Genomic DNA, 69207 nt, shown 5'->3' on the forward strand with positions numbered 1-69207 from the left:
CATGTCCATCTTCCAGCGCTAAGGTAGCAAGTGCTGTGTGTGCACCTTACGGTCGAGGTGACAGACGCAGAGAGGTGAAGAGACGTGCCTCAGGTCGTGAAGTCAGCAGGGCGGGGACAGCAGCCTAGCCCATCTGTCACAGGGGCCTGTGCTAACCCTGCAGCTTTCACGGGGAGGGTGGTGGAGAGAAGGAGGAAAAAAGAATGTGGCGTTCTGGTCTTCCTCAAAGGTCTGTGTGGTGACGCTGCTTCTCAGAAAGCTCTCAGTATGAACACCAGTTAGTTCAACCAGTATCTGTCGAACCCTGGATTGCAAACCCAGCCTGTCTTCAGGGAGCGAGCAGGTGCAGCTCACAGAAATAAGGGAAACAGGCTGGGTGGACAACAGGGAGTGGTGGGGACTGCGGTCAGCTCGAGGGCGTGCATTATAACCGAAGGGGGCAGCCACGCTCGGGCCCCGCCAGTTGTTGCCCTGTCGGAAGGCGTTCTCAGGGGGTTTGGATGTTCCTTTCAACAGAAGCCAGGCATCTAGATGTTACTTGAAATTTCCCAACTTGGAAATGCTGGTGACAGACTCAAAGCCTTTTCAGCTCATCCCTCTTGACCTCTTCTACCTCAGTCTGATCCAGAGAAGGATCTGGCACTGGTTTCGTGCAGCTCTACCCATCGGCGGGTGTAAAATGGCAGGTCCCCGGGCACCTGGGTGGCTCAGTCCGTCAAGCATCCAGCTCCACATTTCGGCTCAGGTCACGATCTCAGGGTTCGCGGGTTCAAGCCCTACATCGGGTTCCACGCTCACAGTAGAGCCTGCTTAGGATTCTCTCTCTCGTCCCCTCCCCTGCGCGCGCGCGCGCTCTCTCTCTCTCTCAAAATAAATAAATAAGCTTTAAAAAACTAAAAAAAAGAAACAGCTCCCCTTCCTGTTCCCCTTTCTGCAGCACCGCCCTGTTCACCTTAGGGACTTTTAAGTATCTGCAGATACTGACAAAGGGTTGCCCAGAGGACTTGTCTCGTTGGTTTGCTCCCACAACTCCTACGTGTGCGCCTGGAGGCCGTGGTAGATGGACTCCAATGTGATCTACTGGCATTCAAGGAACAAATAACACGACTGCTTTATAATTATTTTCATTTTTGCATTCATTGAAAGTTTTACACAATTTTTGCCTATTTTTAAATTTTGTTTTTGTGCCTAGTTCAAACGATGCAGCCTGGCTAGCAAAATAGTACATATGTCTCGACGATAAATAGACTAACATATGTTGGGGTGCGGACCCATGACTGTTTGGGGTGTCCGGCCCCTGCCACAGGGTTGAGCTGCTGCCTGAAAGGGGGAAATAAACAGGTGTCCAGGGAACTGTGGATGGGGAGACGTCACTGAATCATTTCAAACAAACAAACAAACAAACAAGCTCTATAATATGCGAAGTGCTTCGCAAATGCTAGTCATCAAGTGAGTTAAACATATTCAAGTTCATTCTTTAAATGTCTGGCCCAGGGGCGCCTGGGTGGCTCAGTCGGTTAAGCGTCCGACTTCGGCTCAGGTCATGATCTCCCGGTCCGTGAGTTCGAGCCCCATTGTCGGGCTCTGTGCTGACAGCTCAGAGCCTGGAGCCTGTTTCAGATTCTGTGTCTCCCTCTCTCTCTGACCCTCCCCCGTTCATGCTCTGTCTCTCCCTGTCTCAAAAATAAATAAACATTAAAAAATAATAATAAATAAATAAATAAATAAATGTCTGGCCCATGGTAATAGCTTACTTTTAAAGTGAAGGCTGTTAAAAAAAAAAATGAAGGTTGCTATTACTGCTGTCCCCTTGCTATCGGTGTTGTGACAGCACCACGCATCACCCCACTGGTTTATCTGTCAGCTTCCCCTGGGCCAAAAGTCATCAGGGCTGGGTGGCATTAACCCTCACACCCTGAGGTGTAGTAGGGGTCTAAAGGATTTTGGTCAAATGACTGAGACAGGAAGGAATCCATGGGTCGGTTTCTCAGGCAGGAAGCAGGGGCCCTGCAAGGCCCTGGGGCGTGGGATGTGGGGGGTGGTGGTGCTTGTTAACCCACTGAGGGCTTTTAGGGATAAGACTGCGTGGCTCAGTGTTGGGTGCTCAGAATCTGGATTACCTGGGCCTACCATTTCTGCAACAGAAAACTGGGTTGGCTACAAACTGGTATTTCTCTTTCTTCCATCACTGACTAGTTGTATGAGCTTGGGCAAATTACTTACCTTCTCAGGGCCTCCATTTGCACATCTTGGAAATGGGCATCACAATAGATAGTATGTAGCTCATAGGGGTCATTATGAAGAGGATCAAATGAGTAGTATTGAAATGTACAGCTTCAAAGAAACAGTATAGGTGGTGAGGAGAGAGGTCTTAACTCTATTCTGAGGACTCTCTGAAGAAGGAAAATCCTAAATAATCCAAGGGCACCAGATTCCTTGTCCACCGGACTTCCTATTCTCATTCTTGTGCACAGATTGCACGGAGGGCTGTGCAAGGAACATCATATACCTTTTCCTTTTAAATCGGCTAAGTCAGACACTCAGTTCCCACCAGAGGAAATTTTTCTCCACTTGTTCTGAGGACCCACTGGGTGCAGATTGCATTTTCCAAAGATGGCTGCGACGGTATCTTCCGTTCTGCAATCTCTTCCAGAACTTTGCCACCCCCTCATCGACAGAGGGAGGCTACGTCTCTCATTCCCTTGAACCATGGTGTCTTTGTGCACTGATAGAATACAAAGGGAGTGATGCTACATGACTTCCGAGGCTAGGTCATAAAATGCCACGTGCTTCTACCTTGTTCTCTGTTTGCTCTTGAAACCCAGCTGTCTTGCAGTGAGGAAGCCCCAGCAGCCTGCAGAGGGGCCTCATGGAGAGGAACTGAGGCCTTGGTCCACGGCTCCAGCTGAGTTTCCAGCTAGCACCTAGCACCAACTGGCTAGCCATGTGAGTGCGCCATCTTGTCAAGGGTCCTCCACTTCCAACCGAACCAGCTGATAGTGCACAGAACAGAGACAAGCCTTCCCCCCAGTGAACCCACCCCGAATCACAGATTTGGGGGCTAAATAAATGACCACGAGGACCTTCGGGACTCCTCCTCTGAAGCTCCTGTGCCAACTCTGGGGTGGGGGAATCTTCTGAGAGGCTGGGAACCCCATAGACATACCCTTTGAAGGTCTTGCCAAGCCACCATCTCCCCTGCCTCCACGTTGGCCATTTGATACCTCCTCTAGTCTTTCTAGAGTAGTTCTTCCTGCCCCTGTTCCCACCTCCCAAACTCCTGGCTTCACCTCTGGAATGGACCGAAGAATTTCACAAAAGAAGGAAGTCGTCTCTCCCTAGAGGCTGCCTTTGCAAGATGCCCAGGGTAAATCATGACAAAGTCTGACTCCTGCCAGAAGAAACAGGGGAAGAACCAAGCCAATTTGATATTTTAGTAAATAATTCAGACACACCTCTCCTTAATGACTATTCCTTACGCTTCTAATATGTACCAGGCAGCGTGCTAAGTGCTACGGAGGCAAGGACAAACAGCAGGGCCACTCACAGACCCAAGCAACAGGGTCACCCGTGTCTACTCAAAACCTATACCCCGCAGCCTTTCAAAATCATGCTTCAGGTATCTAAAAACCCTGGAAATCTCTGCCTAAATGGTCCAACACTTCCCAAGGCCCATCCTTCTGAGGGTACAACTTGCCCCCATGTGCACTCCTGGAGGGGCGACTAAGTGGTGGCTGTAGGCAAGACGTGGGGGCAGAATTTGGGCATGTGGGCTGAGGTGTTTACATCCCTGGGTCCTAGGCTACTTGTATGCACAGGACAGACATGGGGCCGGGAAGAGAATCCGAGTGGATGGGCTGAGGGTTGAGGGGTCAGGACTAAACCCGCCCCACACTGCCATGTTCCTGCAGAGAATTCTAAGGAGTCCAAGAATTCTAAACTTGAACGTGGCCTTCTTGGTCAGTATGAAGAATAGTTCTCAAGGTAGGAGAATAAACATATTTTATTTTATAGTCTGTTACATGTTTATATGTAAGCTAGGTGGGTCTCGATTTTTAGCATTAACATGTGGATATTTTTAGCATTTAACAAAACATTTACTTTAGCATTTAATTCAAGCATTTTTTAAGCATTTAGGGTACTTAATAGGACAAATAGGCTCTGAGCTCCTATAGGAAGGCCCTCATCTATGGGGCTGCAGAGGGGGGTAGGGGGTATGGCAGAGATTCGAAAATCTGCCTGCCTCCATGTTGCCACAGCTGCCCCCGTCTCTAATCTGGAGTGACAGACCCAAAGGAGTAGCAGATGGGCCTCCTGTGATTGAACGTCTGTCTGGAGGCGAGGGGGGGGGCTGATGTGATCCCAGCTGTTTTGCCAACTGCCAATCACCATCACAAACACCCCTAGCTTGAGGGGAGGGGACGGGGAACAGGGTGGAAGAGGAGGGTGTTTTACGCCCATTTTCAAGGGTCGGCCAGGAGCCCAGTCCAAGACAGAAAAGCACAGTGGTTCTGAAGATGTGAGCCCTGGACCAGCTGTGTCGACATCATCTGGGAACCTGTTAAGCTGTTGGCCCCTCGCAGGAATGATGGTGTCCCTTTGTGGGAAAGACAACAAAGTGGGACCCTGTTGGCCTTAAAGATTCTTTCGCCCCAATCCCTTGACTTGGTGTGGAGATTCTATAAAGGAGACTTTTTACTGGAAAGAGAACATTTACTGAGCATGCACGGTGTCCAAGAGTGGGCAAACATTTCGTGAACGCCAGCACGTTTAATCCCCAGCGGCCACCCTCAAGACTGGTATTATTATCATTATTCCCCTTGTACACGTTTCTCCCAGAGTTCAGGACCTTACCTTGCCTTGGGTCGCAAGGCTCCCAGGACGCTACCAGGCCTTTGTGACTCTCGGAGCACCCTAATTTCTTCACCAGTGTGCCCAACGGTGATTCTCCAACTTGCTTGTGATTCAAAATCACCTGGAGGCCTTGTTAAAACAAACTGCTAGGCTCCTCTCCCAGAGTTTCTCATTCAGTAGGCCTGGGATGGGGCTCCCAAACACGCATGGCTAACAAATTCCCAGACACCACTGCTGTTGCTGGAGGTCTAAGGACCATGCTTTGGGAACCACCGTGCTGGGCTGGGATCCAGCTCCCCACCCTAACTCCACCCATGCAAAACCCGGCATAATCATACCTTCCCCATAATGGCGTCCTTGTGAGATGCCAATGAGATAATGGGAGTTAAAGAGCTTTGTCAGCTGCAAGGTGAATGGTCCCGGTCATAAGTAGGAAACCTGCCCGAAGCTGGCCCCTGGGGTCTGGGAGTGCAGAGGGCTGGGATGCAGGTCAGGGCACCACAGCCATCTGGAGATCTTTGCAGCCCTTCTTAATTCTGAGTCACTTCTTAAGGGAGAAAACCAGCTTCTGGGGCTCAGGCCAGCAGCCCCTCCTGCTACCCGCCTCATCAACCCACGCCTCCTCCCTCACCTCAGGCAGCCTGCTGAACACAGCCCCAACAGCTGGCTGGCCAAGGCCACTTCTCCAGGGGCCAGTCCAGGCAAGCTGGGGCAGTATCAGGCTTGTGATTCAGGGCTTGCAGCCGGATCCTGCTCACCTCCAGCGTGAGACTCGGAGGCCACGACTTCCTTTCTCTAAACCTCAGGTCGTCCGTCGGTAAAATGGAGCAACAAGCTACCATCGCAGAGGGTTGTGAGAATTTAAGGGCCAGTCCTTTTAACAGGGCTTGGCATAGAGCCCGGCCCCTGGCGAGAGTCCAGTCGGTAGTAGTTGTTAGTATTTTCAAAAAGTGCCCGGGCTCAGGTCGCCTGCTGATAAAGGCTCGGACTTGGAACGCAAACCGCTCCCACGCCGTCCCCGGTCGCACCCGGACGCACCCGCCCTGGAATGCCAGCTTGGGGGCCCGAGGCCGGCCCGCCCCAGGTTGAGGTTGGCAGGGCAGAACAGGATTAGGGAGGCGCTGAGGCGGGGAAAGGCGTGCCTGGGGAGGGGGCGCCTCGCCCAAGGGGGCTGGGGTAGGCCGAGAGGAGATCGTGACCCAGGCGGGGTGGCGGTAGGGTCTGGGGGGGGGCGGGGACAGCTGAGGAAGGCCGAGGAGGGGCGGGACGGTTAGGCAGCGCTGTGTTGGGGCTTCCCACCAGCCGGGCTCCCGCGCTCGCCTTGCAACGTTGGGAGGCAGGCCTCCTCCGGGCGCAGAGGACAGGGTCGAGGAGGCGGGCCCGGGGGCGGAGCTACCGGGCTGAATTAGGGAGGCCATAACGGGGAGGGGCGGGGCAAGAGACGGGCCCACCCCCCGCAGGGCGGGGCTGGGCGGCTGCACCGGAGGCCTGGTGGGCGGAGCCGGATCTGGCCCGGGGCCGACTACATTCCCGCGGGGCCCGGGAGCAGGGCAGGGGGCGTGCCCGGGGCGTGTCCTCCAGGAGGGCGGGGCCTGGCCCCGCCGCAGCCATCCCCGACGGCCGCCGAGAGGGGGACGGCAGAGAGACTGAGTCCAGGGCTGCGCAGTCGGACGGCGAGGGGCTTGCGGCTTGCAGCGCCGAGCAGAAAGCAAAGCCAGCCGGTGAGAAGGGGTAGGGGGGAGGCCGGCCCGACAAACAATAGCAAAGTTAGTTTTCGTTCCCACTTCCAGAGCCCGCTCGGGCAGCTTTCTCGGAACAAGTGACAGATAGGGCTACGGAGGCAGCTGGTGGGTGAAAGGGAGCGTAAAGTCTCCGAGTCCTGACCCCCCAGTACTCCAGCTCCGCCACGTACCCGCAGTGTGGCCCCGGGCCCGACCCCCCACCCGGGTCGGGACTTAGCGGGCTCAGTAAACCGAGGAGGTTGAACCAGGTGCTCCTTGTTGCCCTTTCTCACAAAAACCCTGGAAGGTGCGGGCTGGCAGGTGAGAGCAGCCTGCAGTTCGGCGAAGGGTGTTCACAACCCTGCCCAACTGCAGTTTCTCTCCCTGCCGAGCAGCACGGAGCCAGGTGAACTCTCCTGGAGCGTTAAGCGAATTACTTTAAAGATCACACGAGTTCTTCGCATGGCCCTTGAGCCCACAAGCCCTGGGAAGCAGCCTAAATCAGGGAAATTTCAGTCTCCCCTTCCCCCCAGCGCTGAGATCCCAGTAAGCTTCAGACCAGAACCTCGGTGGGGCTTTTGTCACCCTCCTGGGGCATTTCCAGGTGAGCTGGCCTGGGAGGCCCTGGTTGGAAACCAGGGGACAAGTTCTTACCAGGGTGAGTGGGGAAAAGAAGGGAAAGCCCCACCAAACTGTGGGCCCAGAGTCAAGCCCCCGGCCCAGGGCTCTTGCTGCTGCGTGCTCAAGGTTAGTTCTTGGATTTCTGTTCCTGGCGGTAGTAGATCTGTGCCACGGCTGTGGTAGCTGGGCAGTCTAGTTCAGTGGTCAAGATCTTAGGCTCTGGGACCAAACTGGCTAGGATTCCATTCTCCTCCAAGCTTCAGTTTCCTCATCTGTAAAATGTGAGTAACGACAGTACCCAACAGCAGCAGCAAAGACTAAATAGAATAATATATACACAGTGTTTAGCAAGGCACCAGGCACCCAGCGAGGCCTCACTGTATGACAGCTGCCCTGATGCAGATGGGCAGGTGATGATGGGCTGGCTTCCTGCCGAGGAGCGAGCCTGGTTTTGGAGGGCCGGATCCCGGCTGCAGCCCCTCCTGACCTTGTGAGAGCCAGAAATTGCCACCTGCCATCCGCATCACTTTGTCCATTTCAGGTTTGGGGAGTGTGTCATCTGGACCAAAGAGTGGCTGAGTTTTCTGCAATAGTGCTTGAGGTTGGTGGTTGTCCAGTTCAATAAACCCCAAAATGTTTACTGAGCACCTACTATATGTTAGATGGAGCTAGGAGATACAGAGGTGACCTAGCCAGACCTGGGCTCTGCCCTCATTTTGAGTTGCTGACAATGAGGGCTTCCCCACCCCCACCATGCTCCTGCTGGGGAAGATAACTCACATCCAGGGCTTGGTGCCAGATGAGATTTCATGAGTCTATTGCTCTAGTGTTTGGAATCCAGCTGTTCCGTTGCACACTTGGCTTGGGGTGAGAGTGAGGGTTAGTGTGTTACCTGTTGCTTTTTTTTTTTTTTTTAAGATTTTTTTGAAGTTTATTTTATTCCTTTTGAGAGAGAGCAGGGGAGGGACAGAGAGGGAGAATCCCAAGCAGGCTCCGCACTGTTAGGCGGAGCCCAAAGCGGGGCTCAAACTCACAAACCTCGAGATCATGACCTGAGCTGAAATCAAAGAGTCAGATGCTTAACCGACTGAGCCACCCGGGCGTCCCATAAACTGTTTGATCGAGGCTGGGCACCGAAGGAGACTGGGGGTGCTGCATGTCGACTCCCTGAACGTCCTGGGGAGATGAGCCCTACACTTTGGAACCAGCTAGAAAGTAGTATGGGACGGAGGCTGATTGAAGGCTGCACTACACGGAGGAGACAGTGTCTTTTGTCTATGGGAGGGGAGGGTGCTTAGAAGCAGCGAGACACTGGGCTCCCAAGTCCTGGTTGGGTTTGGATCGACTTGGGGCCACAGACTCCCCTGTCCAAGCATGTGAACGGCATAAGATTAGAGTGTGGTGTGGTGGGAGGAAGAGGGTCAGTAGGTGGAGCCCATGCGGGAGGAGAAGACGTTCGTCTCAAACAGAACTCAGTAAGCAAATACTGGAAAGCCTTCCCCACTACCCCACCAGCTCACATGACGAAAGATGAAGGATGACACATTGCCCCCATCCTTAGTTGTTTACGGTGTGGGAAGGGACACCAGTGACTCTGATAAGAGATAAATGAAGAAAGTATTACTGGGAACTTTCATGGAGGAGGTGGAGTTTTGGGTGGGTCTTCAGGATTGGGAAGGTTTCGGCAGCGCCGGTGAAAGTTTTGGGCAGAGGAAAATACCTTGGCAAAGTCCAGGAGGTCAGTGGGTGGAGGGAATTTTTAAGAAATCGCTGCATTGATCAGTCTGGCTGAAGAATTGGAATCGTGCGGGGATGTGAAGGGGGGGTGGTAGGTTGGGTCAACTCACGGAAGGCCTTCAATGCCAAAGTGAAATGTTTAGATCTGGTTTGTAGAAGGTGAGAGCCACTGAAGGTTTTTGAGCCAGGGAGTGACATAATCAGAGGGGCTCTTTAGGAAAGGCAGCCTTGCTTGATGTGCTGGGGTGAGGGACCCCAGGAGTCAAGGGAGAATGATCTGATGGCTGTGGTGATGGGGAAGGAGCTGGGCGTGAAAGAAGGGGCACCGTCAAAGGGGTGGGAGGGGAGCCAGGGTCACGTGGGAAGAGGAGAAAGGGTCCCTGTGGATGCCCTCTTTGGCTTGGTTTCCCCGTCCAGCCTAGACCCTGGTGCACAGCAGGGGCTCAGAGGTGCTGGGGAGGGTGATAACATGCTACAGAGTGATAGGGAGGGAGCCGCCCAGGGAGGCCCTGTGCTTGCCCACGGGGGAGGCATCTGGGCCAAGTGGTAGGAGCTTGCACCCATCAGCGGTGGGTGTGAGAGCAAGGTCGATGGGAAGAAGTGCCCGTGGCGCTCTCCCTCCTAGCTGCAGTCCAGGAGGGCTGGGGTGAGAGGTTAGCCAGTGGGGACACATTTCCCGCGTGTGTGGGGGGGGGGGGCGCTGAATTTTGGTTGGCTCTTGTGAAGTTTCTGCAATATGGGGCAGTCCCCTGTCTCGAAGCTTCAGACAGACGTGTGAGCCACCGCCTGGAAGCTCCCCCACCTCCTCCTCACTCTTCCCCACCCTGGGGACCCAACCCCAGTCCACCTGAAGACCGGAGCCAAGCCCTGAGCATTCTTTTGGATTTGGAGCATCTGGGGCCAGCTGGCACCCCCAGGTTTTGCCTTGGCCTTGGCCCCTGGCTCCAAACCGTTATACCCACTTCCTCCACCGCATGGGAAGCTCCGAGGGGGCGGTTATGACTTAATCAAGAGCATCAAACAGTCAGGAGTTGGCTCCGTGAAAGGTGGGAGGGAGGGAGGGAAGAGCCTGGGCCCCTCCGTGGGACAGGATGGGGCCAGGGGGGGGGGGGGGGGGTTCTGTTTAATCTCAGCAGGAACCGCCCTGCCCACCAGCTTCCCCTCCTCTAAGCCTGGATGTGAGGAGCCAGGAGGGAAGCCCAGAGGTAAACATGGCCTGCAGTGTGGTGTGCGTTGCTTTCCTCCCGCCCTCGTCCCCCGATGCTGCCTGTTAGGTGGCCAGCCACAGGCTCGGGGCCTATGTCACAGGCCCAGTTGCTGTCTGGGGGCTGGCGGGTTCCTGACTCACACCTGGGGTTCCCCCTACACTATGGTTTTCCTGTCAGCGCTGATTCACTCTGTGCTGACTTGGAGACACAGCTGAGGAGAGGGAAGAGGCCCGTATTCTGGTTCTTAGATTTCGTTCCAGCTCCTTTGGTTACCGGCTGCGTGACCTCTGATAAGTTCTTTCTCTCTCTGGGCTTCCTTCCCTTCTGTGCTGGTGACCCATCCTTTACTTGGCTTTTAGGAAGTTCTGTAGCCTGGGATCTGTGTTTGTAAAGTAGGGCACATGTGAGCACATGCACCCGCGCCCCCCCCCCCCCGCCCCCGTCTCCATATAGCGTGGACCTGGGAGACGGCTCTCACACATGCAAGAGTTGGGCCCACCTCCCTCCCTTGCTTCCCCCATCGGAAGCAACCTTCCTACTTTCTGTCTGGCTGCAGATCAGGGAGATAGTAGAACAGGGTGGCCAAAAGCTGGACTTCGGAGCTAGAGTCTTGGCTCTGCCCCTTGCTGGCTTTGTGACCCTTTCTGAGCCTCAGTTTCTGAATCTGTGAATTGGGTAATGGTAATGACCTCATAGCATGAAATGAGGCCAAAAGCATGCGCCTCCCCAGTGGCACTCTAAGCTTTCTGAGGGTAAACGGGTCCGAAGATGGGGGGGCAGATTTTCTCCGAGCCCTTCCTTCCCCTACACCCCCCGCCCCCCACCACCCCATGCTTGTCTACACTGAGTACTTTCCTCTTCGTGCTGTTTTGTGGCATCTGGAGTGTCTCTGTGAACCCTCCCAGGAAGGGACCGCCCTGTCCATCTCTGTATCCTTGACTCCTGGCACAAGGCCTGGCACACAGCAGGCTGTCAGGAAGTGATGGTTGAATGAATAAGTAAGTGATTCTCCTTGGGGTGGCCCAGCAGGACCCAGCTCGGTGCCAGATCCTTGGTGGCTGCCTGGCAAAGGTGGAGCCGGGAAGCAGGGTTTGGATGCCTGCACAGCCGCCCCCCTGCCCCCGCCCCTCTCGATTCTGGAGCCCGGGTCCAGGGAGGCGAGCTCGGTTTGGCTGGCATGGGATGGCTTCCGTCAGGGCTTCCGCTTCCCTTGTGAGGCCTGGCCTTTCCCCTCCTGAGAGGGGAACAGCCCGACTTCCTCCAGCTCCAGTAGTGAAGGGGCCACTTTGGCCCTTGGTGAACCCTGACTCAGCCAGAAAAGGTGCCTTCAAGTCAGCAGTTATTGGGGTAAAATGCCGTTCCCCTGTGAGGGCACGGACTCGGGGCTGGGGGAGGAGAGGGGCCCTCTGGGAGGCCATCCGTGACAGCATCTTTGCAGGCCATGAGCTGTGCAACTCTGGGAGGCACCTCACTCTCCTCTGGCTTCTTTCCCCACAGGGGGGCTTCTGGCTCTTCTTTGGGTCCTGCGCCTGACTTTCCTTGCTGCGTTGAGGGGTGATCTGTTTCTGGACCTAGGCTTATAGAGCCAACGCAGGAATGTGGACAAAGCGTCAGAGTCTGGGTGTTAGGGAGTCTGGGTTCAGATCCTGGCTTCGCTGTGGAGTTGCAGAACGACTTTGTCCAGGGAGGTGACCTTCTGGGCAGGTTTCCTAATTCTTCAGGGAGTAAGTGCTCCAGAAGCCCGCCTGGGGTCGAGCTGGGCTTGGCGCGAGTTGGGAAGGAACCATAAGCAATGTCACAAACCAAAGTGCCTGAGCATGATTCCTGGCCCTGCCGCTTACCTGCTGGCTGTGACCTTGGGCAAGTGTTTAGCCCCTCTGTGCATCAGTTTAAGCATCTAGAGTGGGGATCGTGATAGTACTCACTTCATAGGGTTGTTGAGAATGATCTGAATTAATGTATGTGAAGCGCTTATGATGTGTGCCCGGCACATAGTAGGTGCTGTATATATATCAGCTCGTTTTGGTAGTGGTGCTAGTATCAATAGGAAGCAGGATTTCAATCTTGGGGCGGGGGCAGGAAAGCTTGGCGAATAGCCTGAGTCTGGGGGATCAGGAGACCCGGGTTCTGATCCCAGCCAGTCCTCTACCTGCCACGTGACCCTGGGCGAGTTACAGCCCGTCATGGGGTTAACTGTTAACTATTACCCTGCATTTGCTGCATTTGGCTTTCGCGAGTGAGGCACATGCAGAGTCACGGTGGGCGCTTGTAGGGTTTTATTCAGAAAGAGGACTCTGGGTGCCCAGCCCATTCTCCTGCACCGGGACAGCCACTGTGGGTGGGCGAGTCCCGGATGCCATCAAGGAGGCACTGCAGACAGAATGCTAGGGCTCCCCCCCCCCACCCCCTACCCCCCCCACTCCCCTCACCCCCCCCCCATCCCACGACTGTACTCAAGGCTGAAAAGTGGATGGAAAAGTACGTTTGAATACTCACATAACAATGGGATTATACAGATCAGGTTACAGACCTTTATTTTATTTATTTATTTTTTACTTTTCCCCATTTTCTGAATCGTCTGCAACGACTTCCATGTTTTTATGCTCCGGAAAGAAGGAACACACTTATACAATACAGCTATCAAAGAACCTGCTATACATAGTTAAACAAAAATGTATCAGTTGAACTTGGGGTCCAATTCAGGTCTTTGTTGTTAATAAATTATATATATGTCATTTTTCCCCCCAAAGCGGGTGGGTTTGGTCTGAAGTTGAGTATCAATTTGTCAGGCCTCAGAAGACAGATGGAGTGTTTGTGGAGGGCCCCAGAGCCTGGGAGAGAAGAGTCTGCTATGCATGGGCGTGTCCTCCGACTTCCATCGCGGGCGATACGCTCTGAGTGATGCTTGTTTAGAAAACTTTTCAACAGCCGACACCAGAGGGCTTAATTTCCTCATGTGTAAACTAGGGATGAGAGTAGCAATAGCTAATCAGGGCAGGAGCTTAACACATGTTGAGGTTTTAGAACGAACCCCGCTTCTCCTGAATTTGGAACCAAATGAAAACAGATGACAAAAATGGGAGCTCCACACGGAAGTGTCATTACTGAGAAGGCTGGCCGGAGAACGTGGCTTTCGATCTGGGGCCCAGAGGGCCTGCTAACCGTCTGCCCTCGAGCTGGCAGAGTTACCTGTGTGGTCACGGGCAACGCTGGACAGGGGCCAACCTGCCTGCAAGGAGCCGGTGGTAGTACAGAGAGCAACCCAGATGGAAGGCTTCATGCAGGCAGCCTGGCTCTGGGGGAGGCGGGACCCCACAGAGAGCACGCCCAGCGTGTCTCCTAGGTGAGCCAATCACATAAGCCGCTGTTGGGGTCCGGAAGTAAAGGAGGGGGCAGAGCCAGACCAGAGGTGTTCTCCCGGTAGAGGTCCCTCCAGGGAGAAACAAGTGGAGAGGGGAATGTTCGTTCCCCTGATAAGCATAAGGCTCTTTGAATGATGCTGGGTATCCAGTAAGCGCTCACGAAGTGTTCATTTGTCGTTGCTCATAATAATGGTTAACAATGAATAATTCTGCTACAGTTGGAAAATCATTTTCCCGCTGTTTTAGGAGAGACGGTTTATCAGAATGTTTTTGCAGTGGGACCTGATGAGATGTCCTGGTGTATAGAGAAAATAGAAACTCCGTGGGGGTGGGGGAGGATTGATTTGTCTGAGGTCCTCGCAGACGTGAGTGGGTGGCTAGTCCTTGGGTCACTGTGGTTTTGCAAAGACAACCCACCTCCCTGACCGCTCTTGAACACGTAACGGAGGAGCAGCTGGGGCAGGGAGGGTGTGTCGTCTACTCGCGCTGGGTATTTAGAGGCTCTCGGAAAGATCCTCTGATCTCCTTTCTCTCTGCCTCACACCCGCTCCTGGCACGGTTGAGCAGCAGGCTCCTCATTTGCCGGGAGACTGTGTAGCTGGTTTTGCAAACTGTGCATCAAATCCCTTGGGGACGAGCTGCAAGCAGGGGGCTTAGGTACGGGGCCAGCTCTTCTTCCCACCATCTGCTCACCTTTGGGCAAGTGTCTCAACCGCTCAGAACCGTGCTTTCCTTATCTGTGAGCTGGGTAACAATAGTGGTGCGTCTACCACGGCTTGCCCTTGGGAGGATTAAATGAGGTAATGGATATGGGTGAAATGCTTAGCGGTGGGCCCAGTGCAGAATGCACCCTCAGTAAAAGCCAGAGACTGATGAAGGTGGTTATGAATGAAGGCTGCTCCTGCCACTCCTATTGAGAAATGACAGAGTCCTCCTCCCTGGAGACTGAGATCTCCGATCTGACGTAAAGGAGCTTTCCAGGGCTGTTTGGAGCTCTGAGGGCCAAGAGGGCCTCCGGCTTCCATGTGCTTAGTCCTCGATCGGACTGTCTGAGCCCAGCTTTGACTTGAGGGTTCCTGGCTTAGAGTGGAGGGCAAAGTTAGGGGCTTGTGCCTGCATTAATTGGATTGTGGTCTTGTGGGCATGTCTGTGGTTCATCGAGTCAATCTACCTGCCCAGTCTAGTGGACAGCATCCAGTCTTTGTTTGCATACCTCAAGGCTGGGAGAACCCACTAACTGCCATCTCTGCACAGATGTGACTTTTAAAACATAGGGTATAGAATTTGAACAAACCCAGCCTCCCTTAAATTCCTCTCATGGTCCTGATCATGCTCATTGGGATGATATCCGCCTGGAATGTGGACACTCCCTAGGGGAGACCAAGTCCCCCTTGCAGCAGAGGTGGCCCCAGGCCAGCGGTTCTGGTGTAGGAAGGAGACATTTCTGTCAACTCTTCAAAAAACATCGTCTCCATCTGAACCAAATGGGCATACACACACGCACACGCACGCACGCACACACACACACACACACACACACACAGGCTTTATAATTATTGAAGACATAATTTTTGTGGAAAAACTAGGAAGTTAGAGAATAGATGCAAAGGAGGCAATAACAACTCGGAAAGCAGCACTGGGGGTAGTTTGGTGTCCACACACACACAATCGGGATTAAACCATAGGGACCACATCGGAGGATTTTTCCATGTTATTCAGTATTCTTCTGCAGCCTGTTTCCCCGCTCCATAGCAACACACCCCGTGGATCTACCATGACCCAGTTGAGCGTTCTCCTGCTATTGCACATTTAGGCCACTTTGAATTTTTCATTAGCTTCCACATTGCTATAGTGGCCACTTTGTCCCTACGTGTATCTTGCGCTCAAATCTAATGCTCTCCGCGGAGCGAATTCCTAGGAGTGGTTTTCGAGTCAGGTGGGTTTTAAACTCATGGTCTGAGGACCATAAGCCCTTTCCCCAACACCCACCAGAATGTAACCCCCCCCCCCAAACACTTAGCTCCAGCACTACCGGAGAGAGAGGGCACTGTGTCTGTGGGTGCTAGGGAGCAAGTGCATGGAAGGAAGGAGGCTGGTTCTGTGTGTGTGTGTGTGTGTGTGTGTGTGTGTATAAGAGACAGAAAGAGAAAGACAGATATGGGGGAGCTTTTCCTCTTCAATCATAGTCTGACTTTTGACCCTCTTCCTGTCTCCTTTCCAGGAGCCTGTGGTGTCATTAACTAATTATGAGATCTCTTTACTATTTAATGACCTTTCTCCATGGTGACTCCTTCCTTCCCAACAGCCTTCGGGGAGCCAGGGAATGGGAAGAGGAACCTGTGGGAGGATGCTCGTCAGGAGTAGGAGTTGGGTCAGGGAGGGGTCCGGTGGTTCTCAAACTCTGACATGCGGCAGAATCTCCCGGAAGGTTTGGTAAAGCACAGATCATACCCACAAGGCTTTCTGATTCCATTGGTCTGAGTTGCAGCCCGGGAATGTTGCATAGCTAATGTGTTGCTAGGAGATGCTGGTCTGGGAATTAGTATTTGAGAATCCATGGAGTAGGGGAGGCTGTGTGGTGAGTCTCAGCTCCTGGTCCTGCCGACAGTAGGAACCTTGTCCTGTTTAGTAAAGGCTTGTGTGAGGCCTGAACTCACATTCTGCCTGCCTCCACCCAGTCACCTTTTCCAGCATGTGCTATTTATATATTTATGTGCAGGAGGATAAGATGTTTATCGCCATCCCCATTTCACAGAAAGGAAAACTGAGGCTCTGACAGGCAACCTAATATGTCCAAGGGTGCCCTGAAAGTCAGCAGGGGCACCAATACAGGAACCCTGTCCTTGTCACCTCTCCCTGCTCCCCTACAACACCCCTCCCCACCCCCTACGGTGTATCACACACTCTGGGCTTCTCTCCTGCCGGTCTGGGGCAGAGCAAGAGGTGTCTCGCCCTGGGAGGGCCCTGGCCTCACCATCGGGAGACCCAGTTCAAATGGCGCTTTGCTACCGTCTGGCTGTGTGACCCTGGGGAAGTCACTCCCCTCCTCAGGGGGTTCTCATTTCTGCTAATGATACCTTACGCTTTATAGCTTTTAGCAGTGGACATTTTCTCACGTACTTACTCCTGCAGACCTCCCAACACCCTGTAAAGTGTGCAGGGAGGGTATTATTTCTGAGCCCATTTTATAGATAATGACAGGCTGCGAGTGAGATGCCCGGGGATCCTACAGCGACGGAGCGCTGGGGCCAGGACTTAAAGCTGTGTTGCCTTGCTCCCCATCCTGAGCCTGGTCTGTCACCCTGAGCTGTCTCCTTAGTAAGGAGAGAGGACTCTGGCCTCCTCTCTATTCTCTGCCTCAGCATTGGGCATCCCAGGGCTCTTCCCTGGGCTGGTGGCTCTTGGGTACAAGGGGCTCTAGGAGAGGACTGGACTGGGATCCTCGCTCTGGGCCAGGACCCTGCAGAGGGAAGATGGAGTGGTTCGGGCCGTCCCTGTTACCGTCTCCTGCCAGGCCATTTGGGGCCCCTGCTGATGGAGGGAGGTGGGGTCCGGCCCGGCTGTCCCTCCTACCTCAGCTCCTGGCTTCCCCTGGGGATTGTGCCTGCCCTCCTGTACTTCTGCACGGTACAGAATTTTCCAGACTCCCAGACAATGGTGTCTGGGCCCTGCAGTTCTGCCCGGATGCCCTCACCTCCTCCCCTGTCCCCCGACTCAAGTCTTCCTCATCCTTCTAGGCCCAGCTCCAGCCACCTACCTCTCTGGGGCCAGCCATGTGCTCTGGCCAAGCCAACTCGGCTGTCTTGGGTTCTGCCCAGCGGGTGAGCTAATTAACTGGGTTAGTTAACTCCTCCCTGAGGCCATGAGACCAGGGGCTGTGGCTGCTGTAGGTCTGAGCCCCTGAAGGGTCTACCAGGCTGGCAGGGCTCAGGGTGCTGGGTCTGGGTGGGCCGGGCATGGCCGACCCCCTCAGGGTCAGCCTCACACTTGTGGCTCTCACACTTGGTGACCTTGAGCAAGTTCCCTATCTTCTCTGACCTCTGGCTCCCTTCTCTTAAAAATAAAGCTACTTTTCTCACTGACACTTGTGAAGCTTGCATGAGATAAAGCGTGCAAAGTACCTACCACCACTGACGTCTGTTGGGGTTGAGGTGCTCAGGAAATGCCTCTGCTTCCCCACCCCTCCCCTCCCCTGCAGTCAGCTCGGGCTTCATTCTGCCTCCACCCACCTAACACGTTTGAGCCCGTATCTGGTTGGGCCTTGATCTAAGGCCTGCGCTGTATCTGCTCTAGCTAGGGGGTGTTCTAGGCTGATAACCGAGGAAGGATTGGGCAGAGGGACAGAATCAGCTGCACACATAAATGTGGGTTTTTTTTAAAAAAAAAAAAGGGTTTTTTTTTTAACATTTATTTTTGAGAGACAGAGCACGAGCAGAGCAGGGGCAGAGAGAGGGAGACACAGAATCCGAAGCAGGCTCCAGGCCCTGAGCTGTGAGCACAGGGCCTGACTCTGGGCTCGAACTCACCAACTGCGAGAACATGAGCTGAGCCCAAGCTGGATGTTTAACCGACTGAGCCACCCAGGTGCCCCCAAACATAAATGTGTTTAACCAGGCTCTGCCGGTTCTAAGTTGTGACCCTGGACATAATCCCTCCTAGAGCCTGTTTCCTGATCTTCAGAAGAGGGTTACTCCTACCTTCTACGTTCTCAGGATCACCCTGGAGCCTTCCCGGTAGGGTAGGGGTGGGAATCCAGGTGACCCGAAGCCCTGAGGGCTGCCTCTCATGAGCCCAGCATGGTTCATTTACCTGTCTGTTTTCCTGGTGCAGCATGAACGGTCCCCTTCCCCTCTGGACACCCGGAGGCTCACCAGGCCGTTGAGTTCTTGGCTCCTGGCCTGGTGTGCTGGGTTGCCTGGGGGCAGTAGCCTGTCTAGGGGAGCGGGCCAGAGGCCCCACCTGACTGTCTGAGACCGAGGTGGTGCCCCCCCCCCCCCGCCAGCAGGTCCCTATGCTCACAATTCTTGGAATGCCAAGCCTGGCCCTGGGGCCCACTGGGGACACAGATCCCCTTCTATACTGCTACACAGCTTTCCTTTCCACGCCTGTCTGTCTGCATATGGGACCTTCTCACGGTGACAGTAATCACACGCTTCCCTTTATTGTGCGAGAGCATTTTTATTCCTCAAACCCCCCACCTCCCTGTAAGGCAGGAATGAACTGTTATTATCCTAGAGAAGGAAGGGGGCTTGCCCAGGCCCGCTGCTGGGACTCACGACCTCTCCACCCAGCCCCGTTCCCCCATCCACGGTGTTCGCAGTCTTGGCTACATTTTGCCTTGCAGAGACATGCCCACCGGGAATGGGGAGCCCGGTTGAGAGGAGGTGGAGGTCTCCAGGGTGAAGGGTCCTAGATGCCTGCCCCAGGAGATCCGGGAGCCGGCATAGGGCCTACCCCACTGCACAGATAGGGAAACTAAAGTTTAGGGAAGAGCTGTGATTAGAAGGTAGAGGGTAGCCCAGGTTGGGCTCTTTTCCTTTCTTCTTCCCCTTCCCCAGGGCCCTGAGGGCTCAAGTTGGGGAACTCCGTGGGGCTGTTTGGGACCTGGGTGCTCATTTTGGCTTAGCCACTGCAGGCTGAGGTCATGTCCTCTGCCTGCTTCAGCAATCTTCGGGGTCTGTGAGTGCCTCTAGTATCCCCTCTGGTGACACAGACCCAGACTTCCCAGAAGGGGAATCTCAGAGGGGGCAGTTTCCGGCCATGGCTCTGCCTGGTGCTCCCAGAATCTGGGGGAGGCCAAGGCTGAGGAGAACGTTCTGGGGAGGGGATGGGCCATTGTTAATGGCCGGTGGGGGAAGGACAGTGCGGGTAAGAACTGGAGGGCGCCAGTCTCAGGGAGGCCACAGGGGAGGCGGGCTGTTGGCTAGAGGAGATGGTGGGGAATGGGTAGGGGGAGGCCGAGCTGGGGTGGGATCCTGCTTGGGTAAGCAGGGCCTTCATTCCTGGCCGGGTTTTGCCTTAGGCTTCCCTGGGGACTTCCTGTGCAGACCAGAGAGGGCTGGAGTCCTGGATGCACAGAAGGCTCCCTTCACCTAGGATCTGTGTCCCTCCTTCTCTCCCTGTCATTCTCTCTCTCTCTTTCCTTACCTCTCCCCTGTCCCTCCCAGCAACACCCCCCCCCCACCAGTCTACCTCTGCCTACCCACCAAGTACCTCTGAAGCCAGAAGGTCTCTGGAGGTACCGAGATCCAAAGCCACCCTGGCTGGCTCTGCCCAGGCCCGGGGCTCTCCGTCCCTGGGAATAGAGCCGTAACAGGCTGTGCCCCGGCTGTCGGGTGTCTGGGCTGGCTAAATGGCCACCACCCTGCCCGGGAACCTGGGGCTTGGGTTCTACCCACCACATGGGAGGTACAGCCCTTCATCCCAGGCTCGGAGGTCCCGGATGCCTACAGCTGACTGTGGAAACGGATTTCCCCAGGCCGCTCCTTGCTGGAGCTGGGACCTGCTATGGGGAAGGCTGGCTAGGCACACTGGTGAGGTTGCCCTGGACATTCTGGACGTCAGAGGCTCTGAGGAGGAAGGATGCGCGAGAAGGAGGCTTGAGAGCTGGTCTTGGACACAGGGAGAGACAGGGGCCAGGGCGAAGCTCAGAGGAAGCCACGGGGGGAATAGGGACAGATACACAGGGGAAGAGGCAGGGGAGGGGAAGGACTGAAGGAAAAGGCAGAGAGCCCCGCTCTTCCCTTCTCTCCTGGCCTGAGCCACTTTAGTTGGGTCCCAGCCAGGAAGACCCCCATCCCCCCCAGAGCTCTTGGGGTTCGAGACCTGCTCCTGCGCTCCACCCTTGGCCCCATCTTTTCTGTGTCTCCCCCCAAGGACCCATGAGAGAGACAGTCCCCGTACCCGTGTGCGCAGCACTTTTCCTGGACTGCGTCTCATTCACCCCGCCCCCGTGTCTGTCCCTGGCTCTTCCCATCAAATATCCCTGGAGCCAGAATGCCTCTCAGGCCTAGAGGCGCTGAGAACTGTAGCCTTGGGAGGTGGGAGGTATTAGGCCATTTTACAGACGAGGGAACTGAGGCTCAGAAAAGTTTAGTGGCAGTTAGGAGTAGACAGAGCTAGGGTTTGACCCCATGGCTGTCTGATGCCCACCCTAACTCCTCATGCCGAGATAATTAGGGCTGCCAGACAGCCCCTGAAAGAGTCTGTGCAGGAGAATGTTCTGGGAAGGCTGCCTGGAGGAGGTAGCATCTCTGCTGCCTTTTTTCTTTCTTCCTGAACCCAGTGCCTAGGGACAGGATGCTGTGACCAAAGAGCCTGCCTGATGCCATGTGGGGTCCCTTCCTTCTCCCTAATTGCCTCCCTAGGGCACACTCAGCACCCAGCCTCAGAGTCTTAGGAACCCCAGCCCTGACGCAGAGGTTAACCCTTTGCTAACCGCCTGCCTCCAGGCTCTGTGATGGGTGTGCGAGCTGGTCCCTGGCTCCCGAGTGTGGTTCCAGAATGTCTTTTTTTTTTTTTTTTTTTTTAATTTTTTTTTTCAACGTTTATTTATTTTTGGGACAGAGAGAGACAGAGCATGAACGGGGGAGAGGCAGAGAGAGAGGGAGACACAGAATCGGAAACAGGCTCCAGGCTCTGAGCCATCAGCCCAGAGCCTGACGCGGGGCTCGAACTCACGGACCGCGAGATCGTGACCTGGCTGAAGTCAGACGCTTAACCGACTGCGCCACCCAGGCGCCCCTCCAGAATGTCTTCAGTTGGTTGGGAGGCCAGACTGTAAAACCCAGTGAACTTGGGTTAGGCCTTGGTGAAACTATTTTAGTTGTTATCGTTTGTAACTTTGTTTCTGCAGGCAGTGTAGATGACAGCAAAGGGTGGGACTGGTGGGGTTCAACTCCCAGCTTTACGGTCTGTGTCACCTTGGGCAAGTCCCTTTCCCACCCCGAGCCTCAGTTTCTCCCCCCATAAAATGGAGATAAAAGCAGAAGCCACCTCGTCGGGTCATCGCCAGGGTGAACTGAGCCACGTGGAGCGCTTGGCATGATAGCTGGTGACAGGTAACTGCAAAAATGTTAGCTTTGGTTAGTATTGGCTGGGTGCCGCTTTAAGATGATGTTGGTGTGTGATTGCTCCCGTTCACATCCGCCAAACGGGGCACTCCCTGAGGGCAGGGGGGTCTCCTCCTTCCTCCCCGTGTCCGGCTCAGGGCCTGCCTGGAGTCGGAGATTCAATGACCTGCAGTGGGCTCGGTGCAGGACGCAAACTCTGAGCGGAGACGGCCACTTGGGAGCCCCCGGGAGGGCCGCCCCTCGGGCCACAAAGTAGGCAGGACCCTGGACTCCAGGGTTGGGGGGTCTGGAACACAAAGCTCATGTGACAAGGGCAAGGGCCACCACCTTCCTGGGCCCCCGCTGATAACCCGGGATGACGAAGCCACGCTTTCCGCCTCACCGAGCGGCATGGGGTTGATTGGCTGAAGTTAGCGAAGCACCGCTCCCTCGGAGATGCTTCCGTAAACGCTCATGCCATCCATCGGTCTTCCCTCTGCCCGATGTCTGTTTCAGGTTCGCGGGGACAGGAACCTTCCTGGGGCAGTTTGCGGGAAGCCGTGTGTGTCCTACGTCTCAAGGGACAGTCTTCGTGCACACCCTCCTCCTGCCGTGTGAGGAGGGGAGTCATTTCGCCTGACTCTTCCCACAGCCCCCCGTCTCTGTGTGCTTGCATCCGAGCGTTTGGCAAGCTGATCCCACCATTTCCCCGGCCAAGGCTTGATAGCCCCATTTTACAGATGAGGACACTGAGGCTCAAGGTGGGTAGGCAACTTGCCAAAAGTCACACAGCTCTGTGAAGTGGGATTGGAATTTAGGTCTCTCTCAATTCAAAGGCCATACTATGACCTGGTTCATTGTTCTGTCCTCTGCCACGGGGAAGGGGAGGGGTCCTCGGAAGGCGGCTAAATTCTGAGGGCCCATCCGGGTCTTCCTGTTAGGGGCCCTCGAATCTGAGGCTCCTGGATAGCCTCTCAGAGAGTTCTAAATATTCCTCCAAGTTAGGGCTTCCCAGCCGATGTGGTGAATGTCCCCAATGTGTTGAGATGGTTGGTTATCTTCTCAGCCCATGGGGACAGAGCCCTGGGCTGGTCAACTCAGACCAGGAGCATTCCTCTCTATCCACCCCAGGGACCAAACAGATACTTCTCTATGTGTATCGTTATGTGAAACAGGTTGGGAAGGAGATGGCTCTAACCAATCCCCTCCCTTCCCCCACCATACATACTGAGCACACACATTCCCCAGAAGGGTGGGGATTCATAGTCCTCTCTGGGCCTCAGTCTCTTCATCTGAGAAATGGGGACAAAGTAGGTGATGTCAAAGGCATCCTTCTGGCACTGCGACTCAAAATATATAAGCCCTAGGACCAGCATTGGGAGGGGGCAGGGTCTGCATGGGGCCCAAGTAGCCTGCTAAGAAGGCCAAAAACAGTCCAGAAAGGGAGCCATGGAGAGGGAGAGGTCAGAGGCTATGGTTCAGCCTCAGTTTGAGCCTTTGGCTGCACGGTGCCAGGTGGGGAGGCTGGAAGGCTCAAGGTGTCTGCGCTTCTTGGTGTCGTACCGTCTGTAAAGTGGCCTCGTCCTCCTCATGCTAATGGCCTGCCGGTGTCATTGCTTGGGTTTCAGAGCAGAGCCTCGTAGGAAGGGCCACATCTGTCAGCCTCATCAGCCACGCTGAAAGAACACTCTGGCCAGGATTGGTGGGGCTGATCTTTTCCTTCCTGACAGGAAGCCAAGAAGCAGCCTTGGAGCCGTGGCGGGATGAGGGGCGGGCAGGCAGGGGTGCGGAAGGGTGGGCTGAGCTGGCTCCACCATCTACTTCATTCACTTCGGCAGCAGGTGAGGAGGAGGGAGCTTAGCCACTTACTTGTGTGGCCTTGGGCGGGTCACTGAACGCCTGAGACTCAGTTTCCTTATCTATTAAATGGGTATGACAGTATCTCTGTGGGGTTCGTTGCAGAGATTAAATAAGAGACAGTGGGAATGGTATGATACAAACTATAAGGTGCTGTTACTCTTGTGCCACAGTCCGGCCGGGCGTGGTGGCTGCCTGCATTCCTGGGGTGCCCCTGGCCTTCTTCCCCCAAATGCCAGGAGTCAGTCCCAGCTCCAGGTGTTAAGGTCCTTAGGAGAGGACCCGTCACCTGGGCTCATGGGATGGTGCGGCAGAAGCGGGTTCCGTATCTGTAAGACAAACAGGAGGGCCTGGGGCTCTAAGATCCTGTGATTCCTGGGAGGGTCTGATCTGAGTGTCTTCTGACCCGGGATGGCGGAGGTGGTGGCTTTCGTACCCCCGTGTTAGAGATGAGATGGGAAGGCTCCGAGAGGTTCTGCAATCCCCTTGCTCAAGGTCACACAGCTAGTTGGAAGCAGAGCTGGGATTCAGACTCAGGTCTTAAAGGAAACATGAGCCTAATCACGTTCTCTATGGCCTTGTGATTTTCCTGTTGCCCAGAGAAACGGCCTATTATACTTTTTCTTTTCTCTTTTAACAACAACAACAACAAAAGGGAAGATTGGGGAATGAAAAATAAGATCGCGCAGAGGTCAAAAAGCCAGCCCCCGGAGCCAGCCGAGGTTTCAGGAAACACATCACCTGCCCCGCATGAAAACAAACACGGCCACCTGTGACCAGCCTCTTTTTGTGGATGACCAGGACAAAGTCCAGAGAACTGGGGAGCTGAGTGGCTGAGGACTAGCTTGCAGGTGGAGAGCCCGCAGGCTAGGCCGGTTTCCAGAAACGAACAGCCAGGCCAGGCTTTCTCTGAGTTCCTGGTGAGATCAGGTGAGATCAGTTGTCAACTCACCAAACTGGCTGGACCTCCAGGCCTCAGGCCTCTGAGACACTGCCGGAGGCTCAGAGACAGAGGCACCGCCCGTGCTCAGGTCAGAGGCCCTGTTCCTTGGCCCGCCCAGCCCTGCCCTGCCCTGTTTAACCCCCACCCTACGGAGGCCCCCAGGCCAGGCATACATTTGGAGGCTGGATCCAGCCCCCTCGCGCCCCCCCCCACCCCCGGCGAGAGCGCTTTGGACTGTTGGTCAGGAAATCAACGACTCTGGGTAGTAATCATCATTGTTGTAATTTGATAGCATTTATTTGACACTTCCTGGGGGCCAGGCACTTTACAGATATTAGCTCCTGGAAGCCTTGCCATAACCCATTACTCAGTCCATTTTACAAGTGGGAAAGCTGAGGCACCGTGGTGAAGTGATTGCTCAAGGGCACATAGCTGGCTGCGATGCGCAGATTTGGTATCTTCAGACAGGGAGGGCAGGAGGGATGGCCAGGGTGCCCAGCACAGACTGAGCCCTACTATGCATGAACCTGACTATGGTTCGTCTTCGTATCTGTGTGGGGCGGGTACGCTTACTATGCCCAACTGCTGACAGAGGCAGCTCTGTAGTGTTTCCCAAGGCGATGTGGCTGAGCTGAGGCACATGAGGCCGCTCGGGGGTGGGAACGAAGGGCTGCCGTGTGACTTTCCTATACCTGTCTATGCAGAAGGCCCGGGGAGCCAGGACAGGCAGCAGGTGGCCTGGGGATGTCCAAGTCCTCCCTGTGCGTCAGCCCTGATCTTGCTGTGTGACTTGTGAGCTCTTGCTGTCTCCATCCCCTCTGGGAAATGTGGGGATCTGGAAAGTCTTCTGCAGAACAGATATTCCTCCTGGGTTAAATCACCCCGGTGTTGTGTGGGGGAGGGGTGGCGTGAGCCTCTAGCAAGAGGAGCAGAGGTACACAGAGCTTCGTGTGAGATTCTCCCCGGCCAGGCCCTGCTGCCCCAGGGCCCGCAGGCCTGCCTGCATCGCACTGGGAGCAGAGGGACCAGGCCACGCTGGGGACCAGGCCGATGGAAGTGGGTCTCAACACATTAACATCCCCTGGAAACTTAAAAGACCTTGTAGTCTGGACTGTAACCCAGACCAATTTAATCAGGATCTCGGACGGGGGGGGGGGGTGGGCAGGCACGAGCAAGCTGTACACCTTCCAGGGTGATTCTACGCACAGCCAAGATTGGGGACCACTGCCCTAAGCCAGTTGGGAGATGGGCGAAGTACGAACCTCTTGGCTTTCCAGGGTGAGTGACCCAGGGAAAGCACGCGCCTGCCCATCTGCGTCTAGGGATAGGGCTCCCAGCTTTTCTGACCTAGATGAGATTAAAATCCATTCTTGGGAGTAAGCAGCCTCCCCTTCCCATAAACCAACAACGTCATTCTTAAGGACCAGAAACCTCCAGGTGCGGGATCAAAGCTGGTTTGTCTCATCTCCTCTGAGAAATCTTTCCTGAGCTCCCCAGACACCCCCTTCCCCTTCCTTCTTCCTGCAAATACATGCCGAGCGCTTAGCACGTACTAGGCACTGCTCCAGGCTCTGGGATCCGGGGTGAGCGAGACAGACACAGCCCTCCCCTGAAGGAGCCGTGTTCTAATGGGGGCTCTATATGCACTAAGTGAACCAATAAGCTAACTGCGGTGAGCAGGCCATGTGATAGGCCCCAGTGTCCAGGGTGCTGTTCCTTACAGTCAGCAGGCGAGACCCCCTCACCCCAACCTGAGATTTGGGCAACTTGGTTGGGGCAGGGACGGGGGCTGGATGTTGGCATGTTTGGATTCTGCTGTGCAGATGAGGTGTTCAGGGAAGGCCTCAGGGAAGAGGGAACTTGACCTATAGGAAGTGGAGGAACCAGCCGGGAGCTTTGGGGGAACGACCAGGACAAAGGCTCTGAAGCAGGTCAAGGACCAAGTCACAGAAAAGAGTGGCTTTAGGAATGAGCACGTGTATGGGGGGGGGGGGGGGCCAAGGGGGGCGGTGCTGAGGACAGGGGAGGGGCAGGGCAAACCAGACGGGGCCCCGTCTGCTGCCTAAGAGGCTGGATTTTATAGGGGACATGTTGGCTACGTCAAGGTTACAGGGCTGCAGGCAGGGGAGTGACAAGGTCTGGTTTACAGTTTTCAAACCCCTTCCTGCAGCGTGGATGAGGGGTGGGGGAGGACAGGAGTGGAGCCTGTGACCAGCAGGGAGCTGCACTGGTCCAGGCAGGAGGTGAGATTTGGGCTGGGTGAGGTGTGGGACTAGAGGAGACACCTTCAGGCTGCGGGATGAGGGGGAGGAGGGAGAGGGAGTGTGGGTGGGTGTGGCTTTTAGGTGTTTGGCCTGGGACAGCTGTTGGGTGGAAAGGCCATCCCCACCCCATCCCTGGCCCCCGAACCCTGCAGCACTTAGAATCCTTAGCGCCGGCCCCTGAGCAGGCGCCTCTGGTCTGGCATTTCCTAGGACGTGCTCCGTGTGGCCTTGAGGGCTATTAAGTGAAAAGTGGTTTCAGTTCGGCAGTGTTTGCTGCGGCGATCTTGAGGATGTTAACAGCCTAATGTGTGGTGGCTCTCGGGGAGAAGAAGTGGCACTTTACAGACTTGGTGACAGCAAACCTTCTGTTCTTAACAGCGTGTCTTCGAGGACTCATTGTGAGGCGCCACTCCAGGAAACTCTGATCTGGTTCCAGCCCGGCATCGCACAGGTGAGGAGGCGGGCCCAGGGAGGGCGGTCACCGCGCTGGGTCCGGTACCCCGTGTCCCACCAGAGTGGGCACCGAACCCGCACCTCCCCACTCTGGGCCTGCAGGTGCCGCTCCGTCACGTAACTGTTTTCCACGAGGCCGTTTGGGGACATGCCTGTTCCAGGGTCAGGCTGGAGGGCCCCTGCTCCCCGCCGTCCTCAGGTGGGGAACAGACCGAGCCTCCTACCCTACGAGTGCAAATTCTCAGGTGCCCCACACGGGCAGCGGTGCTCACGAAGACACCAGCTCTTTCCCAGTCCTGCCTCCTGTACCCAGGGGGCTTCGGGGAAAGTGAAGGAGCCTTGGCGGTGGGTCCTGGCTCAGGGACCCAGAGCTGGCTCAGGGAGCTCGCCCCACAAAACCCCCACCCCACCCCTTGGATGAGGACAGAGGAGGTCTAACAACAGTCCCCGCTGACTCAGGGGCCGTGGGTATCAGACCCCTCTCAGGTGGCTGAGCGCTTGAAAGTCCAGGTGTTTTATGTGGAAGTCCCTCCTCACTTCACCATCCCTCCATTCTCCCCTCCACCCATCCCTCCATCGATCTGTCCATCATCCTTCCATCCATCCAGCCCGCCAGTTATCCCTGCATCCTCCCACCGCCAACCCCCATCCGTGGCTCTGTCCAGCTACCCATTCCATCTTTGATTCTGCAACATTTGCTGGGAGCCTACTTTGTTCTCATAAATAATACATAGTCTTTCCCCTCAAAGTATCACGGTTCACAGGGGAGATGGACAATGAAGTAGACAATTACCATACAGCATCATGAATTCTAGTGGTAACCTCCATTTATTGAAAGCCTACCATATGCCAGGCATTTTATCCACATTATCTAATTTAATCTCCGGACAAAGCTTCCAAATGGGTTTCATTTTCCTCCTTTCAAAAATGAGTAAGGTGACGCTCAGAGAGGTTAAGTCAGCTGTTCAAGATCACACAGCTGGGAGATGAGAGAATTACATTCAAACCCAGGCAGGCCCTCTAACGCCGGAACCTGTTCTTGGAACAACGAATCCAGTATCCGAAGCTATTGGAAGGAAGCGGAGAGGGGGCGTGGCTAACCAGCAATCTGTGTTGACAGGGACTAGGTGACTACGGGGGTAGGGACAAGGCTGGCTGGAGTAGAGGCGTCTTCCTGGAGGTGATTTCTGAAGTCAGTCTTGAAGGATGAGTAGGCGTTGGTAAAATACCAGCGCAGTAATCTCACAGTACAAATTGGTTTGGCGTAAAATGGTGTATTTGGTCAATTTAAATTGTGGTTGCTTAGAAATGGTCAACTTACCTGCTATAAAGTATAACATAAAACAGTCCCTCCTACCTACTGCCCAGACAGCTGTCGGAGACTGCTCTGGAATTTTCCAATAAAACGCGCATTCGTGTCATTCCCTTGTGTCGTCGGCCGTCCGTACACGCTTGCCGGGAGGCGTGGGCAGACCCTCCAGTGTTTACGGAAAGTATACACAAGGAAGCATAACATTCTCTTCAACTTCATCTGCAAATGAAACCCTCACCCCTTACTTCTTCCACAAGTACCGACCGACACAGGCCCAGGGAGCCCTGGCCGTACGAGGTACTGACCTATCCGTTTACAGCAGTGGGTTCAGTCAGGCCCCTCACTCTGTAGGTGAGGAGAACGAGGACCTAGAAGTCCCTTCCCTGTGGCCACGTGTTGGCAGAGCCGGTATCTGAACTCTTATCCGGGGTCCTTTGTCTCCTCCCTGACTGCAGTTCCTTACGTTCAACTTTTGCCACCTCTATGTGCTACAAAATCTTTTTATGTTTTTTCCCCAACTATTTAAAAATGTGCAATCTGTTCTTAGGTCACAAGTTGTACAAAAAATAGGTGGTGGGTTGGATTTGCTCCACAGACCCAGTTGGCCAACTCTCGCCCCACACCAGCCCTTCCTCCTGTCTCGTGGATGAGAAGACTGAGGCTCAGATCCCCAGGCCTTCTGACCCCAACTCTGGGAGCTCCCTGATGATGCCACACCCTGTCGCGGAGCGACCTGGGCACGTTCTCAGCCTGGGCTGTGACCCCCAGACCTTCTTGGGGCTACCCGTCTCCTCCGTGTCGCTTTGAGGGGGAAATGTCTGTACCTTACAGGGAAGAGAGACTTTGCACCCTTGGATGTTGGCCAGTGTGCCACTGGTTCTGGGCACCTTCTCCTCCCTCAGGAGATCCCCAGGGAGCCTCTGGGGCTTCCCGGATTGGCCAAACTGCCTGCCAGTCATGGGGCTGCTGGCTCCTGTTCTAACATCTGAGCCCCCCCACCCCCCGCCCCAGCTGCCTCCCGGAGAAGATGGGGTGGCCTAAGGGGTTAGGTAGCCTGAATTCTGCCCTTGCTGGTCAACATACCAGTGACTGGGGACAAGCTCCTTCACCCTTCTGTGCCTTTCTTTGCTTATAGGACACGGAAGGGCTTTGCCCAATGTCTAGTACAATTCATGTGAGTGCCCGAGACCAGCGAGGTTGCTCAGAGTCTGGAGCATCTGTGAATACCAGTTTAGCAGGTTCTGTCTCCTTCTTGCCCGCTTGGGAATCCCAGCCGTCCCCAGAGATCCCTTTATGTAGTCGAGGCCACTCAGACAGGACGCACTTCACAGGGGAAGGGTCTTGGGCTCTGGAGCCCACCCCTGCTTGGGCACTGTGCAGCTTGGATGAGTTACTTCACCTCTGTGAGCCACGGCCTCCAGGGATAGGAACACCTCCCTCGCTTTCTGGGCGCGTGAGACGCAGGTGGCCTCCTAGAGTCGGTGCCACTCATTGGCGGCCACTCTTTCTCACTCAGCGGGCCCAGAATTTACTCTTGTCCGCCAACTGCCCTTTCTTTCTGAGCACCCACAACCCTGTGAGGCTGCCCTGGCGCCCCAGCCTGAGCAGAGGATGTGGAAGTGGAATGTGTAGAAACTCCCTTCCCGTACTGCCTAGAAACAGACAGACAACGGTTGCCAAAGACCGTTTGCGTGTTTCTCCAATTGCACAAGATCCCAGCGCGCGCTGCTCGGGCCCTTGGCCGCTGCCAGAGCTCCGCGAGGCTCTTCCAGTGAATCGTGACCTGTCTGTAGACTGCTTGGGGCTCAGCCTGGGTCAGCCCCTCGGGGCGTCCCGCGTCACTTACAGTGAGGAGACCTAGCCAGGCAAGCATGAGAAACACGCCCCCTTCCCCTCCATGAGAGACTCTTTCCTCTGCTGTTTCTTGTTCTGCGCAAGTTCATGAAGAACCTGTGGTCTTCTGTGCTGGAGTGGGGAGAAGAGAACAGTCACGCTCCTTCATGGGGACCGTCCCCTGCAGGTCTCCCTCAGGCCAGGCCTCGGTTCAAGATCTCAGATCTCTAGACCTCCTGACACAGGGAGCCCCTGTTCTCCTCGCTCCGGATCTGGGATAGGCCCTGGGTGGAGTTGCTATGGCCGGGGTTTCCCTGGCTCCTAACTCCCTGTTGTCCCTGCGTTTCTCAGACCCCAGCCTTGGACCCTGGTAGACTGGAAGAGCCGTTCAGGCCCCTCTCCTCACGTTGCACTTGAATCCCCGCAGGCCTTTGTTCAGGCTTTGCTTCCATGCCACTTGTAACAGGGCGCTCATTACCACTCAGATAGCCTTTTCCTTCTTTGGACGGCTTTGCTTCATGGTGTGCCCAAATGCGATGCGCAGAAAGGCAGCTAAAGAAAATGTTCTCTAATTGAGACGTGAGAAAACTGAACTGGGTCCCTTGGGAGGTGGTGGGTCCTCCCCCTTAAGCCCTCTCCCCCATTACCGGAGGTGCAGAAAGTCAAAGCGGAGGTCCCACTGGCCAGGATGATAGAAGATTATTACATGCAGAAAAGGCAGAGGGGACCTCCATAGGGACAGGATGTATTCACAAGGCTTAGGGCTGCCTTTTACCCTTGCAAGAGGAGGAAGGGGTAAAGCCCACCCCTTGGCCCTCCTCCCCTCTGCTCTGTGGCCTGCCCCTCCACCTCCCGTCCGCAGGGCAGTGGGAACAGCACTGGGCCCAGTGCCTGCTTCCCCACCCCCAAGCCCAGCTCTGCCCATGCAGCTGCCCCATGCAGCTGTCCCGGCCCCAGCTGCCCGGCCCTGGCTCCTTTCGCCCCACGGAGCCCAAGAGCTGGGCTGTTGTCATTCCTGGATTGTATGGCTTCAGGGAGGGGGCGAGGGCAGCCAGCTTCCAGCTTCCCTCTTCCGGCCTGAGGTCCATCAGCGTGGGGAGATACAGCCAGTGTGCTCAAGCATGGTTTGTGTTTCAGAAGCACGAGTGTATTGCCCAGGAAAACTGAGAAATTGGGAACAACCATGGGTCTAATCATAGAGTATTGATTACATGCTTTGTGATATATCTGTATCCGGGACTTTAACCCTAGGATCCTTGGGGGTTCCTGAGCGAGCTTTGTGGGGCCTATAAACCTCCAGAAATTATTTGCAAAATGCTGCCTGTACATGAGTTTTCTGGCGGAATCTCGCCCTCCAGAGTGTCAAATGATCAGCAGTATGGAATCCTACACAACATGTAAAGTTGTGTCATAGAACATTTTATCAGCATGCAGAGATAGTATATTGTAGAATGAAAAAGGCGGGTTACAAACCACTCTATACAGTATGAGCCCTGTTTTGTTTAAAACCATCTGTTAAACACACATGCTGGAAGTATAGCTCCTAAAATGATGACAGTTTTTATCTCTGGGGTAAGATAAAAGTTTTTGTTCCCTTTGTGTTATTCTGTATTCGTTGGATATTCTACCATGCATATTTGTTCTCTCTTTGAGGAAAGGGTGGAGGGCGCACTCGGTCCATTTTCTGAGAAGCCAGAACTCTCCTTCTCTCCCAGCAGCCCCCTGGCCCCAGACGGGGCTGCAGATCTGTGCCATAAGCTACGGTCTCACCTCTGAGTCTCCAGCAACCACCTGCCACCTTCCTTGCCTCCTCCCTTTGACCAGCATCCATCTGGGCATTTTCAAAGCCCAAGAGGGTCCTACGTGACTTCCCTCCAGGCCCTGCCCAGTTGAGTGGCCAACCCAGACTGTCAAACATCAAGCAACCGAGATGGCCTGTAGGCCCGCACTTCCTGGCCGTGTGGCTTTGGGCCAGTCATCGAACCTCTCTGGGCCTCCGGGTACCATGAAACAAGACCTCGTGTTAGTTCCTCCCTCTGGGATTGCCGTGAGGATGAGCTGGGATGATTCGGGGGCCGCTGGGTCACTGATAGCGGTCAGCATTGTTCCCTTTCCGCCTGGCCCAGCCTGGCCCTGACCTACCTGCCTTCTCTCTCCTCCCCAGGGAGCTCCAGGACCAGCAGGATGGGGTCAGCCTGTATCAAAGTCACCAAATACTTTCTCTTCCTCTTCAACTTGCTCTTCTTTGTAAGTACAACCAGCTCAGCCGATTGCCTCCAACAGAGACTCTCCTCCTGGGGGCAGCCCAGCCTGAGGACCCTCCAGACGCTCCAGGCCAGCGATGGCAGTGGGACGTGGTCAGCGAGGGCCGAGGACAGACCGCTGCAAACGGAACCGGGTGGGGCAGCCGGGAGATTGCCTACGCTCCAGCTGGTTCTGTGGTGCCTCTCCCAGCTGTCCCCTCTCGTGTCCCCAGCACCGAGGTCCTGGGCAGTCAGGGTTGGAAGTAGGCATGGGTGTGGAAGAGCCCCCTGGGTGTCCCCTAACTCATCAGCAGGGAGTTCTCTGAAATCTTTCTCATCCTGTCCTGGCCCTCCCCCTACCTGTGTCCCCTCTGAAGAACTCCTGTTACGGTTCGAGATTTCAGCTGCCCCCCTCCTCCCTCACGCCCGTTGTGGGGGGCTCCCAGAGGGTGTGCAGGAGAGACCAGGCTTGGGGCCAGAGTGGGGACCCAGTGCCCCTTCACCAGACCCACCCTGGCAGGCCTCACCAGGTCCCCAAGCCATGGGGGGCCACCCAGATGTAAGCCCAGTGCACATCTGGAGCTGGTTTTCCTGGGGCCTCCATTTTCCTCTCTGGCCTGGCACTGACTGATTCTTCCTGCTTGGAGTTGCAAGGATGATGTTGGGGTGTGCGTGTGTGTGTGTGTGTGTGTGATGGGGTGGGGGAGTGGCCTGAGAGGCCCTCCCGGGCCCAGGGTGGTGCTAGGGGCTATGTCTCCTCTGTTGCTGGTTTACCCTATACTGTTAAAAATCAGGCTGAAAAAGAAGATGTTTATTATGATCCAACTTAATTTTTAAAAATTACGCACACACACGAAGATTTCTGAGAGGGGAAGAAAATGCCTCTCCGTGTTAGTGTTGGGATTCCTGAGAACTTGGATTTTATTCTGGGTGCTTCTCTGCGTTTTCCAAATCTTCCTACAATAGACATGAATGACTTGTGGGGAAAAGACGTTTTATGTCAAGTTACACAGGATCGTAGACAGTTTGGAAAGTGAAGAGTCATTCTAAATCCCCCCTCATAACCGTAACCCAACAGATACTTACGAGTGTGTTGGCACACGCAAACACACACACACACCCTTATGTGCATGCACGCGCACGCACAGCTGTGGTGCTGCCTGTTGGGCCGTTTGTCCACCCAGCCCCCTCCTCTGAGACCTTGCTGTGGCTCTTGTCCTCCCCGGATGGCAGCCGGCTCTAGAAGCTACCGCAGCCAGGGCCTGGGCACCTGGGCTTCCCCAGCTTGGCGGTCGGGTCCCTCCTGGCTGGGCCGGGCCTCTGGAAAACAGTTGCCGATGCAGCAGGAGCCAAGCCTTCCCTGGCAGGTGCTTGGTTCCTGGGCCTCCGCCTGGCTTCAAGTCCGGCCAGGACTGGGGGACAGGAAGGTGGGAGTGCTGTGGTTCTACCCCTGGGGACTCTAGGGACTGAAGAGAGGGGTCTGGGCTACAGCCTGGGGAGCGCCGGGGTTTGGAGTCCAGGGACACAGACAGCCCGTCTCACCCCATGCAGTGGGGGGGGTGGGGGGGGGGTGGGTAGAGACTGGAGAAAGGAAGCAGGCTTGATGGTTTTGGCGGAGGCGTCCCTTCCCATCCTGCTCCTAGCCTGCCCCGTGGAGCCAGAGACTGGAAAAGCTTGTCTCCGGCCAGAGTTTTGGGGGCTGGCAGGAGTCAGGTGTTAACCCCCTGTGTGCTGGGGTCCAGGATGGCCGATCAGGATGAGAGGGGGTGGGCAGGGAGAAGGGGAGCTTTCATCAGAGGAGGGGAAGGGGAAAGGAGAGACTTAGAGGGACAGTGCACGTTTGTTTGTTCACTCACTCCTCCCTCGTTCACCATGTGTGTCCTCGACACCTGTGCATATTCAGACCCTGTCATGGGTCCCGGGTAGTCACTCACCAACAGAAGGGCCATGGTTTCTGTCCTACGTTCCTGGTGGAGCTGGGGGGGCTCCAGTCAAGTATTTATTCAAATGGATGATAAGACGGCATTTGTCCCGTGTGCTGGGCATGAAGGATGTGGCCCCCAGGAGAGGTGGTATTAGGGCACTTGACCTTGTCAGGATGGCCAGCTACAGCTCCCTGGAGTTGTGTGTGGGGGGTGGGGAGAGAGGAGTCCGGGCTTCTGCATGAGTCCTGTATGGGGGCGGGGGGCAGAGTGGGGCTTTCCGGGGTGCGGGCCTTGCAAGCCTTCCAGGAAGGATTCTGGTTTTATTTGGTGCATGGTGGGAAGTAGTTACGTGATCAGACTTGTGGTTTGGAAGAGTCGCTCTGGCTGCTGTGTGTGTTCGCATATGCATACGTGTACACGTGTTCATCCTTGCCTACGCTCCCTGCTGACCCCGGGCTTCCCAGAAAATTGCCCAGTCAGCTTTTCTTAGGTTCACAGAAACCCAGAAGCCGCTTGCTGATGCCGTACTGTTCTGGGGGAAGCCGTTGCTATAAGGGTCCTGGCTCCCGGCTGAGCCCTGAGGGGAGGTTCTGGTGGACCTGGGGGGCTGGGCGTTGTCGGTTAAGGTGGGGGTGCCCCATGGTCTCAGCCTTGGTTCACAGAGAAAGAGAGTGCCAGGGTGCCTCCCCCATTCTGGTTGGCTGCCTGGCTGGGGCTGTTCCTGGCTGACTCACAGCCTGGTGGCTGGTCCGGCCACACAGATGTCAGTCTTTGGACATCAGACCCACATGGGGCTGAATGGATGAGTGCCGGGGACTTCCTTTTTGGGTGTCTTGAGGCGAGCCGAGGAAGTTAGCTGGGAAGTCCTGGAGTTTGACCTACTTGGGATTATGTTTGCCCACAGGGAGTTTTCTGCCCTGCCCTGTGAGTGTAGGGAGTGAGCAAGTCAGGGGCTATGCCATACGGGTCAGAGGTGCGCAGGAGCAGACTGTGGGCCTGACGCCTGGCCTTCGGCCAGCTGTGCTGTGAGGGGCAGAGTTGGGGTGGGCAGGGCCTCAGGAGTCTTTGGGAATCAAACTCCCAAGTTCTGTAAAGTCCTGCTTCCTCCCAGCAAGCTATATAGTCCGAGGCACCCCCACCTGACTCGAACCCTCCGGCTCAGCAGGGTCCCGTAGCCTCACTGTCCCCAGAGGCTGGCTTTCCAGGTGAAGACCCAGGACAGACCCCGGGTATCCCTGCTGAGGCCACCATCTGGCCTAGAGTAATAGACCTGGCTTTCAGCCCCTGATGGGAGGAATGGGCGAACTCTGGCAAATCGGGGCGTCAGTTTCCCCATCTGCAAAATGACAAGTAACAGGGCCCATCTGGCAAGGAGGGAGGAGGGGACTCATGACCTGCTGGGAGACAGTGGGGGACAAATGTAGGGTTGCCATCAGCTGCCACTGTCTCTAAGGGGGTCAAGACTAGGGCAAGGTGCGTGAGGCACTCACTTGGGGACGAGAAATAGCCCCGCGCTGTGCCCTCTCAGGGCTCCGCTCTTTTCAGAAGGAAAAACATCACTGGTACCGATCCTGCCTTTATTTAAAAGTTTGATATTTTGTTCATCATAGATTTTTTTTTTATTTTTATTTTTTAACGTTTATTTATTTTTGAGACAGAAACAGAGCATGAACGGGGGGAGGGTCAGAGAGAGGGAGACACAGAATCTGAAACAGGCTCCAGGCTCTGAGCTGTCAGCACAGAGCCCGTCGCCGGGCTCAAACTCACGGAGCACGAGATCATGACCTGAGCTGAAGTCGGACGCTCAACCGACTGAGCCATCCAGGCGCCCCATTCATTCATCATAGATTTTTAAAATGAATTTTGGTTTTTAAAAGTAATTGCTGCAAATTCTTATCTTGGGCTGTGTGTGTGTGTGTGTGTGTGTGTGTGTGTGTGTGTGTCTCCTCTTAATTTTTATGCCCAAGGCAAGCACCCCGTTTTCCTTACTGTGGTCCTGGCTCCTGCTTTAATGACAGCACAGCAAGGCTGTTCAAGCCCCGTGGGCTGGGGTGCTCACCCCACGCTGAGGCTCAATCAGCAGCTGCTGGCCTCGCAGCTTAGGACCTGATGGCTGAGCGGGGAGCCCAGGGCCTGTGATGGAGGCGGGAGGTGGCATGCTGGGACCCTCATGTGGGCTCAGACCAGGCCCCAGGTGAAGGCCAGCATTGTGGGGTGATTTGTGGGGTGATGCAGTGTCCTCTGCTCCCAAAGGGAACCTGTGCTCTTGCCCCGGCTACAGGCACTTCCCCAGCCTTAGCTGGCTTGGGGGGATGTGAGCCTCCGCTGGGGTCCCACCTGGGGAGTAGGCTCAGGTTGGGGGCCACCCTGGTGTGAGGCAGGGAATCCCTGGGCCTATGCCACCCATTCTCCCCAGGTTTACCTTTCTATTCCTGCCTTTACAGTGGGTTCCGGATCTCGTTCATTTCCTGAGCACTCAGCAACTGGTGAGATAGGCGCCCTGGGGATACAGAGCTGCATACAGCCCAGCCCTGCCCTCAGGGAGCTCACGGAGTAGCCTGAGAAGGACACACACAGCTGGTTAAAGCCAGTAGGAGGGGCGCCTGGGTTGCTCAGTCCGCTGGTTTGAACTTCCATCTAGAGATTTCGGCTCAGGTCATGACCTCACGGGTTTGTGGGGTTCAGCTGGGAGTCTGCTGACAGTGTGGAGCCTGTCTGAGATTCTCTCTCTCCCTCTCTCTCTGCCCCTCCCCCACTCTCGTGTGTAGGCACGCTTTCTGTCTCTCAAAATAAGTAAGTTAACATTGAAAAAATAAAAGAAAATAAAGCCAGCGGGAATGGCTGTTGAGAAGGGTGCAGGAGTGGTTGCCACAGAGTAGGGGCCCCTTGGCCGGACTGGGGGAGTCAGGAGGGCTCCTGTGGAAGCCGAGCTCTGAGGGGCAAGTGGCCAGTGGACCTTGATGTTCAAGTCCGTGCAGGGTTTTCCCCAGAGGTGGTTTGGGATGTTTGTGGCCCCTGAGATGGGCTGGGGGAGGGAGGGGGATGGCCTTGGGGAAGAGCCAGGAGGTAAAGCAGGAGGGCATCCCTGGGGGGAGGCTGATTGACTTGGTTTAACCACCCATGGGCCTGCGGTGGGGGAGACTGGAGGCAGGCCCTGCTGTCTGGATGGCTGGGGTGCGCCGGGACTTGGGGTGCAGGGCCTGAGGCCACCCGGACATCCCTGGGCTGGGGCGGGGATGGAGGTGGTGCCCCCCCCTTCCCCCCGCCGTGTCCTCCTGGCCTGGCTGCAGGGGCAGCCTGCGGGGCCCTCAGAGGCCCCCATTGACTGCACCCTCTCTTTCCAGATCCTGGGCGCGGTGATCCTGGGTTTCGGGGTGTGGATCCTGGCCGACAGGAGCAGTTTCATCTCTGTGCTGCGTAAGGACCCCTCTGATCCCCCTGCCCGGCTGGCTCTGGAGTGGCGGTCCGGGGCAGCAGGCAGGGCCACCGCAGGAGGACTTGAGCCTCAAAGCCGGTCCCTTTTCCAGCTGCCCTCAGGGCCTGGCCCAAGTCCTGTGCTGAGCACTCTGCCCTGGGCCCCCTCTGCAGGGGTTTTCAGAAGGAATTTTCTCTCCCTCCCTAAACAAAGCTGCTGTTGTCTGGAGAACAGTGGGGGGTTGAGGGAGGCTTGCTCTCCCATTCCCGGCCCTTCCCTCAGCCCTGACCTTGAGAAAGCCTCTTATATTCTCCTTCCCTCCATTTGCCGGCTCAGCAAAATGTGGGCAACAGTCCCTCCCCAGTCAGTTTAGGTAGATGGAGGAAAGGCCAGGAAAGACGGATTGTCAGGATTTGGTGACGTGCCTACTATGTGCCTGGTGCCAGTCAGACTGTTGGGGCCTGTGGGCTGGGGAGGAAACCACCGGGCACAGCAACCATTGTTTGTGTTCCTTATGCGCCAGGCATGGGGCCAAACGTTTTACACATGACAATTGCCTTAGTCCCTCAAGAGCCCCGTGAGGTAGGGACTCTTCTGTTCCTGCCTTACAAATGAAGAAAGGAGGCTCAGAGGAGTGATGTCCCTGGCTCAAGTTCACTTAGCTTCGAGTGACAGGTGTGAGATTTGAACCCCGAGAGCTTTGGTCCTGACCGCTGCCCATGGTAGGGGAACCACAGCAGGGAGGCCTCTTCTCTCACTCTTGAAGCAGGAGGAAAGAAGCCCAAGGCACTCTTGCACCGCTGACAAGAGCCCTTCCAGGTCTATACACACACACACACACACACACACACACACACACGCACGCACACACAGCCTCCTCCAGGAAGCCTGCCAGGCTTGCTGCACTGATCTCATGGCTGCCCCGAGGTGGAAGGGAGGCACGGCCGAGCCCCCCCCCCCCCCAGTAGCACAGGGATGCCACTCCCATCAGTGAGTGCATCCTTGGCTCGCTTCCCTCCCAGCTGCTGCTGAGGCCGCAGGTTTGGACTCAGGCCCGTGACAGCTGCTTGATTTGAATAAAGCGGAACCAGGCTAGGATGGGTGATGGAGAGGCCACACCTGTCACTGTGGCCCCAGGGGGCTAGGCCGCCCCTCAGACCTGAAAGGAAGCAAGGACGATCCACCGTCCAGCCACATCCGATGTGGCCTGGGGCTGGTAGTCTGGCCTCTTCCTGAGGGGCTGCAGACTGTACCCCCATTCTGGGGCTAGGGTCTGCATTTCCCGCCCCAGCGGGGTGCCCACGCTCCCCGTGCCCACCCTCCATGGGCCCTGATGAGGCCCAGGCTCCCCACTTCCTGGCCGTGGCCTACACCCAGCAGGCACTACGCCATGGGGCAGAGTCTAAGGTCCGGCTCGCCCACTGCATCCCTGCCCTCTGCACCTTGCCCCAGGCCCCAGGAACCTCCTGCCGCTTCTCCCGCCTCCTCCCATATCAGTTCTCAGACTCTGGAGCTGCCAGAATTTAGAGGTCCCCTAGGGGCACCTGGAATGTTTTCACAAATACAAGGGCCCCAGGGATCTGACTCCATTGATGTGTGGGTGGGGGCCTGGAGTACTATGGTTTTGAAAAAGCTCCCCAGGGGCTTCCCCAGCCAGGGCTTGTAAACACTAACCTACCAGAGGAAAAAGACTTACTAAGAATCACACACAAAGTGAGGCTCAGAGCTGGGACCTGTGTCCCTGGCCTGCATGACATAGCTCTTCCCTTACCTAACCGTGGGTCCACGGGGCGAGGCGTTACATCTTACAGTGGGGGAAACTGAGGCACAGGAAGGGGAAGTAACTTGTCCAAGGACACACAGCTAGGAGGCAGGGCTGGGATATGAACCAGGTGGCGTGGGTCCTGAGCTCCCGGAGCCCCAAGCCCCTGTCCTGCAGGGTCCCACACATTCATGCCTTAACGAGAGGAAGCGAGTGCAATGGTTAGGGGCACAGACTCTGGAGCTGGGCTGCCATGGTTTGAATCCTGTCTCTGCTGCTTACTTACTAGCTGGGTAATCCTGGGCAAGTTACCTCACCTCTCTGTGCCTCTTTATCTGGAAAATGGGGATAATAGAATATACTGCAAGGTTATGGTGAGAAATGCAGTGAGTTCATACATGAAAAGCATTTAGAACAGCTCCTGGTGAAAAGTAAACCCTACACAAGTGATTACATTTATAACAACATCTTTAAGAAGTAGGATTTCGTTCCATTTCACAGAGCAAGAAATAGAGGCCGGAGAACGGCTTGCCCAGGCTGAGCCCGTTAGCAGCAGAGCTGGGATTTGAGCCCCAGTCCCTTTCGGTCTGGGTCCCTTCCTACCTCACTGGTAGCTGCCAGGCCTGGTGAGACCAAGATGTTTCTGCTGTGCACAGTGGAGGGCCACCCCAGAATGTCCACTTGTCCCCTTCCTAAGTCCAGATGCTGAGACCAGGGCCAGCCTGAGACCGTGGGTGAGGTCAGGGACTGATGTCCACTAACTGTTCTGAGAAACCGAGACCCCACATCTGGGCTGGCCTCCTGGGGGAGAACCCGAGTTGGGGTCTCAGCCCTGGGCACCTGGGTCGCCTGTTAGCCTTGCTGGGCTTCAAGGCTCGTAGGGACAAATCGGGATGTAAATCTACCCTCATCGGGCTGTTGTGGAAATTAAGCAGATGATTCGGATAAAGGGCCTTGTTCTGGCTGGCACACAGTGGATTCTAGGCAGTGCCAGTGTCTTTTTTCTGGGAGGTGTCCCTGGGAGGAACCCAAACCCGGGAAGCTTAGAGAAAGTGACACTTGACAGCCTCCCCCCTGCCTGTGCCGATTGCCGAGAGCCTGGAATGAAAACTGGTTCAGTGCCCGGAGCCCCCTACACTCACCACAGCAGGGGCACTGCCCGCCTGCCTGGGGGCTCCTGTGAGGAACTGGGCGGAGGCAGCCCAGCCCTGGCACCCCCAGAATGGAGTGGGCTGTCCAGGGCTTTTCCGGAGCTCCAGAACACTCTGTCTGTGACCAGGAAGTGGAACCGAATCAGGCCCTCCTATCCACCCACATTTCGGCTTTGTAGTTTTTTGTTAAGGGCACTAACACCCCCTCGGTGGCTAGGGTGGGGATCTCAGCTTCTCCGAGGTCCCCCAGAGAGCCGGCCAGTGTTCTCCCTGCTGACGGTCACTTGTGTCAGCCCTGGCCACGGCTGAGTCATTAGGAGAGCAGGTTAAACTTCCAGATTCCAGGTGGTCCCCAGGGAAGTCTGTTAGTTGTGATAGACCCAGGAACCCACACTAATACACTCCAGGCTGCCCACCAGGTTTCTGGAAACATCCTGTCCCGGCTGTCTCCCTGAGAGTACAGGGGCTGTCGTGGGAGGGAGTCCGCAGCCCCTGCCAACGGGAGGCGCGTGACGGCCTCCGGGTAGAGCGCATCCCAGGCCGGCAGGCTGGAGGTGGGCAGGAGCTGTGCCCTGTTGTCGCGAGTGTTGTGATGGGCTTCTTGGGAAAGAAGAGGGTCTTCTTTCCCTGAAGAGGGTCTCATGCCATCAGGCCCTTCTCGCTCTGCCTCACGCATATTACTGCCAGACTCACACCCTCGCCTTCTGTCTCTCCTTCTTCAAATACGTCAGGCCCCCTGCTTCCTCCTTGCTGTTCCCACGGCCTGGAATGCCTTCCCCTCAGGTCTTCACCAGGTCACTTCTCCATCCTGGTCTCAGCTCACATGTCAGCTGCTCAGACCGGCCTCCCCGACCCCTCCAACCCACTCCCTGCCCTGTGGTTCTCTACCTGAGCTGGCCTCCGTGGCTTCTTGGCCTGCCCCTAAACCAGAGATCTGTACTGTTTACCTATGGCCCCCACGCCCCAGCCCACTGGAGGTCAGCTCCTCGGTGTCGGGACCTCATCAGTCTGTACCCCCAGCAGCCCAGCACAACGTCTGGCACGCGGCGGGCACCTGGGAGATTTGTTGGCTAAGTGAATGAACGAGCATCACGCCTACGTCAGCACGCGTGCCCCATGCGTCCGGGGAAAGAGCGTGGAATTGGGGGCGTGCAGCTTTCCACACCCCAGCTCGGCGCTTGCCCCTGGGCCTCTCTGAGCCTCTGTGAGGTGGCTGTGCCCCAGCCTACCAGGCAGGATGACGTCAGAGCTAGAGATGGTGTGCGTGAGGCTCTGGAGGGCAGTGAGTGGGCCGGAGAGGCTGGGGTTTATTATTACAGGGATAAGGAGGAAAGCAGGCCTTCAGTGTCTGTGGCCCCAGCAGAACCTGCCCGTCCGCAGTTCATTAACTCAGCAGATATTCATTCAGGTAGCTCTTTGCTGCATTAGACAGTATTCGGGGAGCTGGGGGTTCAGCGGGGACCAAAGCCCCTGCCCTCATCCGGCTCACCCCTTCGCGGAGCCAGTAGGCCAGGAGCAGGATACATCAGTAAAACATAGTCTTTGCAATCCTAAGTGCCCAGGAGAGCATTAAAGCAGGGCTGGGGATTGGGAGCCATGAGGGGGCATGGACATCCAAGGGAGGCAGCTCCCAAAGCGGGGAGGGAGCGGGTCCTTGGGTGGGGGCTGACCCCAGCACTCTGACTCCAGGGTGGGGCGGTTAGGAGCGGGCCCAGACCTGCGGGCTTTGCTCCGGACCGACGGTGGTGCGCTTCAAGAGGGTGAGCCGCCCCCGGGCTGCACTCAACGCCCCTCTTTCCATCCCCAGAGACCTCCTCCAGTTCGCTCAAGGTGGGGGCCTCCGTCTTCATCGGCGTGGGGGCTGTCACCATGTTCATGGGCTTCCTGGGCTGCATCGGTGCCATCAAGGAGGTCCGCTGCCTGCTGGGGCTGGTGAGTGCGGCTGGCCCGCCGAGGGGGGCGGGGTGGGGGGCGCCTGGTAGCGGTGCCCGGCTGACTCCGTGCTGCTCTGTGTCCCCCAGTACTTTGCCTTCCTCCTCCTGATCCTCATCGCTCAGGTGACCGCTGGAGCCCTCTTCTACTTCAACATGGGCCAGGTAAGCAGCCTCCCGGGTCCCCGCTGGGCGGGGATGGGCCCCGGGGGTGGGAGAGAGACAGGGGCCCTCTGAGTTGTCCCAGACTAACCCAGGAGGTGCCTGGCAGCCTCTCAGCCCTCCGGTCCCTGCGATCTCCCGTCTCGGGCAGAGTTGCTGCAGGGCCTGAACGCGGTAGCTGTGCCCCAGCACTTTGTAGCTGCAGGGCGGTGGGCGAGCCGCTTGCCCCTGTGCCCGTCTCGCCTTCCACAAACTGGGGAACTAAGGACGATAATACATTCAACTCCCAAGGTTCTGGTGAGCAATCAGTGAGATTACTCTGGTAAAACCCAGCACAGCGCTTGGCATGGTTGTCCTTGTTCTTAGGCACCTCAGCAGGTACTAGATCATGCCATGAGGCCCAGGCAGGGGACTGTCAGCAAAAACATTTGTGTCACAGGGAAGGCACTCAGCTTTAAGGAATAGAAAAGCAGGCTTACTGTGGCTTAAACCCGAAAGACGTCTGCCATCGACGTAACCAGAAGCCGGGTTTGGAGTCTCAAAGACCGTGCGTGCCATTCACTATGTGACAGCACTCACCTCACAGTCACAAGACGGCTGCCACAGCACCAGGCGCAACATCTGTGTTGCTGCAGCCGGAAGAAAGGGAAAGGGACAAAGGCAAAGTAAGTCCTCCCACAGCCTTCCCCAGACAGGGTCGCAAAGGCACCCCTGGCTTTAAGGGGTCTCCAAAGACAGGCACAAAGGAGAAGGGAGCCGGGAATAGCTGTGGGGTGGGCCAGTCGATTGTGACCGTCAAAGTTACCGTTTATGGAGCGCCTATTATGTGCACATGGTATGTTCTAGAAGCTTCTCCCACACGGTCTTGTTCTGTGGCAGCTGTGCACTGTGTTATGTTGACAGACGGGGAGGCAGGTGTTGAGAGGGGTGGGTGTGGCCAGAACAACAATAATAGTAACTAGAATCACCAGCATCCCTGCGGTTGGTTCAGCACATACCATATACTGAGTACAAGGCCAGCCACTTGACTTTCATTCTTTGACTGATCCTCACCATGCCCTCCCTCTCAGGGTAGCGTGTGAATCCCCGTCCTACGGGTGCAGGGCGAGGGCACCCAGCCAGCCTGTGGCCGGGCCAGGCGAGGGCACAGACTCCCGGACTCTCGGCCAGAGCTCGCCCCAGACCCGCTGCACGTGGCCTGTGACCCAGCTGACCCTGGGGGCCCTGCCTTCCTCCAGCATTACAGTTCTTGTCCACCAATGGGGGAGGCAGAGCTGGTGGCTAGCGGGCCCCCGCCTGTTACCACTTGAAGGTCAAGTTGCCTCAAATCACTCTTACAAGGAAGGTGAGAGAGCATTCAACCATCATCAGCCACTGACACCGAACAGAGCCTAGAACAGGTCTGGTACTGGCTGCTGCACGCACACGACAGTCACTGTGCTTTCCCCACTACAAGGCCTAGGGGATCGTGGGCATGGTACCCTCGTTTTGAGACATGGGAGCACAGAAATTAAGCAGTGTGACCAAAGGTCACACGGCTAGTAAGTGGCAGAGCCAGGATTTGAACCCAGGCAGCTCGCTTTCTGGGTTCATATTGGTGAAATTTGCTTTGCCGTGGTCCCTACCTGAGTCTGCCTTACTTATTTATAAATCACACCCAGCCTGTTTCTCCGGAGAATTAGAGCTGAATTCCAACACAGGCACAGGGTCGCTAAAATCAAAAAGAGAGATGGGAAGAGGAAAACCAGTGTCCCTGAAGCCAGGGGACGAGATGCTCTTGGTAGCTGAGGGCTAACTTGAATGCTGAGCTTCCTGGCAGCCAAGGCAAAAGGGGAAATAGTGGTTTCGGTAAATGAAAGGAAGTTCGCTTGGCGATCAGACAGGAAGGCAGTGTTTAAGGGAGGGAAACTCTTCCCAGTGAAAGCTCATGAGATCTGGTCTTCATTTCAGCCCTCTGGCACCCAGGGCTTCTCTGAGACCCAGTTCGTGGTACCTTATAATCAGGGTGAATAAAAACAGGGCCCCAGTGAGTTCCTGTGATTCAGAAGCTGGTCGACTCTATAAGGTTTTTGAGCGGTCCCTTTCTCATCCTCTGTGTGTTTCCCCATCTACGTTAATAAAGATGGCGCCCATGTACCGTCATCTATCGGATGACAAGCACATGCCAGGAGCTGAGTAGTAACTTGGTACTTGGTTCAGTTGTACAAGCATTTTCCAATTGAAGAAACTGAGGCTGAGAAAAGCAAAATGACTTTTGGACACAGCCACACATGACTCGGATGTGTGAGAGTGGAGAATTCCATCCCGATCCCTCTGACCCAAGGCCCATGCCTCCCGCTACAGTAGGCTGCCTCCCTGTGGGCTGGCATAATCTCTGCTTGGCCAGTGACCAGGAGCTCTGCCTCAGAGGCGTCCCACAGCCCCAGAGCAAGGCCTGTTTGAAGAATCAGGACTCCCGACTCCAGTCCAGACTGTCACACCCCACTGTTCCCTCCTCTGCCTCCTGCTTACCGCACCCCACCCCCCTCGGGCTCCACATCTCATGCCTCCGGGTCCCAGCCTGCCTCAGCTTGGCCCCCCTCTTCTCCTGGAAGGCAGAGGGACGTTTCCTGGCTCTGCTGGGGAAGTTCTGGCACCACTCTATCACCCCGAGTTGGAACGAATGATTTATTTTTTCTTTCCCAGCACATTGTAAATCCTGGTGGAAGACTAAACATGCCCTTGATGATGTTTATTCCTGCAGATGAGGTCCAGCTGGGGAGGTGAGCCTTGCTGAGCCTGAAGGGAAGAGGCCTTTTAAAAGCAAGGGCCCATCCTTCCCCTCACTCTCCAGGCCTCCGGGGCAGGTGGGAAGGACGAGCCACCGGGCCCCCCCTGAAGAGGTCTCCGGGGATGCCATTTGTCCTTCCTGCCCCAAGTTCTCAGCAGCCACTGTCCCCAGGGGAGCGACAGGGGAGGCTGGGAGCCTTGGGCAAGACACGTGGCCTCTCAGGCCCTGGGTTACCGCATCTGTAAATCGAGGGGAAGCCTGCTGGGCCCCCACTCCCAGGGCTGAAGCGAGCACACGCTGCAACACGTGTATAAAATAGGGTGGGGGCCAAGGCCTCAAGTCCACAACCTAATTGCCTGGGTGGCGATGCCTGCTCTGAGGCCCCCCGGCAAGTGACTCCGCCCGCCTCTCTGTGCCTCACGCGCTTCCAGGTGGACCGTGCGTGTCCACCCCCCCCCCTTATCTGCAATCCTGAAACCCAAGAACCACTTTGAAAGGCAAAAAATGCCACTTGTAGCTCATTTGGTGGCAAAATCAAACCTAAGCAGAAGCAGGGCTATTTGTGGCCTCTGTTTACCCCCATTTAGGAGTCCCTCGGGAACTATGAATGGGAGAGACCACGGGGCGTGGCACAAACCCCAGTCCCTTTCTAAAAGGGGAACCTCCTTCGGTGCCAGGGCACGCTGGCCCCAAGGGCCACCTCGGAGCGCTCTGCTGAGGATGAAGACTGTCGCCGCGTGGGAAGGGCATAGCGTCGTGCCCGCCCAGGGCGGACATCTGCTGGCTCCGTGGCAAGGGTCTACCGCGATTGTCACCGTCATTAACTTCACTGATGCTTAGTAAGGGCTCAGTAAATGGCGGCCGTACCTGTTGCCATTGGTGGAACCTGAGTATTAGCAAGAGCTGTGGGCACTGGGATTTGGAAGTGAAGATTCCCTCTGGCTGTTTCCTCATCTGACTATTTATCCAGCCTATTTAGTGGACACAGCCCAGGTCTGGGCTCCAGAGGCCCTGTGTTCTGGGGTGGGCTCGGACGATTTACCCGGCCTCTCTGAGTCTCAGCTGTGGTCTGGGGCCATTCCCAGCTCTGACACTCTGGGATCCTGACTTGTTCTCCGCAGGCAGTGGAGAGTGGGAGAGGGTCAGGAGGAAGGACGTGAACATACTGTTTGCCAGGATGTCGGGCACTGGCCTTGGCGTGCTTAAGCAGGCCATACTGCTAACCCGCCCACAACCCGCACGGGGGAGGCCACCGGGGCTTCGGTGGGTTCTACCGGGGGCTTGAACAGAAGGCCTAGGGGCTGAGGGCTTGCGTGGGCTGGGTGGGAGCTGCGGGGTAGAGGTGGTGACAGTGGCTGGGCCACACTGCTAGATGCTCCCCCGGGAGGCTGGTCAGGAGAACTGTGATGCCCTTCCCCCACCTCCTCTTTCCCACCTAGGAAGCTCAGAAGAGCCAGTGCGCCCACACCCTAACGTACAGGTGGTAAGACGGGTTCCTTGAGGACAATGCAGTTCTGTGAGATGCCTGCTCACTGTGCTGGAAACTTCCTGGTCCACCGGCCTGGATTTCTACCGGCCTTGGGCGTGGGCAGCTGGAGCCAGGACAGAGAGAGGTGGCCTTTCCCTTCCCTCTCGGGAAAGGGAAGAAGGCGTCCAAGCTGCCCTTCTGGAAGGGAATCATGGAGAGAGTGGGATGGAGACGGGCATACCTGTCAGGTGCTGGGGCCTGTGTGGTTCCATGGCAGCGGAGGGCAGTGCCTGACTCAGACTCTGCCCGAAGGAACTACGGGAGCCTGGGGAGTTCTGGGCTAGCTGCTTGTTGTAGACTGTGGCTGGCTTTCAGGAAAGACGGAGGCGGTGGGGACTAGGAATAAACAGGCTTCCCCCTCTGAGTTCACCATTGCAAAGGGCCCGCGTTTCCTTTCGGGATCCCAGGATGATGCCTCAGATCTGCTGTATCTGCATGCTTTTTTATTTTTTCATTTTCTTTAGTTTTTATTTTTGAGAGAGAGAGAGAGGGAGACACAGAATCCAAAGCAGGCTCCAGGCTCTGAGCTCTGCACAGAGCCCGACGCGGGCCTCGAGCTCAAGGAACGTGAGATCGTGATCTGAGCCGAAGTCGGACGCTCAAGCGACTGAGCCACCCAGGCGCCCCTGTATCTGCATTCTGGCAAAGCACTTGGCAATGTATCCTGTGGGAACCCCAGGAGAGGACAGGAAGATGTGGGTCCATTACATTGCATGGCCGGGGTGGGGGGGGCACCCTGTTCCTAGGGGGCAATTGACTGCATTAAAGAGCATGGAGAGAGGTCTGGACACCATCCCAAGGAGTGGTCAGAGGATCCAGAGAGGAGGGGGTAAAGGGAGACACAGTCTGGACTTGAGTATCTGAATGGTTTGTCCTGGGAGAGAGTGATTTGATTTGTTCCCGTATGCTCCCATCTGGGACTTGGGAGGAAGGGGGAACATGAGAACTAATAGGAATGGGTAGAAGTCATTTGAGCTCAACTTAAAGTGCATTGCTTGTATCAAAAGCCTCCCTGCTCCTGCGATGTGCTATTCTGTGAAGTACTGAGTTCCCCATCACAGGGAGCATTTAAGCAGAACCTGGACAAGTGTAGGAAGGACTGTTACATTCGGGTGACGTGCGGGACTCAAAGGTCTCTTCTCATTCTACCTTTCTGTGAAAAGCCACTGCAAGGTGAAATAAAAGCCCAGCATTGTGGTAACAGGGAGTCACCCCAGAGACTGGTGGCATCTGGCCTCAGGTGGAGACAGGGGGCGGCTTGCTGTGGTTGAGATCTCAGGCTTCTGGGGCTGCACGTATCAAGGTTACAGTCGTGTCTCTGCTGCTCGCTCACTACGTGACCTTGGGAAGTTGTTCTGACTCTCTGGCCTGTTTTCTGGGAAATGGGGAAGGTGGTGGTATTGGGCAGGACCGGGGCTGGCCTCTTGGGTGTGTGACACAGGGTCCTACACTTACAAGAGTCCATGCTTGGTGTATACTCTGATGGCTGTGTTGAAATTCTTAATCATTTTTTCTTTAAAAAAAAAAAAAAAATTTTTTAACGTTTATTTCTTGAGACAGAGCATGAACGGGGGAGGGTCAGAGAGAGAGAGGGAGACACAGAATCGTTTTGAAACAGGCTCCAGGCTCCCAGCTGTCGGCACAGAGCCAGAGGCGGGGCTCGAACTCACGGACTGTGAGATAACGACCTGAGCCGAAGTCGGACGCTCAACCGACTGAGCCACCCAGGCGCCCCGAAATTCTTACTCATTTTGAAGCAAGGGGCCCCGCATTTTCGTTTTGCACTGGGCTCTGATTACACGGCCGGTCCTGGGCAGGACCCTTCATCGCACAGATAGTGCCACAACCCAAACTGGCCGGAGCTGGCCGGAGGCTCGGCTGGATCCCAGGACTCTGTCCCTCTCCATCCCTCGCTCCTGGTCTCCTCCATCGGCTCCCTTCTCAGGCAGGCCGTCCCCAGGGGAGCCTGAGGTGGCCGCCAGCAACATAGGCCCTCATTCCGCCAGACTCGTGGAAAGAGAAGGTCCCCCCGGGTAACGAGCCCGTTCTTGAACCACTCACTCTACTCAGGGTGTGGAAAGCGCCAAGTGGCCGCTTGGGACTTGCCCGCGTCAGCGGGGGGAGGGACAGAGCTTCCCAGCCCTGTGGACGTATTGAGGGGTGGTTACCCCTGAGGAAAGCAAGTACCGTTTCGAGAAGGGAGAATCCAGTGCAGAGCGGACAAGTTGCGGAGGCAGGGGCGCGGTGAGATAGTGGGCATCTTCCCGCTCCCCCTCCCTGTTCCTTCGGGTCCCAGGAGAAGTACCTGGTTGCCAAGGTGACCTCCCTGAGCTCCCAACATGGCTTCCTGGGCCTCAGGATCCCCAGGCATCCGCTCCGGGCTGAACCAGCCCCACGCCCTGGCCCCTATGGCCCGGCTATGTCCTTCAGCTACCTTCTGGGCTGCAGGACGGTGTGGTGTTTCCATGGAAACCACCCAGCCTCGATGGAAACCACCCAGCTTCCATCACTTTCTCATTTCAGAGGGACTGAAATAGGGAAGTCCGGGCTGCTGTGGCAACCACGCTGGGGAATAAATAGAGTCTAGGTCGCTGGGGCAGACAGGTGGGACAGCCGTGGGAGAGGCAGCCCGCCATGCAAATGCCTCTGGGGACCCCCCTGCTTGCCGCGCCTCGCCTCGGGGATCCTCCGCCCACTGGGGAGAAGAGGTGGAGAACAGACGGTCAGGGCCCAAAGGCCCGAGACACGCAGGCAGCCGGCCCCAGCTGTGTGACAGGGGCCAGCCACTCAGCTTCTCTGGGCCCTCCTTGACACGGCCCTGACCTACTGCAGGGTCTGGCCATGCGTTTTAAGTGCTGGCAGGGCTTAATGGGTGAACACTTAGGCTGGGAATCAGACAAGTCTGGGTCTAAATCCCAGCTCTTCATGTGTTGACTGCGTGAGCCCAGCCAAGTTTTTTAATCTTTCTGGGCCTCGCCTTCCGCATCTCCGAAAATGAGGGACCGGTCTGCCCTGAGTCTTAAAATGAATCGATGCCCTCAAAGTGCTTAGCACGGTGCTGGTGCAGAGCACGCACTTGATAAAAGCTAGCCACTGTCGTTGTTGTGATTAGTACCAACAGGAAAGCTTTGCAAATCGTGAAGCTCGCGGTGGGGGGGGGGGGGGGGAGTGAAACAAAAAGTACCATGCTGGGAGTTGTGTCAAGAGGGAGAGGGGCAGAGAGCCCTCCTGGGGAGGGGGCTAGTGTCCCAGGGTTAGTGAGGGGGGGGGGCTAGTGTCCCAGGGTTAGTGGGGGGACAGGGAGCCATCCTGGGGAGGGGGCTAGTGTCCCAGGGTTAGTGAGGGGGGCAGAGAGCCGTCCTGGGGAGGGGGCTAGTGTCCCAGGGTTGTGGGGGGGGGGCAGAGAGCCGTCCTGGGGAGGGGCTAGTGTCCCAGGGTTGTAGGGGGGGGTCAGGGAGCCGTCCTAGGGAGGGGGCTAGTGTCCTAGGGTTAGTGAGGGGGGCAGGGAGCCATCCTGGGGAGGGGGCTAGTGTCCCAGGGTTGTGGGGGGGGGGCAGGGAGCCGTCCTAGGGAGGGGTTAGTGTCCCAGGGTTGGGGGGGGGCAGAGATCCGTCCTGGGGAGGAGGCTAGTCTCCCAGGGTTGTAGGGGGGGTGGGCAGGAAACAGGGAGCCAGGCCTGTGGGTCCATCCGGAGGATGTGGGTTCTCTGAGCGCTATGTGAGAGCCGCCTGTGGGGTTCTCGCGGAAACCCACTCACTGCACTATGAGCTGGGCTCTGAAAACCCCTGCCTGGAAGTACCTGTCCCATATCCTAATCCTTTCCCCAGAACCCAGGGGCAGGTTTGCGGCCGTCCCCTTAGCGCCCTGGCCCCTCGCCCTGGGGTTCTGTGGTGACAGCAGGAGGCTGTGACCAGCCTCTTCATGCTGATGTGCCAGGAAGGCCCCAGAACAAAGTCCACGGGAGAGCCCCGGCGGGGCCAGGCTGGGGCTGGCTCTTGCCCCCTCCCCCCCCCCCCCACTCCTACCTGGAGCCTGGGGCCCTCCCTGTTCTCAGTTCTCAAAGCCAGTTTCGGGTTTGCCTCCCTTTGCACAGCTGACTTGTTCCTGAAAAGCTGCCGAATCGCGAGCCTCTGTTTGGAGCTCCGCTGAAGGGCCTTTGGGGTTGAACCGTTTGTCCCCTGCACCCCTTCTCTGCCTTCTCTGCGAATCGCCGTTTTCTTGGTGGGGTTCAGGTGCCTCGCTCCGTCACCGAGGGACCCCGAATTCCCAAGCACAGAGGGGGATCAGGACGGTCAGGATCTGGATTTTGTGGGGCCTTGGCAGGCACGAGGATTAGTTAGTTGGGAGAGTGTGAGTACCAGCCTTGTGTGAGGCGTGGCACAGAGTACTCGCCCATTCGCTATTCAGGCACACCACTCCTACTCCGGCCAGGCTTCAGCAGGTACAGCCCTTGCTCCCATGGAGCTGACATCCCAGTGAAGGGGAGAGATAATAAATCCTGAAAACAAATGAGCACGGGACAACAGCACTAGGAAGGAAAACACAGCCTGCCTGCCCTTGCAGGACGAGGAGGGCCTGGGAGGGGTGGGGGGAGGGGATAGAGAAGGGATGTGTTCCATAGGGTGATCTAGGAGGACCTTTCTGAAGAGGTGGCATTGAAGCAGAGCCCTGGAGGAGGTGGAGGAGTGAGCCTTGTTAATATTTGGGAGAAGGGGAAAAACAGCTGATGGGAATAATAAGTGCAAAGGCCCTGGGGCAGGAGCGCGCCTGGCAGGAAGACAGCAAGGAGACCTGCGTAATCGAAGCAGAGGCAGCGAGAGCAGAGGAAAGGGGGTTTGGGAGGAGCAGGGGCCGAACAACGTAGGGCCTTGTGGGCCACTGAGGGGATGATGCTGGAATTCTTCCCGAGAGGGACAGGGGGCCACTGGAGGGTTTGCAGTAGTGACATGGAAAGATGCACATTTAAAGGGTCCTGCAGCCACTGACTGCTGAATAGAGCATAGGGCGGGAGTGGCTGGCCCTGACCGCTCCGGGCTTAGTGTGGCGGCCAGCAGGCGGCTGGCGCCCTGGAAGTACCAGGAAAGTAGTTGGAATGGACAGTGAAATGCCTTCAGGCCAAGAGCGTGTCCCTAGAGTTGGGGTGGGTGAGGAGAGAGGCCTTCTGAGTAGATGTGACCACAGGTGGCGCACGGGTTTCAGGAAATCTGCCTTTGATCTTGTTCTCCACTCTGCAGCTAAAGGAGGAGATGGGCAACGTCGTGACCAAGCTCATTCAGAACTACAAGGATGGTCACGAGGACAGGCTGCAGGAGGCCTGGGACTACGTGCAGGCTCAGGTGAGGCGGGGGTGGCAGGGACAGGGCGGCGTGAGGGTCCCGGCCTGTGTGGGTCTGGGTCTGGGTGTCCGTGTCCCTGACAGAACGTGCCAGTGACCGTGTCTGTGCGTGCGTATCTGTTGGGGGCAAGGGGGCCCCTGAGGCGTCCCCTTCCCTGGCGCCCCAGCCACCACAGTCCCTCGCTCAGGGGGCCCAGGGTCCTGGGGGCTGCCCGAGGCTCGCAGCGCTCCGGTCTGGGGTCAGGAAGAAGGCCCTCGTGTCACGCCAGGCTGGGGAGTGTCGGGAGTCCGTCCTGGGGGCTGAGGAACCATGTGCCAAGGCTGATATGCTCACACGAGTCTGAGTGGAGGCTACCTCTGGGAGGGTATTGACAGGACAGGTGTCGTGGGAACCTTCTGGGGTGAGAGGAAGGTTCTATCCAAATCCTGATGCAACTGGCAGTTAATGCCAGTATGTGTGTGTGAGCATCAAGCTGTTTGTGCCAGTGTTTGGGTATTCCACCTCAGTTACAGAGAGAGATCGACTGACTGAATGAATGAATGAATGGCTGAATGAATGAATGAATGGCTGAATGAATGAATGAGTGGCTGAATGAATAAATGAGTGGCTGAATGTCTGAATGAATGAGTGGCTGAATGAATGAATGAGTGGCTGAATGAATGAATGAGTGGCTGAATGAATAAATGAATGGCTGAATGAGTGGCTGAATGAATGAGTGGCTGAATGAATGAGTGGCTGAATGAATGAATGAGTGGCTGAATGAATAAATGAATGGCTGAATGAGTGGCTGAATGAATGAGTGGCTGAATGAATGAGTGGCTGAATGAATGAGTGGCTGAATGAATGAATGAATGGCTGAATGAATGAATGAATGGCTGAATGAATGAATGAATGAATGGCTGAATGAATGAGTGAGTGACTTGCACTCTGTGTTCCCAGCCTGCCCTGGTGGTGAACCATTCACCACACCCAGTGATGGCGAGGATCAGATGGGGCGAGTTCGGGGCGTGGGGGGGCTGTGTCAGCTGGAAGGCTCGGTGCGCGCAGGAAGATGTTTTCGTCACACGCTCCGTGTGACCCGTCATTGCTGAGATTAGAAGGAGGCTGCTGTCCCAAGATGAGCACGTACACCTTCAAGGAGTCTGGGGCAGAGCTGGGTCCCTCGAGGGATGGCGTGCACCCTACCGTGGGAGGTAGCTGACTGGTTGGGGGGTTCCCGAGGCAGACAAGGCCTCTAGATCATTCTGTCAGACGCTGCTTGGAACTGGGGCTAAGAAAGCTGACTGAGTCAGGCTCCCGGGGGCTGGAATACCAACTCTGACACTTCCTGAGCCTCAGTTTCCTCGTCTGTAAAATGGGGCTGTTGATCCATGCCCGTGTGCGATGTTTCGGAAGCCCATGGCCCTTACGCACCACGTGAGTGGGGAGGTTTTATTGTTCCTGCACAACCACTGAGACGTGGGCCGGTGGTGGCTGGGGACAGATCCTGGCACCAGTCAGGGTAGGAGGCTCTGCCTGGTGTGGTGGAAGGGCCCAGGACACCTGTCTGCTTTTGCTGAGCGTGTGAGGGCCTGGGGGTGCCCCTCAGAGGCGTCAGCCCCCCTGCCAGAGGAGGCAGCCAAGTTCCGGAGCAGATGAAGCCGGGAGGAACTACTGCCTGCAGCCCCGGGAGCCTGAGCGTGCTTGGCTCGCCCCCTGCTGGCCACCGGGCTGCCCGTCAGGCACCCGCCACCCTGAGATGGGAGGGAAGCAGGCGGGGGGGGGGCACAGACCACACGCCTGAGCCACAAAGACCACAAAGTTGAGCCGCTGGTCAGTGGCAGAGCTGGGATTCGAACCCGGTAGCCCGACTCTAGACCCCCCCCCCCCGACTCTTCGACTATGTGCCGTCCACCTTTCTTGTGTCCTATACAACTACGTTCTGTCTTTCAACTTGAACGTCCCTCCTGTTCTCCTTTATTATTTTTACTGCTCCCAATTTATTTTTCCTCCTGTTTTAATATTTATGGTATGTGTTTCCTGAAAGCCCCTTTAAATTCCCCGTGGCTCACAGAAGCCAAAGTGAAACCTGAACTCTGATCCTGGCGATTTGGGCAGGACCGGGGGCGGGGGCGGGGGGCTGGTACCTGAAAGCGGCAGATCCGAGCCTCCGTCCTGGGAGACCCCACCCCGGCCAGGAGGGCGGCCTGCCTGAGGGCCGGGGCCACAAGCGGCTGGTCTCCCCGGCAGGTGAAGTGCTGTGGCTGGGTCAGCTTCTACAACTGGACGGACAACGCTGAGCTCATGAACCACACCGGTGTCACCTACCCCTGTTCCTGTGAGGACCAGGAGGGGGATGACAGCTTCCCTGTGAAGACGGGCTTCTGCGAGGCCCCTGAGGGCAACAGGACCGAGAGTGGGAACAACCCTGAGCTCTGGCCCGTGTACCGTGAGGTGCGTGCAAGGTGGAGCTGGGGCTGGGCCTGGGGCACTCGTGGGTTCGGGCACAGGCCAGTCAGGCTTGCCTGGGCTACTCCTTCCTGCCTCCCCTCCTTCCTTCCCTCCTTCCTTCCTTCTTCCCTCCCTCCCTCCTTTCCTCCTTCCTTCGTCCCTCTCTCCCTCCTTTCCTCCTCCCTCCTTCCCTCCCTCCCACCTAACCTTCTTCTTTCCTTCTCCTTTCCTCCTAACCTTCCTCCCTCCCCTTCCCTTCCCTCCCTCCTTCCCTCCTTCCTTCCTCCCTCCCTCCCTCCTTCCCTCCTTCCTTCCTCCCTCTCTCCCTCCTTCCCTCCTCCCTCCCTTCTTCCCTCCCTCCTTCCTTCTTCCCTCCCTCCCACCTAACCTACCTTCCCTCCTTCCCTCCCTCCCACCTAACCTTCTTCTTTCCTTCTCCTTTCCTCCTAACCTTCCTCCCTTCCCTTCCCTCCCTCCTTTCCTCCTTCCTTCCTCCCTCTCTCCCTCCTTTCCTCCTCCCTCTCTTCTTCCCTCCCTCCTTCCTTCTTCCCTCCCTCCCACCTAACCTACCTTCCTTCCTTCCTTCCTTCCCTCCCTCTCTCCTTTCCTCCTTCTTTCCTTCCTCCCTCTCTCCTTTCCTCCTCCCTCCCTTCTTTCCTCCCTCCCTCCTTCCTTCTTCCCTCCCTCCCACCGAAACTTCTTCTTTCCTTCTCCTTTCCTCCTAACCTTCCTCCCTTCCTTTCCCTTCCTCCCTCCCTTCTTTCCTCCCTTCCTTCCTTCCTCCTCCCTCCCTCCTTCCCCCCTTCCTTCCCTTAGCTGTTCCTGCCCTTGATTCATCTGTTTGCTTGTCATTTGTACCTGCCTCTACATATTCGTTAATTTATCCATTCAAGGAGCATACTCCCCTCTCTGCAGGCCCTCTGCGCTGGAGACGGGCCCTCCTGGTGATTGTGCATGGAGGGGTGAGGCGGCTGGGCGTGGGTGACATGGCTGTGTTCTCCCCTTGCAGGGCTGCATGAAGAAGGTGCAGGTGTGGCTGCAGGAGAACATGGGCATCATCCTAGGCGTGTGTGTGGGCGTGGCTGTCACTGAGGTCGGAATCCTTTCCCCCCACCCTACCCCCCCCCCCCAGCCATATCCCATTGTCCTTGCCCTGCTGAGGCCCCCTGGAGGCTGAGGCCCATCAGCTTCTAGAGGCCCTGCAGCAGGCCTGGCCTGACCACTGCCCCTCCCTGGGCCCCTCTGCCGCTGGAATCACAGGCTGGGCATGAGGCTTTAGTTGTGGGTCTGCTTAATCCTGTGCAAACACCGTGACCCTCGCCGACCCGGACAGTGAGGTGCCGCTCCGGGGGCCTGGGTGGCCCTGCCTCCCTCTGACCCCCTCTGACTCTTGCCCTCTCCCCCAACAGCTCCTGGGAATGCTTCTGTCCATCTGCCTGTGCCGGCACATCCATTCCGAAGACTACAGCAAGGTCCCCAAGTACTGAGGCGGCTGCCGCCCCCACCTCCCTGCCCGTCCCCCAGCCTCATGGCTTCTCGGGGTCTCCCTGGCTCTCCTCCAGGCTCACCTCCCACCTCCCTCCCCCACACCATCCTGTGCCGGCTGGAAGCAGGGGGCTTTCTGGGGCCTGGACCCCTGTCCCTACCTTTTTGCCTCCAGACTTGAGCCCCGGGTGCTCTGTGGATCCTCAGCTCACCGCCAGGGTTCTCTTAGCAATCCAGAGAAAACGCTCCCCGCAGCGTCCCCGCACAGGCGGACTGGGTTTCTACCTGCCTTGGGAGCTGTATATATTGGATGGCGAAGTGTATTGAAAATTGAGGGTCGGGGTGGGGGTGGGGGGTGGATAAGGCACCCTGGGCTGTCAGGGGATGCCCACTGCGTGGGTAGACTTTTTTTCCACGATAACGCTTCTGTCTTTGGTTTTCACATTTTCATTGAAGGCAGTGGGAGAGGGCGGGCTTCGCCTGACCGTAGGAGCAGCAAGCCTTCCCTGGGCGGCCCCAGCCCCGGGAATCCGAAGGGCGAACCCTTGGGGCATGACACAGAGCTGACCCTGCATTCACCAGGATCCCGCGCTATCCAGGGACCGGGGGAAGGATGCTTTCCCCTGGGAGAAGCTAGGCTGGCCTGTCGTCTGCCCCCTAGGGAATGGGTGGGTGAGGCTGTGCCTTGTGAGGGGGTGGGGAGAGGCTCTGTGCGTAGCTCTGTGAAACATGTTCGAGGTTTGACAACTAACTATTAAAGAGGATTTGTAACAATCCAGTTGGCTGCGTGGAGATACTGCTTCTGAGGTCGGGAGGACCGACGGAGAAGAGGCCGGCGGCCCCTGAAGCGGGGCCCCGAGGGCCGTGGCTGGGAGGTGTTTCCACCGGGCCCACCAGGTGGCGCTGCTGTCCCAGCCAAGGAGCCCGGCGGAGCCCGAAGTTGTTCCTTCCTTGGCTACTTCCAGGCACCCCACCAGCCCCGGGCTGGTGAGCCTTTCATGCCAGCGGGAGCACTGGTGAAAATGCAGATTCCAGGGCCCGGGGGTTCTGATGCAGCAGATCTGGGTTGGAAAAGAATCTGCATTTTTTAGCAGCCCGCCAGTGATTCCTAATTCATGTTGCTTTAGATCCCCAGGCCCTGATAAGATGTAGCCACAGATGCTCCCCAAAGGGGCGGGGGGGGGGGGGGGGGCAGGCCAGACAGCCTTGTCTCCAGCCGGGAGGTAGGAGCACACACTTTAGGGACAGTGTGTCTGTTGACCTGAACCTAATTAATTTCTTGCAAAAGACTTTCTGTAGCTGCTCCACAGGCTCAAGCCCGCGGAAGGCACGGGGACAGCCCCAGGGGCCGAGGAACCCTGCACCTCCATGGAGGCCGCTCTCCGCTGCAGGCAGAGGCTCTCCCTGGAGCTCTTACAGTGCACGGAGGTCTGAGGGCTCTGAGTGAAGCCATTCCAGCTTATTTATGACCTGCTTCATTCCACGGGGAAGTACGGGTAATAAAATATAAAACGTAACAGGGAAAATACAAAATTATGAGGAAATAGAGGCATGGGTGAGATAAGTGCTGCTGAGTTGCCCCACCTGGTGGTGGCACATTCGTGCTGTGCACCTCACGTGTTCTCCGTGGCTGTACTCAGAGCAGACATCACTAGTCGATCGCCATTCTCATTGCCTTAGCCCAGATGCCAAGGCCATGCTCAAAGCAAATGTTACTCTTTGCAGCCTCAGAATCCTTCCCTGGTCGGTACTGTCCATAAATCAAGTTGGCATGCAAAATGAAAGCAGTTGCCGTCTTTGAGCTCTGGTCGTTTGGTTGAGCCATATCTAATTTTGCCTCCGAGCTTCCTGGTGGTCAAAGCAAAAAGGGAAACTCTGTCAGCTTTAAGCTCTCATTTCCCAAGGTTTCCTTAGCTACTAGGAAGAGTGTGGCTGGCTGGAATCTAGAATTCAAGACCACCCTCAAACACACAGGCTTTGATATCCCTTCGTGACTGGAGCAAAAAGCGTAAGTGAGCCTACTGGGCCCGACCTTACACTGGTTATTGGCAGCAAGGACAGAAGCTGTGCGTCTGCCAAGGAGTAGACGGGAAGACCCAGTGAATGCATGCAAAGCAATTGGGTGACCGTTTCACATAGTAATCGGTGCTTAAATAGCATGTGCTCTGTCCTGGCCTCCCTGACATAGGTTAACGGATTTACTCACTATAATCCTATGAGGTGCCTATCCCTCATTCTCCCCAGTTTACGGATCAGGATGATGAACAAGTGATCAAATGATTTCAACATCCTGCTGTCGCCGACGGGAGCCAGAGTCACACCCTGGCCCTCTGGTGGCACGGTCCACAGGCTGAGGTGGATCCGGGAGCTGTCCCACCCTGGCTGTCTGCCCGCTCTGGCCCGTGGAGGGACCCACATGCCACCTCTGGCCTGATGATGGCCTCCTAGGGGAAGAGAGGCTGAGTCCCCGCCTCTGGGTTAGATAAGGAGACTCGGAGCCGTGTGGGGTGGGGACGCAGATTCAGCTCAGAGGTGCCTCGGTGCCCACTCAGTCCCACATCCCCAGGTCTCAGGGAGGGCTTCTCAGAGGAGGGGCTTGGGCCGTGGGAAGAGCAGTCCCGTGTTCCAGCGGAGGCTCTGGTGCTTTGCAGCCACACGACCCCTGGCAAACCCGTTCACCCCTGGGGACCCCCCTTTCCTCATCTGAACGCTGGGATGGAGACAGGGTCGTGCGAGGCTCAGGTGAAGGGATGTAGAGGCCTCAGCAAGGTGCCTGGTTCCCTGGGAGCCCCGAACCAGAGTGAGTTAGCGGCCATGGTGCCCGTCTCACAGCATTGCGGCTGAGCAGACTTTCTGGTCTCTGGCCCGGTCCGCGGCAGTAGGCATCAAGGGGGTCCTACAGGGGGTGAGGGTCTGCAGGAGGTGGGGAGCGAGGAGCACGGGGTCCTAGGGGGCAACATAGAGTCTAGGCCACCGGATGGTGCCACTTCCTGCCCTTCAGGGATGCCCGTGTGGGGAACTCCGGGCATGAGACCCGGGGAGTAGAGGCCACGAAGGGGCTTAAGTGTCCCAAACCAGGTCTCTGCCCCCGTGATCTCTCAGGGTTCCATCAGGCCCCTGGAGACAATACCCGGGGTGGGGCCAGCAATCAGAAGAACGCAGAGAAACTGGGGGCCCGTTTCTTCCCCCATTTGTGTCTCCCCTCCTCACCCCCTTTAGGCCAGGGTAGTGGGGAGAATGGGATGCTGGGATGGCCCAGGAAGCCAAGTCCGCCCAAAGAGCAGCAGCGGATGTCAGCTGGCCAAGAACAGCGCACCAAGTAAGATGTGGGTGACCCCGGTGCCTGGGTGTTTGGGGCTGAGGCTGGGAGTTTTGTGGGGTGTGGGGGGGACACAAGAGAGGTCCGAGGTAAGCACTCTCCCAGGCCGTCTGCTGACCCCCAGCCTAAATGGAACCAGCTGAGGGGTGTCGGCTGCAGGTGCCCTCTCTGGCCTTGGTCGCCGCCCTCTTGGGTGGGCAGAGCGCAGGGGAAGCTGGAAGATTCTATCTGGCCTATTCTCCAGGGCCCTGTCATCCTAATGGGCCCTCACAACCTCACCCTCAGGGAGGGTACAGGGAGCCTCTCAGGATGGCTCTTCAGAAATTCCTTGTCATCGGGGGCCCGGGACCTGGGTTTGGGTCTAGCTGAACCTCCGTCTGTGTGACCCGGGTCACATAAAGCAGGGGTGAGCTCAAAATTGTGTCTGCAAAATAAAGAAGGCTGAGACAATGTCAGAAGCTACCAAGAGGGTGGGCTGAACCCCCAGCCTGCTTCCTCCGGAGGCTTGTCGCTGGGCCTCGCCTCTAGAAAGTGCCAGGGCCAGGACTGGAACCGCACAGATGGGACTCTAAGATGTCCCCCTGCCTCCACTGCCTCCCAGGTTCCTGGACACGCCCCCAGGCTGGGATGTGTTGTCAGAGCTTGGCCTAACTTCTGTGACGCCTGGGCTGGGCAATGTGAGCACCGAGCCTGTGGGGCCCTCACTCCCACCTCCTGGGGAGGGCCCAGGTTCCACTGCCCTCCTTACCAACACCCCAGCCCCACCCCCCGGGCTCATGACGTTCCTTCCGGAGGGAGGGAGCACAGTCCGGCTTCTCTCATTCCTGGGCGTGGAAGCCAGACTTGAACTGGAATAAGGTCCCGTGCAGACTGGCAGGCAGTCCGGAGGCGATTGTTGTCAACCAGGAGAGAAGAATGCCAATTTTGCAGTGTGCCATGGCACACACACACACACACACAGCCCCCCCACACACACACACAGGCCCCGCCACCCCTGAGGGCTCGGTCCATTCTCATCTGTGAGGGAACCTGGAGCCTGTCCTCAGACTAAGCTGTGGGTGGCCAGTGTTGGGCAGGCAGAAAAGGCCAAATGTCTGCCAGCCTGGAATGTTCCGGACCGGCCCTGGCAGACCCCAAACCTGCCTGTTCCCTAGCAGAGCCTTCTCCAGCCCCCTCCCTGGGGCCTTACAAGTGAACAGGTTTCCCAGGCTGAGGAGGGACATGGTGAAGGAGGCTAATGTCACCAATGACCCTGGAGTGTCCCGTCAGCGGGGCCCCTCCCAAAGGACTGCCGCCGCATCCTTCCCCGGCAGGGGGACGGGGACCCAACTTGCCGCACCGCCTCGGGGCAAATTGGCTGCTCTCTGGGGGTTTTGGGCTAAGCTTCCTTTGTTCATTGGTTGTCCATTTACGTATCCATTCGTTCGTTCGTTCGTTCATTCTATGAATACTTAAGTGGGCACCTATAGGCCAGGCACTGTTCGAGGCTCTTGAGAACACAGCAGTGAAGAAAATCCCCGACCGCATGGCACCTGCATTCCGGTGAAAACAAGGGCTCTGGCACACTCACCTGGACACCCCCCCCCCACCCCCAGACACATGTCACACGCCACCCCCGCTGACACCACAGTCCCTGCCGAATGTTGCTGTGGGATCCCGGGGGCCCCTCCAAGGCCTCTGGCATCCTGTGGAAGGAAGCAGAATAATGAACAGCAAGCGGACAAACAGGAAAGCGTGCGGAAGCACTCCTACTCGGCCCCCTTCCCCCCTGCAGCCACACGCCACAGGAATCGGGCCCCCTGGCAGCCCCCTCCCGATGGAAACAAATCAAACCAAGCAGCTCCCGCGCTCGGGAGCCACGGCCGCAAACCTCTCCCTCTGCTGGGACACGGAGGCTATAATTCCAAACTCCCTGTGTTAACCGTGGGAGTTGCGTGAGGCAACAGACACCACGAGCTGTTTCCAATGCAGCCTCTCCCCCTGCCTGGTCCTCCGCTTCAGTGGGAGCCCCCATCCGCCGGCGGGATGGACAGGAACAGGCCAGCGGAGAACTCGGGTGCCTCCAGGGCAGGAGCTGTGGACGGGTCCGAGAGGCTGGGCCGGGCCAGGAAGGGATCTGTGCCCAGTCCCCGCCCCGTGGGGTGGGGTCCCCTTGCTTCTGGGGAAGGTGCAGCAAGCAGGTAGGAGGAACTCTGAGTTGTGAGCCCCCCCCCCCCCCCCGCACCTGCTTTGGGCTGGGGGAGGGCAGTCCGGACAGAAGCCAGTCCCTCCCCGCCCACTATGTCACCTCACATGCCTCAAGTAGGCCCCCTGGGAGCAGGAAAGGGCTTCCTGCGGGATGCTGGGGGTGTGGAGTGGCAGAAACAGTGGGGGGCTGGAGTGCAGAGGGGCTGGAGGGGAGGGACGGATGGAAGGTGGGGTCTAGAGAGGCCCCAGCAGCCTCTTAGGGGGCTGTGGGGGGTGGGGGGTGCTGGTGGCAGCTGACAGAAGTGAAGAGGTGTAGCCTCTGCCCCTGCAGCACGCACATGGCTGAGCCCAGCTTGGGACTGGCCAGGGTGACAGCGACCCTGTGCTCCCAGCAGCCAGTCCTCTTGGTGCTGCTTTACGGAGGACGCTGGGCCTTGGGGCCGGGAGGTATCCTGTGTCCGGTAGGATGGGAGGAGAGAGGCCCTTCCTCCGAGGGGCCGGCTCCACACCTGAGGGGGGAGGGAGTGCAGGCGTGAGAAGGGTGCTGTGAACGGGACCCCAGCCAGAGGTGGAGCCTGGAGGAAGAGCTCTGCAGGGGGAGGCGTGCCCTGGGCAGCAAAGGGGCGGGCAGGGCAGCTGGAGGAGAGAGGGCCGGAGGCCAGCAGGCCCGGGGAAGGTGCATCTCCCTGGACCCTGCCTCCCGCCCAGGCAGCAGCAGCGGCAATCTCAGCAGCCACCTTGTACATAGCGCTGATGTCCAACCCCCCCACCCCTCAGCCAGCATGGCAGCCACGAGTGCTCCCCCCACCCCCTGTTGGTTGTGGAAACCGAGACTTGCAAAAGCTACATTGTGTGCCACAGGCTGCCCCTCTGCACGAATCTGGGAGGAGTCATTCACACTGTAGTCTAAATAAGTGGTTTCCCCTAGTGTTGGCAGCGAGCAACCAGAAAACCGCCCGTGACCGCCGTGCGTCTCTGGTCACACAAGTGGAGATGCTGGGATTGGGCCCTGGAGCCTGTGTGGCTCAGCGTCCAGGGCCTTCTTCGCTGGGGATGCCAATGGGCATAAAGACCCCCCCACCACCAACCCATTTCAGAAAAGGAGCTGAGGAGGTGGTCCCTTTTCGAAGAGACTCAGCTCAATGAAATCTGACGTTTCACCCACAATCTGTGCAGTAACGGTCGGGCACCCACTGAATGCCAGGCACTGGGGAGGGAATCAGGGCGCAGCCAGGTGACCGAAGTCCCTGTGTCACGGAGCTCGCAGTCTAGAGACGGGGCACAGGCAAGAAACACAAACCAGAAGATGGGCCCCGTGTCGGGGACAGATGATCAGGACCGTCTCTGCCCATCAGTACGTGCACAGAAGCTGACGGAAGAAGCCTGTCCCCGGACCGGCTGGCGTCACCTGATGTCCTCGTTGTCTGGGGTTACGTGGGGACGGCCACTCCACCAGGAGGCTGGCCGGCCCGGAGTTCAGGAGGAAGCACAGGAGCCAATCAAAATGTGGATATAAATGTCACGGCCTCCCGGGGGTTCCACGTGGGCAGGGAAACCTTTCCCAGGCAGCCGAGGGAAACTATCTGGACCTTGGGATGGTCGACCGCCTCGTCGGGAGAGTTTGAGTTTGCTTGGGGGCTGCCCTGTGGGGAGGGGTGTCCAGGTGCGCTGGGGGTACGTCCTGCCTCTGAGGACAGAGGGGATGCGGGTCCTTAGGTCCCCACGACCCCACGCGTGGCATGCGTGCGGCGGGCCCTGTTTGGACTCTGGTCTCCATCCCCTGAGGGTAAAGGAGTTTGAAGGTGTAACCTGCTTCTGAGGCTAAAAATGGAGCGGTGAAGCCATCTGGGAGAGCCACGGACCTTGCTGCTGGTGTCACAGGGCAGAGAGGGCGGCCGAGGTGGGATCACTGCACTGAAAATCCAGAGACCCAGTTCTGGCCCCAGTGGCGGGCAGAAATGATCACTCTGTCCCCCTTCTTGTACAAACGCCCCCCGGCAACGTGACCGTGCAGCGTGGGATCCTGCTGTGGCCAATAGGAGACGGGGAGCGGCCAGGGGGCCGATTCTGAGCCCAAGCCTCGAGAGGTTTCGTGCCCTTCCACTCTCTCCCTTTCTCAAAACTCTGCCACCGCACGTGAAGGAGCCCGGGTTAGCTTGCCGGGGGCTGAGGGCAGGCGGCCTCGTCACCTCTTTACCCCAGTCGGCGGCCCGCCGGCCCTCGCAGGGCCACCCAGCCCACCCACGGCCAGTCACAGATGCAAGAGGAGGCCCGAAGGACCACCCAGCCGAGCCCAACCTACGTTTTTGACAGGCAGCGTCAGGAGGTAAACAAACGGTGGTCGCTTTCCGCCCCTAAATCTGGGGGCAGTTATTACCATATTATAATAGCTGGCTGATACGGTGATGGCCTGAGAGGATAACGATGACGGCTACCATTTGCAGAGGGCTTGCTGACCACCAGGCCCAGCTCCCAGCCCTGGATGGAGATCACCTCCTGGGATCCTCCCATCGGCTCTCACACTTGGTGCTTGGATCCCCACTTTACAGACAAGAAAACAGAGGGGTGGAGAAGGCCCTCGTCCGTGCCCACCTGAACAGTGAGAGGCAGGGGCGGGATTGAAACCTAAGTCCGGACTCGGCTCTGAATCACCTTCTCAGACGAGCCTCAATGTCACGGCAAGCCAGCGGCGCTGAGAGGGAGTAATGTATTCCGCACACAGGGGCTGACGTCACTTAGAATGTTCTCAGCCTTCCGTCCCCCAAGAATCATGCCGCGTCTCGCCCGGCTCTTCTCTCACCCCCAGCCGATGCCTCTAATCCCAGCGCGCTTTTAGAAAGAAAGACAAAAGCACAGATGTTGGGATCGTCTGTCTCTCTTTGCTACTCTACCTCCTATTTAATCAGCAAATATTTATTGAGGGCCTGTCACGAGCCCATTTCCATCATGTTCTTTCCTTCGTGACATTTCCCGGACGCTCGCTGGGTGCCAGGCCCTCACTCAGCACATAGAGTCCTTACAGACGGCACCGCGGTAGTTAGGGCCACCCCCCACTTTACAGACGGGAAAACTGAGGTTGCAGAGAAGTGAAGCGGCCACCCAGAGGCCACCGAACTGGTAAGTGGCCAGGACGGGATCCCATTCCAGGTCTGGCCGAATTCAGGCCAAGCCTCTTCTCTTTCTGTCGCCATAGCTGTGGCTTTTGAAGAAGGGGTTTTGGAATTTCCCCTGGGCTCTGTGTATGGCAGGCAGGCGGCTGGGAGGCTGGGAGGAGAAAGGGTAGTGGGGTATTAGAAACTGTGCCCTGACTCCCGGAGCTGGCCGGCTCCCTGCACGACGTCCGGGCCCCGGGAGCTGCCGGGGGCGGGAGGCGGGGCGTTGCATCAGGCCCATCAGGAGGTGGCGTCGCCGGGCCTGGAGAGATAACCTCAGCCTCCATCCTGCTCCCCTTGTGTCTGGCCCACAAGTCCCCGGCAGCCTTCCCCGCCACCCGCCCGCCCCGCCCCTCTGCTTTGCTGCTGGACCACAGCCACCTGCCGGCCCCGGGCGCTGGGCACGGTGCCCTTCCCCTCCCGGCTGACCTGTTTACAAATGGGGTATTCAGGGACAGCCTGAGCCGTCTCTGCCTTCCAGGGTGATCCCTGGGGTAGGGACTTAGCCGTCGGCCTCCCAAGTTTCTCAGAGCCCAGCTCCTACAGAGGCTGCCTCCTCCAGGCTGTCCCCACCCAGGTGTCCCGGTTGATCGGAATCCAGCTACAAAGAGTCTTCTTGTGGCCCAGGAACTTCAGCAGATGTGTGTGTGTGTGGGAGCAGGAGAGGTACAGAGGTGAGAGGCTAGGAGGCTGGACGGTCTTCTAGGCAATGGAGGAATCTTATCCCACAACCGCACCTGACTGCCCTCCCCTGGGGCGACTTGGGTGCTGGAAAGACCACTGCGCTGGGGGCCCCCATCGGCTGAGAAACCTTCGACAGGTCACCTGAGACAAGTCTACCTCTCTGGACCTCCATCTCCTCGTCAAATCAGAGAATGCTGAGAGCCACTTACCACACAGACACTAAGTAGCCCGGGTTGAGTGAGCGCTCCCGCTTTGCACACGTTATCTCAGCTGTTCCCCCCAACAACGCTAAGGCCTAAGAGTTCTCAGCTTCGTCCCCATTTTGCGGATGAGAAAACCGAGGGGGCTCAGAGCAGTTAAGTAGCTTGCCCAGGGTCACGCAGCTGGTGAGTGGATGGCCAGAGGGTGTTTGAACTCAGCCGCCCTGACTCCCAGCCCCCGGGGCTCGGCCTCATGGCTGCTGGCCTCCCTTCTCGGGGGAGGGAGCCTTTACAAATGCCTCGACGTCCTGCCAGGACACCGGCTGCGGGTCGGGTCCTGCTTCCACACCTGCTTGCCTGATGTGAAGCACGTTGCCAGCCCCAAACTCCCTTCATGCCCTGCGCTCCTCTGCTGTGCTAACCTGCTCACACAGGAGCCCCGCTCCTCCGGCCTCTGTTCTCCTGGCTCCCCACCGTCTTCTCCCCAGACTCTGGGTTCCTCGGGGCAGAGAGAGCTTCCGGCTCGTTCCTCACCCTGCCCCAGCTTGAGCACATAAAGGACACTTAAGACACATTTACTGGGGCGCCTGGGTGGCTCAGTTGGTTGAGCGCCCGACTTCAGGTCATGATCTCGCGGTTTTGTGGGTTCGAGGCCCGCGTCGGGCTCTGTGCTGATAGCTCAGGGCCTGGAGCCTGCTTCGGATTCTGTGTCTCCCTCTCTGTTCCTCCCCCGCTCATGCTCTATCTCTCTCTCTCTCTCAAAAATAAATAAACATTAAAAAAAATGAAAGAACTCAGGCAACGGTGAGTGCCCCCTATCTGCCTAACAACCACTTAAGCCTTTTGTTGGAAATCTAAATTCCTGGGCCCCACCCTTGGAGATTCTCATTCCTTGATTGTGAGGGGCTCTGGGAACCTGTGTTTTTAACAAGCACCTCTGACTCACAGACGCAGGCATTTTGAGAAATGCTGGCTTAGAACAAAGCTCAGAGAGATCCACAGAAGAGGGAGGGGCAGATACACCATTAACACGGCCCAGAGGCTTGGGGCCAGGGTGTCCTCCTGAGAGAATGGGCAAAGGAGACAAACCTGGTGGGCTTCCTGAAGGAGGCAGCGCTGGGGCCAACCTTGAGGACTGGGAATGAAGACACGGGGGCCAGGGGCGTCCAGCTCCTTTACCACAATGACCACGTCCAGAAGACAGAGGGAGGTGGCAGTAACCCCCTGCGGGCCAAGTCCAGGGCTCCGTGAATGGGGATGTCCCAGGGGAGCATAGGAATGTGATGTCCTGTCTGTCCTGTTTGGGAGGGAATGGGGTCAGGGCAGCACTTTCTAAAGGAATCCCTGTCAGGAAAATCCTCAGGCCTGTGACTAGGCCAACTGGCCTCACCTGGAGGAGGTTCCCTGGTTCTGGGAGGGCTGGGGGCGAGGGGGTTCGTGGTTGACATTCCCCGTTTCTGTCATGGCCCATCTAGAGCCGCATAGCAGGCATTAAGGCTAGAATTCGTTGCAGGATGCGCTCAGTGAATGCGGAGGAGTTCTAGGGTGTCCACACAGACGTCAGCACCGTGATCCAGGGATCCGGGTCTCTAGGACCCACCGACAGCCTTCTGAGAGCTCCAGGCAGGACAGGACCTGCTCGTATCTTTAGGGTTTAGCTGTCTGGGGAGATGGGAAGGAGGCACCTGCAGGAGACGGAGAGCCTTGACAGCCAAGGGTTTCATGGAAATGGGCAACGTCCACCAGGCCATGGGGGACAGAGGGCAGGGGCACAGCGTGTGCTGGGGTGTGAGATGCTCCTCTAGGCACCGGGGCCCGGGCTGAACGAGAGGAGACGTGTCTGAGGCGGGATGGGCCAGGATGCCCACAGCTCGTCAGAGTACAGGACACATGTGTTTTCTGAGGACCAAACACGGGCCTGGTCTGCCAGTGTGTTTCACAAGACACAGAACATGCCTCGTCCTCCTCTTCCTCCTCCTCCTCCTCATCATCAAGGTTATGTGGTCTAGCAAATTTGGGGAACAAAACACAGAGAGCGTGTATGGACCTAGAAAGCCAGAGAAGACTGGGGAGCAGCCCGGTGAAGGAGGTACATGGTCCATGTCTGGGAGGCACAGGTGAATGTTCTCGGTCGGGAAGGGGCCCGAAGACCCTCGAGGCAGCCCCACCCTCTTCAAGGCCCCGTGAGCAGAGCCAGCTCACAACAGGACGAGCGAAGTAAACCTTTCCTTCCCTCCGCCTCTCCTTCTCTCTCTCCCTCGCCAAGCAGCCTCTGACATGGCAAAGAGCGGGACGAGGAAGAGGGGCGGAGGAGCGAGGACGCACGCAGTGGGGGCAGGAAGGCCAAACCCCCTTCAGGGCTCACTGCCTGTGGAGGGGAGCACGGGTAGATGTGTAAACTCTAACCTAAGCTCACGGCTGTATTACCTGGGCCCAGATGCTTTTCATTGTTCACCGGACCCTGTGTTTGCAACCTAAAGGGACCTAAGAGCTTTTTGTCACCTAACAGAGGTCAGAAACCTTGTGGCACTGCCAGAAGTTTCCATCCAGGAACAGAGGAAGAACTTCCTCCCAAGAATGAATCATAAAGGGACATCGGGACACCAGAAAACAGTTGCTCTCCACTTCCAGCCCGTGAGTCCAGATCAGGCAAGGCTCTGGTTTCAGTCACTGTGAGCGTGAATCTGTCTCCCCTCCTAGAATGGGAGCTCTTTGAGGGCAGGCCTTGTCCGATTTAGCTGCATCCCTCCAGCACCTGACCACCTGGACAGGTTAATTCTCCCCTTCCTTCTGCCTGACCCAGGGTGTTGAGAAGGGGTGACGTCAGGTACCGGTGAGAGGGTAGCCCGAGTTCTCGTAGAAGTGGACAGAGATTTGGTGCATCCCCATTGGCATCTCCCAGTGTCAGTCACGTAAATCAGACAGTCCATCAACCAGTGAGGAAATAAACAGGCCATCAGACAGCCGGGCCTCCAGCGGGGGAAGGCTGGACACCAGCCTTGCCCATCGGGCACACAGACCATCCGATGACCGCTCTGCACTCAGCTGCTGTGGACCCCGCTTTCCAGGGTCCCCTCCCAGGACTCTGAGAATGTCTCTCCTCTCCCCGTTCAGGAGGCCTGATGCCGGGTGCTCCTGGCACGGTGCCCGTTCCTAATCAGGAACTTGGCAGCTTCCTCGCTCCCGGCTCCCGTGCTGCCCCTCCTCCTTCCTCTCCTTCCCAAGGTGGGAGCTTTGGGCTCTGCTAAAGCATTACTGAGAACAGGGGTGACGTCACCCTCTTGGGCCCACCCCATCCCCGGCCCCCCCTC

At 57.0% G+C, this 69207-nt stretch overlaps 1 protein-coding gene across 2 annotated transcripts; it reads left to right on the top strand.

Moving 5' to 3' along the window:
* Window positions 1-6449: 6449 nt before the first annotated feature.
* On the top strand, window positions 6450-57132 carry CD82 (CD82 molecule). 2 transcript variants are annotated; one of them, XM_030331765.1, is made up of 11 exons: window positions 6450-6575; window positions 22071-22315; window positions 26997-27069; window positions 32381-32463; window positions 37729-37801; window positions 42520-42644; window positions 42734-42808; window positions 52338-52439; window positions 54669-54872; window positions 55879-55962; window positions 56279-57132. In XM_030331765.1, exons 4-11 carry the CDS (start codon window positions 32401-32403, stop codon window positions 56354-56356), a joined length of 804 nt encoding a protein of 267 aa, XP_030187625.1. In that variant the 5' UTR covers window positions 6450-6575; window positions 22071-22315; window positions 26997-27069; window positions 32381-32400; the 3' UTR covers window positions 56357-57132. The 2 variants fall into 2 exon arrangements, with proteins under 2 accessions (XP_030187625.1, XP_030187624.1); XM_030331764.1 differs by lacking the exon at window positions 22071-22315.
* The last annotated feature ends 12075 nt before the right edge of the window (window positions 57133-69207 follow it).

This window comes from Lynx canadensis, chromosome D1, assembly GCF_007474595.2.
Source record: "Lynx canadensis isolate LIC74 chromosome D1, mLynCan4.pri.v2, whole genome shotgun sequence".
Taxonomy (NCBI): Eukaryota; Metazoa; Chordata; class Mammalia; order Carnivora; family Felidae; genus Lynx; species Lynx canadensis.

What these genes read in the sequence shown, in the direction of transcription:
- CD82 (XM_030331765.1), top strand. Translation starts at nt 32,401, where the DNA reads ATGGGGTCAGCCTGTATCAAAGTCACCAAATACTTTCTCTTCCTCTTC. An exon ending in TCTACTTCAACATGGGCCAG is followed by an intron (nt 42,809 to 52,337) that starts GTAAGCAGCCTC and finishes TCCACTCTGCAG; the next exon opens with CTAAAGGAGGAGATGGGCAA. An exon ending in GGGACTACGTGCAGGCTCAG is followed by an intron (nt 52,440 to 54,668) that starts GTGAGGCGGGGG and finishes TCTCCCCGGCAG; the next exon opens with GTGAAGTGCTGTGGCTGGGT.